This window comes from Phalangium opilio, unplaced genomic scaffold (genome assembly GCF_054372755.1).
Source record: "Phalangium opilio isolate 3A_F unplaced genomic scaffold, DU_Popi_V2 ptg000090l_1, whole genome shotgun sequence".
NCBI lineage: Eukaryota > Metazoa > Arthropoda > Arachnida > Opiliones > Phalangiidae > Phalangium > Phalangium opilio.
This window is the reverse complement of record NW_028324195.1, coordinates 448,244-509,191: the sequence shown is the minus strand read 5'-3', so window position 1 is coordinate 509,191 and position 60,948 is coordinate 448,244. Positions and strand designations below refer to the sequence as shown.

The 60,948-nt window shown below is 35.5% G+C and overlaps 3 protein-coding genes across 3 annotated transcripts; 2 read left to right on the top strand and 1 right to left on the bottom strand.

The window, feature by feature from the left end:
* Positions 1–2,541: 2,541 nt before the first annotated feature.
* On the bottom strand, positions 2,542–4,235 carry LOC149644229 (uncharacterized). The gene is made up of 4 exons (XM_089850335.1): positions 4,075–4,235; positions 3,418–3,556; positions 2,702–3,119; positions 2,542–2,555 (listed from the first exon to the last, which is right to left on the bottom strand). The coding sequence occupies exons 1-4, from the start codon at positions 4,167–4,169 to the stop codon at positions 2,542–2,544; spliced, it is 666 nt and encodes a 221-aa protein (XP_089706461.1). The 5' UTR covers positions 4,170–4,235.
* Positions 4,236–4,834: 599 nt separating this feature from the next.
* LOC149644228 (uncharacterized) lies at positions 4,835–8,324 on the top strand. The gene is made up of 7 exons (XM_089850431.1): positions 4,835–5,202; positions 6,069–6,169; positions 6,377–6,442; positions 6,973–7,171; positions 7,244–7,338; positions 7,430–7,649; positions 8,063–8,324. Exons 1-7 carry the CDS (start codon positions 4,989–4,991, stop codon positions 8,239–8,241), a joined length of 1,074 nt encoding a protein of 357 aa, XP_089706557.1. The 5' UTR covers positions 4,835–4,988; the 3' UTR covers positions 8,242–8,324.
* A 1,858-nt stretch (positions 8,325–10,182) lies between these two features.
* Positions 10,183–11,841, top strand: LOC149644227 (uncharacterized). Its single transcript, XM_089850360.1, has 3 exons — positions 10,183–10,825; positions 10,890–11,667; positions 11,738–11,841. The coding sequence occupies exons 1-3, from the start codon at positions 10,689–10,691 to the stop codon at positions 11,762–11,764; spliced, it is 942 nt and encodes a 313-aa protein (XP_089706486.1). The 5' UTR covers positions 10,183–10,688; the 3' UTR covers positions 11,765–11,841.
* Positions 11,842–60,948: the final 49,107 nt, after the last annotated feature.

Here is a 60,948-nt window from a genome sequence, read left to right as displayed (position 1 = left end):
CCTTGGGAGTTCGAACATTGGTAAAATATTTCCGAAGAGTTCTTTGGGAATTTTAAGGGAAACTTTGGGAGTAATAATTTGGGTTTTTCATTGGAAATTAGTTCTTAAGAACCCTTAGGAAAATTAATGGGAAACTTTGGGAGGAGAATGTTTGGTATTTAGAAAGAAATTTTTTCTTGAGAACGCATTGGAAAATTAAAGGGAATCTTTGGGAGAGAATTTTTTTGTATTTAGAGGGAAAATATTTCTCAAGAACGCTATGGAAAATTAAAGGGAATCTTTGGGAGGGAAATGTTTTGTATTTAGAGGGAAAATATTTCTCAAAAACGCTATGGAAAATTAAAGGGAATCTTTGGGAGGGAAATGTTTTGTATTTAGAGGGAAAATATTTCTCAAGAACGCTATGGAAAATTAAAGGAAACTTTGGGAGCATGATGTTTGGTTTTTAACGGGGAAAATATTTCTTAAGAACGCATTGGAAAATTAAAGGGAAACTTTAGGAGGAAAATATTTTAATTTTAGAAGAAAGATATTTCTGAAGAACGATATGGACAATTAAAGGGAATGTTTGTGATAAACTGTTTTTGAGCTTAACTTGAAATTTTCTCTCAAAATCCTTTAAAAATAGAAGGGAATATTTGAGAGAGATATTTTAAGTGCTAATTACAAATATCTCAGGAATTTTAACAAAAAGTAATCGAGAGAATAATTTGGTCTTTAAATTAAGTTTGAAGGAGAATCAATGAAACAGTTTTTTAATATTAATAATTTAAACGACAAAAATCTCAAGTATGATAGGTAAGTTTGAAATATAAAAACGAGTTTCAATTAATAGTTACATACATACGATATAACCAAAACAATGGCCATTAATTGGGAAATATTCAAAATTAATATTTTAGTCACTTTAAAAAAATTAAGTTCCATCCAAAACTACGTTTAGCTTAATGAAGTATTGTTTAGGTTCTTTAACAATTTTCAAACATTTGTTTAATTTTGTTTTTTCAAGAGAAAGAAGTGTTTTTTCTTTCTGTCACTTCAAATGGGTAAAGAATTTGCGGAAGGCCATTTTCAAATATTTTGAATTCATTAAACGGGAGAATTTTTAGCTTTTGGGCAGAGACATACACTTTTTTATTAGATGTGGAATAAATTTGACTAATCTTGAAAAAGTTAATATTCTCGCCAATCTCGGTGTAAATATAGCAGTTTTCTATTCTTTTACTTCTACATTTTGCACTAAAAACCAACCCATTTATTGTCACTTTTTTATGCAAAAGCGTAATCGAGCGCTCGATGCCATGCTCTTCTAATATCGCGCTTTCATCAACAGATAGCTTTGAAGGCAATGTTTTACCCAAAATAATAGTTTTTTCAGTTTTGATTTTTTGCGATGGGAATTGGGAATAATTGTTAGTTAATGAAGCAAAAAACTTTCCAAGCATAGGATTTAGTTTAAAAACTTCATTTTTTAAGACTAAAGTGGGGATAAATTGCAAAAACAAAAATCTCTGGGAGATCTGAGTTTGTACATATTGCGTACCATGGAAAAGTTTCAGTAGCCGACCATTATTTGATTCAAATGGGAAAGCTGAAAATGACCAGAGTGGGCCCCAATTCGCAACACAATCAACTAAATGATAAACTTGATGGATGTTGAAAAGCATGTTTTTTACTCCATAAAGATTTTCATAGCCACTGAGAAATTCGCAGACAGTTTTTCTCGCTTGAAAGAGCAAGTTAACAGGTACTGATCTTGCTAATAACAAGTGAAATACCATAATTAACTTCATCCAATTACTGTAAAACTGACCGGGCAAAAGTCCTTTCAAAACGGATGGAGAGTAAAACAATGCCCACGCTCTCCATTCAGACGCTTTCCAATATGCTCGCTCTTCAAATGACCTAGGCTTTCTGGTAAATTCCTTTGGCACTTTTATTTTATTTAGCTTTGCGTCCAGTTCTTTCACTTTCCGGCCTAAGTAATAAGGTTCTTCGTGTGACTTAGAATCCAACCATAAATTTGTGGTTGTTCTTATAACACCTAAACACAAACAATGCATATAGTCCACGAGTACATCTTCTATTAAGTCAAAGTGGTTCATTTTTAACAAAACTGAGGGCCCTTTAACACCATTGATAATTTCTTCTTTGTTTACTGCATTTGTGGCATCGTCAATAAATCCCAGCTTTGTCCGCGCGTCTACATTTTCAAAATTTTTGTAAGGGTAGACCCTTATATTGCCTTTCCCTTTTTCCACCATTACTCCCGGGTGATAACACCATGGGCAACCAAACATTCCATTGAATTGAGTCATATTTTGTATTGTACACCGAGCTATTGTGTCTACAGTACATGGTCCGGGGAATACTCGGGATCTTATTTTCTTCTGTTCTTTGTTTGTCCAAACAATCCCATTTGAAGAAAGTGAATTTATAATTTCAACGAAAGGTTTCAAAAAACAGTTCATATTGGGTTTTTTTTGTCCAAACCAAAGGCCTGCGCAAAGAGTATTTCTCTGTCTAGCTCCTATTGGCAACTCATTGATGGTGAACTGTAGGGGCCAAATATCAAATTTTGACGATTCAAAAATAGGAACGCCGTCAGTGTTCCATGTTATTGAAACGTCATCGTCATTCATGTTACTTCTACGATATTTTGAAGATTTCGTAATATCGGAAATATCGAAGTAGCTTATACTTTTTTTTAACTCGGGGCATATCAATTCTAATAAGTTTTTGATTTGAGATTCAACATCAAATACTAAAAAATAATTTTCACCCTTTAATAGGAAATCTACATTAAAATCCGAGTTGCAAATATCGCACATTAGTTCATCTTGACCCTCTCTCTCTGGTCCCAAATAATTCGATTTACAAGCATCATTTGGACAATAGAAGTACGGTTTAACCAAACCTTTTGGGCTTTCAAAATATTTGTGGAAAAGATACTTTGTTATGGGAAACGATGTGGACACACCTTGCGGTAGATGCCATCTAATTAATTGCAATAAGCTAGAAGTAGCTTCTTCAGATGTGTGGTGTCTTAATATATGCGCCATTATAAGGAGCATACTCTCTTTTTTTGTTAAGTGAGATCCTTCATAAATAGGTTCATCCTGGAATAATGATATGTTGTATCAAAAATTTAAGTGTTAATTAAATGTAGCTAGGCCTATAGTTTTAACTAAAGGAGCTAGAAATAAAATGCCCCCCTCTCTCTTCTGCCTTCACTCAGCGCAGTGTTGCCAAGCCACTGCCACTCGTTCTGAATTACAGGCATTTCTCTGGTCTTAATTGCTTGCATAGCTCACCAATGGTCTCTTGGGTCTGGCAACAATGGAGGCACCGAAAAACTCCCTTTTGCGAAAACTATGTACCATAATAGAGTAACTATTCTTATAAAACATAATATACCATATCAGTTTTTGCGTTATTTTCATTTGTTTCGTCCTCGTTGTTATCATCACTATCATCGTTGTTATCATGACTGTCATCATTTTCATCAATCGAACTAGAAGTGCTGCTATTTTCTGCACCTGGCTCGTCAATGTCCCTTAAATTAATACTAAGAATTTGACTCGGCTATAATAGAGGCCTACCATTTCAAATAATTTCAAGAGTAAAGTAGTATCATAAGTTTATAAGATATGTTCCATAAGTATGTCACTACCTCTACTTCGTAATGCTAGAGGTTTAATGAGAGCTAGTCCAAGAACGACGCGGGAATTGGCTACACTCGGTTTTGCAGTCCATCCTCCTATTTAGTCTACACTAAGCCTTTGATAGCGCCTTACCAGGCGTCGCCTACGTCACTTCATGACAAGCTCTCATTAACGAGGGACACACTTATGGAACATAGCTTATAAACTTATGGTAGTATAGATAGAGTACTGTCAGTGGTACGTGTAGCAACGTCATATTTCCTAAAAACAGGCGCGCACAATATTCCCTATTTCAAAGCGCGGCTAGATCGAGGGAGGGTTAAATTGTCGTTTCCCCTTTTTACTGACACTACCCTATAGAAACTAAGCTTTGAAAATATAATTATCAGTGTTAAGAATAATTTCTTACAAATCTTGGCTTGCTTCCATATCCGAGTCTTCAAGACGTTCTGGATGGTGAATTTGGTGGTTGTTAGATTTGTTAGCGTTTTCTTCGATAGGCATTTGCGTAACAAATTCCGATTCAGAGTCCGAACTTAAGATAACATCTTTGGAAACATTTTGTTTATTTTTTTTGGTATACCGTGCTCGAGATCTTTTCGGTATTGTTTTTCTGTCCGTCCACAAATATTCACGATATCGCTTATTCATAGTAATAATAGGTATTTATATATAATAGTTAATTATGCCTTCAATGTCAAGTTAAAAAATATAAAAATAACCGCCAGCATTTTCTGTAACTTATAAAATAAAAAATATCTCTAGAATTTGCAAGACTAGCTCATGAATTGTAAGTTTTAACTTAACACACTAGTGACCAAAAGCATCCCCCTATCTCTTTGCTTTGCGACACTGGTTTTTGAATTATGCCTGTTACTGAATGCGACCATAGTATAATGGAGCGACCTTGGAGAGGGGTTGAAATCCTTCTAATATATATCCTAGGTTAACCTTTACAGCTCCTTTATCATACCACCTCTTTAACCTAAGACACGAGGTGGAAAGGAGGGCTATGCCGGCCTATTTTCACGGCGAAAAACTCTCCCACTCGGTGGGGCCGATTGTTATCACTTATTGTGGTACTATCAGGTTAAAGTGTCCCGTTCGCGGAAGGCTTATTTACGCTAGTGAATAAGGAGGTTTTTTTGGGAAAAAAATCGCCCCAAACCCCGCCCGGACCAAAATAGGAAAGTTTTCAAATTCCAACGCAGTAACGCACTGTGTACTGAAGGGGTTACGCTAGGAAGTCGTTTTTAATTTCGTTGTTAAAGTTCGGAATTTGTCGTTTAAACTTGATTTAGAAGAAAGTATTAATTAATAATTATGTCAAAATCAAGTTCAGAGTTGGGACTTTTTGTTCTGGTTAAATGGCTCCAGCTAGAAAAGCCTACGTTAGACGTGTATCCCATTAAGACCATTGTAAACAAAGAACTGGCTAACGAAATTTCGGGAGCCCGGGATTTTTCAAAATTTATTGGAATGGAAAGCGAGGTTTACTATAAAAGGAAACCCTATTCAGCTAAGCTGATGGCTTTTGGTAAGTAACCTTTTTTATATGTAGAAGTTTAACCACTGTGTAATGTGAAAATTAAATCTCAGTTTTGAATTTTTTTAATCGCGATTTAACATTTTTAAATGGAGAATGAAATTTAATCGATATATTCATAAAAATCATGTAAATTAAAATAATTTTTCGTAACAAATGCCCGTTACTTTTACTTAAATTTCCAATGTTTAAAACCTAATGCGGTATTCCCCGTAGATTTTGCGGGAGGAAAAGTGGCGATAGAAGTAGAGGTGGAACGCCGCGGTTTAGGCGAGTGTCATCCTCCTTGCTAGTCTTAAAAATGTGAGATAGCAAGGAGGGGTGGGGGAGGAAACGAGGAAAGAAAGACCTCATGGCGGTTTTATAAAAATATAAGCTTCATCATCAAAAAATTAGCGTAGGCTTAATAGCTCAACTTTTTAAACTTACGTAAAACTAATAGATAGTTTACACACATGGAGGATTCAGACCATTTATACCATTTATACCAGGAGGACAGCAACCCGCCTGCTTTTGTCCTCCATGTAGCCTGGCGGTCTGGTGTAAATGGTATGAATCCTCCATGTGTGTCTGTGTCAACTATCTATTGGAGATTTTAGTTAAGTGTCCTCAATTATTCTGAAATCTCTGTATGGCCGCTTCATTCTCTCTTTAATCGCCAAAAATATAGTTAAATTTTCAATTGCTAATTGTGATGCGTACATCAAGTATGTATAACAATATTAATTATCTGAAGTTTTTTCATAATAAATGACAATAAGAGTAATAATAATAATAAATGTTATACAGTGGTTCACCTTGTGCTTTTATTTAGTAGGGAAACGGGTTGGTTGTATTTAATAAATTTAATGTTTCAGGAACTAATGAGGAATTAGAGAAGAAACGAAAACACATGGCTTCCCAAATAATTGTGGATCAGACAGTTACTAAGAAAAGTCGTGATCCAGCTGTTAACAAAGTAAGATAAGAATACAAAATCTTGAAGTCCAATAAAATATGACTGATTGAGCAGTATTTGGGGGCCTAAAATTAAAAATGTTCACATTTATGCAATCTCATAACCATACATGTATTTTTAATTACCACTTACTAACGAATTATGTCATATTTTATGGAAGTAGCAACATTTTATGCAAATCAGGGTAATGTGGGTTTTGTGTGAAAGGTTATTTTTCTGATCTGCGAAATGCAACGAAGGATGACACATTCATCAAGTCGTTCTGTTTATTGGGTGATTTGTTTTAAAAACATTTTATCTAGCCCACAGCTGCCTTTGCCAATGTTCTTTAAAAGTAGAAAAAATAATAGAAGAATAATAGTAGAAGAAATAATTTCTTTTCTTATCTAGTTAATGATCTGTCTTTATAAACGACTGTTTTACACTTAACAGCTTCTCTCTCTCTCTAAATTAATATTTCAAGGTTTTGAAAATAAAAACACATTCTAAAATTCTACTGATGAATTGTATCAGTTTTAACCCAATGTAGTGTAAAAAAAATTATAACCTGTATAATAGCAAGGCCGCTGAGGGTCAAACCAACAAGGAGAGGTAAAATACCTTGAAATTGGAAAATAATTGGGGTGGGGGCTTGCCTCTCCTACGTGGTTACAAGGAGGTATATCTCTGCTGCTGGCCAGAAGCTTTGTAGAAAGAAAAAAATATTTCAAATGGATAGCACTGTGTGGAAACCATGGCAATGATGGCAGAGATATGCCAAATGTACTAACTATAAAGTTCTAATTATTTTCGTATTTATATAGCAAAACCAATTATTATTGAATGAAATAAACACTGAAATTCAGGAAGCTGCTGGTGTTAGTAATTTGGCGGTCATAGAAATAGAAACTATGAATGATTCTTCAAATGCGAGAGAAGAGAAGCTTTTGAAAAAAATTCAAAAACTGAAGAGGAAAAATGAAATTTTGCTAGAAGAAAATGAAAAATTGCAAAAAGGGGCTGGTATGAAATGTTTAATAATTATAAAAGTTGTTATTACGTTTTTTATCAATTTCGAATTTAATTTTTCTACAGAACTGGATCATTTGATCAGTAAGTTGAGAAAGGTGATTCAAACTTGCAAAGAGAGTCGCATTCACTCTGGAAATGAATCGGAACAAGAAGAAATGGTAGGGCAATTGTACAACAGCTTTTATGACTAAAAATAACTTATACTCCATTATCCCTTCATTGAATGTATACGAAAAAACATTTAACTAGGTTGACATTGGAAACAACATATGGATCAAGAAGTCAGATTTGACCAGAGCAGAATTCTCATCTAGTGGAAATCCAAGGTTTTTTGCCAGGAACCTCCTTTTATGTCTTTTTACAGAACATGAATTAGTGAACACTTCAATTAGCGGAAAACAATCCAATGCCTTCAAGGATATTCCAGCTAAACCCCAACTAGACCCAGTGAAAATCAATGCCATTCTTAGTAAGTTCATTTTTGATCCATACAGTGTTATGCAAATGCTTCAATGCATGAGTAATATAAAGAGAAAATAGCCATGAGCCTGACACCTTGTTTGAGTGGTTAGAAATCTAAAAGCCTACCCCCCTCTCCATGTCAGAACAGCAGTCTCACAATATTTTTAAGGCAGCTAGCTGCATTTTACTTCTGTCTTGGCTCATTCAATTATTGGGGGTATAAAAAATTGGGCGACCCTAAATGGGACGGATTGCACAACTGAGTTGAAATTCTCCTACAAGTATAATAATCTCTACTATTTTCTCTTGGTGATATTCAAAATTTCACTTTAATATAAAATAATTAAAATAAAATTAAATAAATCCTAGTATTAATCTGTATTCATAATTAAGCGTTGCTGTTAATATGAATTTTTATAGATTACGTGAAGAGCAAATATGATATTTCATTGGATAAAATTAAAAGGACCATCCAAGACAAAATTAAAGAAGTTACAAATACAAACAAAAAGAAGTCTGGAATGAATGAAACCACTAGACAAGAAGAAACCATTATTGGTGATGTAACTCTTGAAAATGCCAACCAGCCATTTATTTAAAGAACTTTTCATAGTTGTTTTGCTCAGATTTGGAAATGGGTGAAAGATAAACGGAATAAAAAATATATAAATATAAATATAAATTATTTGTTTAATTACGAAGTCCCTAATAATTAGAACATTACAGGGAAAAATCTTTGGGAATATCTTACGAAACTCTTTGGGAATATCTTACGAAAATCTTTGGGAATATCTTACGAAAATCTTTGGGAATATCTTACGAAAATCTTTGGGAATATCTTACGAAAATCTTTGGGAATATCTTACGAAAATCTTTGGGAATATCTTACGAAAATCTTTGGGAATATTTTACGAAAATCTTTGGGAATATCTTACGAAAATCTTTGGGAATATCTTACGAAATTCTTTGGGAATATCTTACGAAAATCTTTGGGAATATCTTAGGAAAATCTTTGGGAATATCTTAGGAAAATCTTTGGGAATTCTTAGGGAAATCTTTGGGAATATCTTACGAAAATCTTTGGGAATTCTTAGGGAAATCTTTGGGAATATCTCACGAAAATCTTTGGGAATTCTTAGGGAAATCTTTGGGAATATCTCACGAAAATCTTTGGGAATTCTTAGGGAAAGCTTTGGGAATATCTCACGAAAATCTTTGGGAATTCTTAGGGAAATCTTTGGGAATATCTTACGAAAATCTTTGGGAATTCTTAGGGAAATCTTTGGGAATATCTCACGAAAATCTTTGGGAATTCTTAGGGAAATCTTTGGGAATATCTCACGAAAATCTTTGGGAATTCTTAGGGAAATCTTTGGGAATATCTCACGAAAATCTTTGGGAATTCTTAGGGAAATCTTTGCGAAGGTTGTTGGGAAATGTTTTTGGAATGCTTTGGAAAATATTTAGGGATTTTCTTCAGAATTTCAAGTACAAAAACTCTTAAGAAAATCTATAGAACATCCTATGGAAAAAGGTGCCAAACTTCCCATTATTTCCCATTGAAATCTCTTGAGAATTTCTAAAAGATTTTCCCAAAAAAGAGTCTCAAGGTTTCTTAAGATAATTTTTGTAAGGGAACGTTGAAACAATGGCCTCATAGAGGATGGTAAAGTTCAATTTTAGAAACAATTAAGAAATATAGGGGCCCCATTAAAAATAAAAATTATTTTTAGTGCTTTGTACGAAACCTTACGAACTTTACTAATTTAAATCATTAGTCCCCGTAAAGTATTTTAAAATCAAAAATTAGACACGAAATGGGGTAAATTATAAATTTCAAGTAAAAGGTTTTTTTAAATAATTTTGTACACGACAACCTTCGAAGTTAACATTTATTCATCCATATGAAAGATAATAAAAGCGTTGCGATTGGCGTCCCCATAGCGGATGCAGTAATTCAAATTTAAACACAAAATGTAATTTATTTCTGATTTCAATTTAACAGAAACACATCAAAAACACGAAGATATTTCTACTTCGTTATACGATGTCTTGAAAAATTTCATTATTTTCACTAAAAGCAAGAAACATGAAAAACCGTTGGCTCAAAGGTCCCCGTAAAGGGTTTAAAAATCCAAAATTAGACGCAAAATGGTGTAAATTTTAAATTTCAAGTAAAAGGTTTTTTTTTGAATAATACTATACACGACAACCTTCGAAGTTAACTTTTATTCATCCATATGAAAGATAATAAAAAAATGTTGGGAATGTGGTCCCCATAGCGGATGTGGTAATTCAAATTTAAACACGAAATGTTATTTATTACAAATTTCAATTTAACAGAAAGACATCAAAAACACGAAGATATTTCTACTTCGCTATACGATATCTAGATAAATGGCACTATTTTCACTAGAAGCAAAAAACATGAAAAACCGTTGGGTCAAAGGTCCCCGTAAAGGGTTTAAAAATCCAAAATTAGACACAAAATGGTGTAAATTTTAAATTTCAAGTAAAAGATTTTTTTTGAATAATAGACAGATTAAGCTCACCCCTCGGAACCGCGTACCGGTACGTGTAGTTTAAAATTCTCCAATTCGCGGGTCTTCTTACGCGTTCTGGTCACCGTGGCCCCGGGAGAGAATTTTTTCTCTCTTCTCAACTTTCAAAAATTCCGCGAATGTCGGTGTCATTAACGCCATCTATGGTTAATAAACAGACTTCATCCTAAAAATATATTTTCAAAAATTTCGTCCGTTGTAGTGCAAGGTCCAATTTTTTTTGTGGTATAAGTTGTTAAAGCATTATATATACACAGAATAAACCTTCAATTAAGGATCGATTAACATGGTAAGAAAATTTATTTTTTTACACCTTATTCAATTATAAAATATTGTATTTATGGCAAGACTTGAAAGTACAAACTACAAAGTGCCACTGCCAACAAAGAAAGACAAAGGTAAGCTTAATTTGGTCATTTTCTATGCTAATTTCCTATGTTTAATCCTGCTAGGATAATGCTGAACTATTATTGTACGCCGATGCAATGGGAAATAATGAAAACTTAGGAGATGTAGAGGAATTGTGGATCTTAGGTCAAATTCGGAATTTCAATCCACCAACGTATCAACAAAGATTTTATTTACGAAACCTTTCGGAAGATGTTGCTACGTTCAACTTTAGGTTTGTTTGTTTTTTCATTTAAGAATTGTTATTTTGTTCTTCATGCTATATTTATATTATGCAGGTTTGCCATTGACGATATTTATAGGCTTGTCCAATTTTTGCGACTTCCCGATTATATCATCTGCGAAAACAGAACCAAAGTTGACAATGTTGAAGCTTTGTGCATTTTGTTGAGGAGATTGGTTTATCCAAATCGCCTTAGCGATTTAACTCCGTTATTTTCTCGTTCAAAAGCGGAGCTCTCGTATATTGTCAAAGCTACGTTGAACTTTATTTATGATCGCCATAAGCACTTATTGCAAGATTTGAACAGACAATGGCTCTTGAAAGAGGATTTAAAGCGATACGCTAGTGCTATAGCTTCAAAGGGTGCCCCTTTGAATAACTGCTGGGGATTTATAGACGGCACAGCCAGACCAATTTGTCGTCCAAAATATGATCAACGCCTTTTTTACAGTGGTCACAAACGCATTCATGCACTTAAGTTCCAGTCCATCACTTCCCCCGATGGGTTGATAGTAAATTTATTTGGGCCAGTTGAGGGACGTAGACATGATTCCCATATGCTTCGTGTAAGCAATGTAATTCATGACTTGGAGAATGTTTGTGGTGCTGATTTTTGCATTTATGGTGACCCTGGTTATCCAATGAGGAATGTTTTGATTGTTCCTTTTCGTGGTGCCCAGCTTTCCCCTGAAGAGGAAAGGTTTAACAAAGCCATGAGCTCTGTTCGGGAGAGTGTTGAATGGGGATTTGGGAAGATCATACAAAATTTTGCTTTCTTGGATTTTAAAAAAAACTTAAAATTGTTCCTTCAACCTGTCGGAATCTACTACATAGTAGGTGCTCTTTTGACTAATGTGCACACTTGTTTATATGGTAGCACATCATCGTCTTATTTTGAAATAGAGACTCCAACTGTGGAGCATTATTTAGAGTATGACCAAGATTAAAGTTATCCTCAATGAAAAGAAAAATGATTGAAATAGCCAAAGTAAATCTTAAAATTGTACAGTTTTTATGGCATGTTAATTAATTTAATTCCCCCAGATTCCTTGAATCATTTTAGATGTTGCAATCGTTATGCTGCAAAAAGGTTGTACAAAATTTATTTAATATCTTATTGAATTAGTATAGGTTGGAAGTCTCTAGGTGTTTTAGAGTTTTGTCGATTAAACTCATCAAGGTGGTATCATACATTTTAATTAATTAGTATAGGTTGGAAGTCTCTAATTGTTTTAGAGTTTTGTCGATTAAACTCATCAAGGTGGTATCATACATTTTAATTAATTAGTATAGGTTGGAAGTCTCTAATTGTTTTAGAGTTTTGTCGATTAAACTCATCAAGGTAGTATCATACATTTTAATTAATTAGTATAGGTTGGAAGTCTCTAATTGTTTTAGAGTTTTGTCGATTAAACTCATCAAGGTAGTATCATACATTTTAATTAATTAGTATAGGTTGGAAGTCTCTAATTGTTTTAGAGTTATGTCGATTAAACTCATCAAGGTAGTATCATACATTTTAATTAATTAGTATAGGTTGGAAGTCTCTAATTGTTTTAGAGTTTTGTCGATTAAACTCATCAAGGTGGTATCATACATTTTAATTAATTAGTATAGGTTGGAAGTCTCTAGGTGTTTTAGAGTTTTGTCGATTAAACTCATCAAGGTAGTATCATACATTTTAATTAATTAGTATAGGTTGGAAGTCTCTAATTGTTTTAGAGTTTTGTCGATTAAACTCATCAAGGTGGTATCATACATTTTAATTAATTAGTATAGGTTGGAAGTCTCTAGGTGTTTTAGAGTTTTGTCGATTAAACTCATCAAGGTAGTATCATACATTTTAATTAATTAGTATAGGTTGGAAGTCTCTAATTGTTTTAGAGTTTTGTCGATTAAACTCATCAAGGTGGTATCATACATTTTAATTAATTAGTATAGGTTGGAAGTCTCTAATTGTTTTAGAGTTTTGTCGATTAAACTCATCAAGGTAGTATCATACATTTTAATTAATTAGTATAGGTTGGAAGTCTCTAGGTGTTTTAGAGTTTTGTCGATTAAACTCATCAAGGTAGTATCATACATTTTAATTAATTAGTATAGGTTGGAAGTCTCTAATTGTTTTAGAGTTTTGTCGATTAAACTCATCAAGGTGGTATCATACATTTTAATTAATTAGTATAGGTTGGAAGTCTCTAGGTGTTTTAGAGTTTTGTCGATTAAACTCATCAAGGTAGTATCATTCATTTTAATTAATTAGTATAGGTTGGAAGTCTCTAATTGTTTTAGAGTTTTGTCGATTAAACTCATCAAGGTGGTATCATACATTTTAATTAATTAGTATAGGTTGGAAGTCTCTAGGTGTTTTAGAGTTTTGTCGATTAAACTCATCAAGGTAGTATCATACATTTTAATTAATTAGTATAGGTTGGAAGTCTCTAATTGTTTTAGAGTTTTGTCGATTAAACTCATCAAGGTGGTATCATACATTTTAATTAATTAGTATAGGTTGGAAGTCTCTAGGTGTTTTAGAGTTTTGTCGATTAAACTCATCAAGGTAGTATCATACATTTTAATTAATTAGTATAGGTTGGAAGTCTCTAATTGTTTTAGAGTTTTGTCGATTAAACTCATCAAGGTGGTATCATACATTTTAATTAATTAGTATAGGTTGGAAGTCTCTAGGTGTTTTAGAGTTTTGTCGATTAAACTCATCAAGGTAGTATCATACATTTTAATTAATTAGTATAGGTTGGAAGTCTCTAATTGTTTTAGAGTTTTGTCGATTAAACTCATCAAGGTAGTATCATACATTTTAATTAATTAGTATAGGTTGGAAGTCTCTAGGTGTTTTAGAGTTTTGTCGATTAAACTCATCAAGGTGGTATCATACATTTTAATTAATTACTATAGGTTGGAAGTCTCTAGTTAGAGTTTTGTCGATTAAACTCAATTGACCTTATAATCAATTCGTATAGGTAGGCAGGGCAGTCTAATTATTTTATAGTTTTGATTAAAATTCAAACCATTTTCTCTATAGCTTGGCAATCTAATAATTTTGCATTTTTCAGCAAAACAAATAAAATAATAGAATAATAATTTTGTCTAACATTTAATTATGAAAAAAAAAACTAATTCACAGCAAGAAATATGTGCAATTAAGAAAAAGATTCAAGTTAAAAAACAATTTTTTGAAAAAAAAAAGCATTCAAGTTACAAAAAAAAATCAAAAGAACAATTCAACTAAAAAAAAGTATTCAAGATTACAACAAAAAAAAATCAAAAGAACAATTGAACTAAAAAAAAGTATTCAAGATTACAACAAAAAAAAAATCAAAAGAACAATTGAACTAAAAAAAAGTATTTAAGTTTACAACAAAAAAAAATCAAAAGAACAATTGAACTAAAAAAAAGTATTCAAGTTTACAACAAAAACAAATCAAAAGAACAATTAAAGTTAAAAACAATTATTCAACTTTACAAAAAATGAGAAAAGTAAAACAAGGCCGAAGTTACGATGTTTTTGCCATTAATTGTTGAATTAAGGCTAACATAGCCTTCCTCTCTTGCTTTTCTAATTCGAACCGTTCCGCCCTTTCCTTTCTTTCACTTTCTTCCCTCTTCTCTCTTAATTCCATCCTTTTCCCTTAAGTCCAGTTCCCTAGCTCTTAAAGCTAGTTCTTCTTTTTTAATTTCTAAATCAGAAGCATTTTTGTTACTGAGATATTGGAAGATATCTCTTTTTACCCTCCTCGGGTTTGAAGTTTCTGGACTGATGTCCACATCTATATTAAAGGATTTTATTTTATAAATGCATTTAAAGTGTTACATTTAACAATTTACCATTGGGATTTAAAGGCGTTCTAGAACGCATTGCTTCCTTTCGCAATTCTATTCCTCTAGCGGAGTCTTCAGCTTCTTTTTTTCTTTTTTGGCTTGCGGCAGATTTTTCCACTGTAGCGCCAGCAGTTACCATTTTGTTTTCCCCCTCTTCTTTTAACTCCTTTAGCTCTTGAAGAAGCTGGCTTCTCTCACTGAACTCCTCTTCAGTTCCTGATTTCCGTAGGTGCTTGTTGTCCTCCTTTATGTAATCACTGAGGATTAAAGTTGTCCTTTCACGGCAACGTCGGGGGCATATATTTGGATAAAAAGCCTTCATTTTTTCAGCCACTGTGGCCCAAGCATTTGACATCAAAGAAGGCCCAAAAGAAAACGGATTCGCTTGAATTACTTCTTTCAATAAACGTATATCAGCGACGCAGTTAAATCTTAATTGTGGTTTTTTCGTGTTATCTTTTTTCCTGTGAAATTAAAATTATATTTAATGGGTCACTATGAATGAAATAATATTGGGACTTACTTATTTTGTTTTAGTGGTGAATTTTCCTTGTCAATGGGGTTTTCTAATGCATTCTCACTTAAAACCCTTAAAAACCTGGTCGGGGTCGGTGGCTCAGTTATTTCTTCTTCAAAGTCTTCGCTTAACTCATCAAAGTTCGGTTGGGAAATGGTCGATTCGTTTTTGTTAATTTTAGATTTATACATTTTTTAATAGTTATTTCCTGACTTAAATTTCAAAATTGGGGAACAAAGAGAAGACCTCGCTGACAGCAGAATGCAGAGCAAACGATTTAGCAAGTTTAAACTTTTCCGTTGGGCAGCTTGGGCTTCCCGGCTTTTAAATAAATTTTATTCTAGCGCCCCCTGGCGCCCCTCATCTCGATCGAAATTTAATATTAACTTAAATTCAATAAATTGTTTGTTCATGATATTTTTAAGGATTTAAATAATTTTGTTAGTTTTGTGGTTATCGTCCATTGTGTGTGTGTGTGTGTGTTTCAGTTTTTTTATTTATCATAGTAGATGGCGTCCAAATATTAATTTTACAGTATGATTTTCACGCGTTCAGACCCAACGATGCTTAACCCATATAGAGACGCGTGCGTGTAGAAAGTCTACACGTACCGGTACGCGGTTCCGAGGGGTGAGCTTAATCTGTCTAATACTATACACGACAACCTTCGAAGTTAACTTTAATACATTCATATGAAAGATAATAAAAAAATGTTGGGAATGGGGTCCCCATAGCAGATGTGGTAATTCAAACTTACACACAAAATGAGATTTACTACAGATTTTAAATTAACAGGAGGAAATCAAAAACACGAAGATATTTCTAATTCGTTAAACGATATCTAGATAAATCGCATTATTTTCACTAGAAGCAAAAAACATGAAAAACCGTTGGGTCAAAGGTCCCCGTAAAGGGTTTAAAAATCCGAAGTTAGACACAAAATGGTGTAAATTTTAAATTTCAAGTAAAAGGTTTTTTTTGAATATTACTATTCACGACAACCTTCGAAGCTAACTTTTATTAATCCATATGAAAGATAATAAAAAAATGTTGTAATGGGGTCCCCATAGCAGATGTGGTAATTCAAACTTACACACGAAATGAGATTTACTACAGATTTCAATTTAACAGGAGGAAATCAAAAACACGAAGATATTTCTACTTTGTTATACGATATCTAGATAAATCGCATTATTTTCACTAGAAGCGAAAAACATGAAAAACCGTTGGCTCAAAGGTCCCCGTAAAGGGTTTAAAAATCCAAAATTAGACACAAAATGGTGTAAATTTTAAATTTCAAGTAAAAGATTTTTTTTTGAATAATACTATACACGACAACCTTCGAAGTTAACTTTTATTCATCCATATGAAAGATAATAAAAAAATGTTGGGAATGGGGTCCCCATAGCGGATGTAGTAATTCAAATTTAAACACAAAATGTTAATTATTACAAATTTGAATTTAACAGAAAGACATCAAAAACGCGAAGATATTTCTAATTCGTTATACGATATCTAGATAAATCGCATTATTTTCACTAGAAGCAAAAAACATGAAAAACCGTTGGGTCAAAGGTCCCCGTAAAGGTTTTAAAAATCCAAAATTAGACACAAAATGGTGTAAATTTTAAATTTGAAGTAAAAGGTTTTTTTTTGAATAATACTATACACGACAACCTTCGAAGTTAACTTTTATTCATCCATATGAAAGATAATAAAAAATGTTGGGAATGGGGTCCCCATAGCGGATGTGGTAATTCAAATGTAAACACAAAATGTTATTTATTACAAATTTCAATTTAACAGAAAGACATCAAAAACACGAAGATATTTCTACTTCGTTATACGATATCTAGTTAAATCGCATTATTTTCACTTGAAGCAAAAAACATGAAAAACCGTTGGCTCAAAGGTCCCCGTAAAGGGTTTAAAAATCCAAAATTAGACACAAAATGGTGTAAATTTTAAATTTCAAGTAAAATGTTTTTTTTTTGAACACGACAACCTTCGAAGTTAACTTTTATTCATCCCTTTTTTTCCTCTCTCGTGCCATAGCCCACTCGATCACGCGCATCACGACGCAAGCTGCTGCCATTATAAAAGCAAGCGCGTGGGCTATGCTCATGCTTATACTTAAGGTCTGTTGGAATAAATAATATAAAAGTAAGGAATGGAAACTTTTCCTTTGCCTTCCGCAGTATAACAAAAACACCTAAAGGATATATTTACGAAAGGCATCGTTAATTAAACTTAAAATAGGGTTTTTAACAACTTCCTCTTATATTAAATTATTCAAAGAGCCAATTTCAATGCTAATGTTTTACTTCCTTAAGAAAGTGCAAAGTGTTCCAATGGTTTGTTTTTCATATTTTTTTATTTAGGATGTAGCTAGATATTATATATTGCACTTAAAAAATAATAAATTTGAAAAATACCTGTTTAATTGATATTTAGAGTAAATTCCATTTTGTGTTTCTTTGATTTATTACATCTATAATATTTCAATTCCGACAATTTTTGACTTATCTTGACTTACACTTTTTGCATCTCCTTAATTTATTAGAATTAAAAATAAATCCAAATTTTCATACCCGAGATGGGCATTGTTCGTCTTTTTTCTTTTAATGAATATTAAAAACCTTCCGCAACTAAACGCAAAAAAAAATTATTAGAATTTTTGATATAAACCTGTTTAATAAAATCCGATATTTTGTCCAATTGTGACTATTTACACCATTTTTACAGACCCTTCTTCCAATAGATTTTTATGTTTTTGCTTTAGAAAAAAATTGGATAATTTCCGATGGTATCGTATAACACATTAAAAGAGCCTCGAATATCAAAACTTGCTGAGGTTAACGGTAATAGTTAGTATAGCGCGCTGTAGGTTAGCTGTGGCAAAGGGGCTAGCCACCACCCCTCTATGCGTTGTAAAGGGACCCACCTGTAAATAAGCCAAAGGCTTAGTGTGGAAATCCCTTCGTAGACAAAGCTTAGATTACTATTATTATTTTCTATCTCTTTTATTGAAATGCATAATACATCTCATTTTTCTTTAACTTTAAACTTTTATTTCCGTTTTCAAACGGTTTTTCATAATTTTTCTTACTGATGAATATTAGTAGTCAGGGCCGGACTAAGAGGGGGGCCAAGGGGGCACTGGCCCCTGGGCGCAAGGCTTGTTGGGGCGCATTGAGTTTAACTATTCCCCCTTAGGGACATTTGCTGTTCCGTTTATACCGACTTAAGGGGGCGCACACTATCTCGGCCCCGGGTGCAAAATTGCTTAATCCGGCCCTTTTAGAATAAAATCAATTTTCGATATATCGCTGTTCAATTGTAATTTTAATATCACCCATTTTACACTATTTTTCAGGTGAATAGTAAACTTCGTAAGGTGTCGTATCTAAAATTTTTAATATATACTTTTTTAATTGAAAATTATAATATACACCATCTTCGGTCTAATTTTTGATTTTCACATCCTTTGTGGGGACCCTTGAACCAACGGCTTATCATGTTTTTTTGCTTTAGTTGGAACTAATACCATTCCTTAAGTTTTCGTATAACGCAGTAGCAATAGCTTTGTATTTTTGATATCTACCTGTTTAATTGAAATTTGTGATAAATAAAATTTGAGTTTAAATTTGATTTACTACATCCGCTGTGGGGACCCTTTTTCCAACGGTTCTGTATTATTTTCCTTGTGGTTGAATAATAGTAAACCTCGTAAGGTATGATGTCTAAAAGTTTTGATATATACCTTTTCAATTGAATATTATAATTTACGCCATTTTGTGTCTAACTTTGGATATTAAGCCCTTTACGGGGACCTTTGACCCAACGGTTTTTCATGTTTTTTGCTTTAGGTGAAAATAATGGGATTTTTCGAGATATCGCATAACGAAGTTGAAAAAGCTTCGTATTTTTTGATATCTTCCCGTTTAATTGATATTTGTGATAAATAAAATTTTCTGTTTAAATTTGACTTACTACATCCGCTATGAGGACCTTTTTTAACGCTTTTCCATTATTTTTCTTTTGGTTGAATAAAAGTAAACTTGGTTAGGTGTCGTAACTAAGAATTTTGATATATAATGCATTATATACAGGGTGTTTCTGAAAAGTCCATCACAAATTAAGGGGCGTGTTTATGGGACCAAACTGAGCGGAAAGTACCAAAGAACATGGGGTGTACAACATTTTGTTACGGAGATATGGCCTTCCAAACATTCGCCCCTAAAACAAGGAAATATCCAAAAATGAGGAGTAACACTTAAGACCGACTAACCAGCTTGTTTAAAATTACTAGACAATTTCAATAGCCTTTAATCGAACAATTGATTTCTACCTTTACTAATCAGAAGCGTATAAATGAGTAGAAGTATGCCTACGGTGGTAATGTAAAATTAATCCCAAGTGACATGATGTTTCAAGATCTTCCCAGCACCAAGTAAAATGGTTCTGATTGAAGGGACTTTTATTAGCACAGCGTAAACAACGTTATTTTCAGGAATTAGTCCAAATGTCCACGGGCGGCATTACAAAAACGAGGCAGTCTTTCGAATGATACTTGGACATGTTGGAAGATCCCTGGCTTGTTCCTGTTATCTCAAACCGTAAAAAGCTACGCAAATCTTCATCATCACGGACAACACTCTTGTACGTTAGGTATGACCTTGAGAAAACCTAAAAGGACATCTCGAATGTATTTGAAAAACCCATCTCCAATTAAGGGGCGTGTTGTTTGTTTCCAACAGAGTAAACTCGCCCAGAGAACAATTACAATGCAGAGCCACGTTTCGGCGTTAATGGCCCACAAAGGTAGTCCCAAACAAAAGAACAAACTTTAATTTGTTTCGTTCAGTAAGTGTTTCATGTGTCATAGATAAAACGCCATGATTAATGCACAAAGAAAATGTTATTGACAAGTTTTCGGACCGCGATGCTGAAATGTGGTGGTGCACCATCGTGCATGAACCACATTCTGTTTATTAAACCTAAGGGTACGTCTTCGAGTAGTTCTGGTAAATCGTCCCGTAAGAACTACAAGTAAGCCACACCGTTTAACCTGGGCTCTAGGAAATATGGCCCAATTAAATTGTCACCCACAATACTACACCACACGTTTAAGCTGAATTGTACTTTGTGAATTCTAACGCAAGTTGCGTGTGGTTTTTTCTTAATCAGCAAACCAATTGGCGGCTGCTTGTTTTTGGATCGTCCTCGAAAATAGTGAGAACTTCGCCTATTCTTAAAAACAGAGCACTAAAACAGAGCACTATGTTTTTTAAGAAAGGAATAAAAGAGGTTTCACGTACATGTGTTTGTATTATTAAACTCATAATTCAACGAAGTCTGTTACAATGCCTTTCTTCACAAATGCCGAATATGCGGATATGCACCTAATGTATGGACTAGCCGAGGGGAATGCCGCTGCAGCTGTACGCTTGTATCAGGAAAGATTTCCGCAGAGGCGACTACCAAATCGACTGACGTTCGAGGCTGTGGACAGACGTTTGAGGCAAGATGGACGAATCCAACCGGCTGGACCTCAACCTAGAGCGAGAGCCATCCCAGAGGCCGTAGAAGACGAAGTTCTCACCATTTTCGAGGACGAGCCTGAATCAAGTACCCGCCAAGTTGGTCGCCGATTAGGCGTAAACCACACGCTCGTGTGGAAAATCCTCAGAAGCCACCGGTTTCATCCTTTCCATGTTCAAAAAGTTCAAGGTTTGAATCCAGCGGACTACCCACGACGCACGGCGTTTTGTCAGTGGTTTCTGGCTAAAGTAAACGATATCGATTTCCCACGGGATTTGTTGGTTACTGACGAAGCTAACTTTTCACGGGATGGTATTATTAACTTACATAATAAACATCAATGGTCCCAGCTAAACCCCCACGCAACTTGCGTTAGAAGTCACCAAGTACAATTCAGTTTAAACGTGTGGTGTGGTATTGTGGGTGACAATTTAATTGGGCCACATTTCCTAGAGCCCAGGTTAAACGGTGTGGCTTACTTGCAGTTCTTACGGGACGATTTACCGGAACTACTCGAAGACGTACCCTTAGGTTTGGTAAACAGAATGTGGTTCATGCACGATGGTGCACCACCACATTTCAGCATCGCGGTCCGAAATTATCTTAACGCGACCTTCCCTTTGCGGTGGTTAGGTCGAGGTGGACCTGTGGAGTGGCCTGCTCGATCACCCGATCTGAACCCTTGTGATTTCTTTCTTTGGGGCCACCTGAAAGACTTAGTTTATCAGACTGAAGTGCCCGATGTTGAAGAGCTACGTCGACGAATAATTCACGGCTGTCAAACAATTCGCGAAACTCCAGGCATTTTTCAACGTGTAAGGGAATCATTTGTAAGACGTGCTAATGTGTGCCTTAACGCGGGTGGTGAACACTTTGAACAATTTTTGTAACTAGTTGCAATTAAATGTTAAAACTTGTCAATAAATTCATTTTCTTCGTGCATTAATCATGGCGTTTTATCTATGACACATGAAACACTTACTGAACGAAACAAATTAAAGTTTGTTCTTGTTTTTGGGACCACCTTTGTGGGCCATTAACGCCGAAACGTGGCTCTGCATTGTAATTGTTCTCTGGGCGAGTTTACTCTGTTGGAAACAAACAACACGCCCCTTAATTGGAGATGGGTTTTTCAAATACATTCGAGATGTCCTTTTAGGTTTTCTCAAGGTCATACCTAACGTACAAGAGTGTTGTCCGTGATGATGAAGATTTGCGTAGCTTTTTACGGTTTGAGATAACAGGAACAAGCCAGGGATCTTCCAACATGTCCAAGTATCATTCGAAAGACTGCCTCGTTTTTGTAATGCCGCCCGTGGACATTTGGACTAATTCCTGAAAATAACGTTGTTTACGCTGTGCTAATAAAAGTCCCTTCAATCAGAACCATTTTACTTGGTGCTGGGAAGATCTTGAAACATCATGTCACTTGGGATTAATTTTACATTACCACCGTAGGCATACTTCTACTCATTTATACGCTTCTGATTAGTAAAGGTAGAAATCAATTGTTCGATTAAAGGCTATTGAAATTGTCTAGTAATTTTAAACAAGCTGGTTAGTCGGTCTTAAGTGTTACTCCTCATTTTTGGATATTTCCTTGTTTTAGGGGCGAATGTTTGGAAGGCCATATCTCCGTAACAAAATGTTGTACACCCCATGTTCTTTGGTACTTTCCGCTCAGTTTGGTCCCATAAACACGCCCCTTAATTTGTGATGGACTTTTCAGAAACACCCTGTATAAGGGCAGTGCGAGCCTTGATTTTTTGGTTTTCGAGCTACATGTTCAAAATATGGTTTCGGGCTTTTATCGCGCCTTAAATTTCTATGGCGAGCCTTAACGACTTAATTTTCAATGCTACTGTTTTATACATTCAATTACTTTCCTTAGGAAAGAACATTATTAAGTCGTAAATATAACAGATAGACTTTTTAGACTATAAATACACTTGAATCCTATTATACTTAATAAAAGTACATACGTGAACTGACAATCGCATTGATAATTCAATTCAATCGTATTTTTCTATACCCACAACGGGCCCAAAGTAAAAGTAAAAATAAAACTCCAATTATTTTATATTTTTTTCAATGCACAAAAGTGGAAGTAATATTTACACCAGTCAAATATGGGCTTGCAAAAGGATACGAGCCTTACCAAAAAAAAAACAGAATAATTTTCTTCTTCGCTGCGCTTGGGCTATCAGGCAGTAATAGTGCAGCAATGAATCCAATATTTAAAAAAAACTGCAACTCGGTAACCAGCTGGCTAAAATATAGCAGAATCGGGGTCAGCGCTGCCTCTGCTAATTGTAGTCCAGTTGAAGCTCTCTCACTGAAAATTGCCCGTACGAAAATGTTCTATGAAATTTCCATAAAAATATATAAAATTCAATAGAGTGTAGTGCGTGAGGGGCTCTATTCAAATTGATATTTCTATAGACTTATCTATAAACTTTCTATATCTTCATTTTATAGATTTTATATAAACAGAAACCATGCGTTTTTCTGTAAGTGTCAGTGGCGTCGCTTGGCCTTTTTTTGGGGGGGGCTATAGCCCCCCCCCCTAAAATAATCCGTAAACCCTACCAAAAACTTTCTGTTAGCAACCTAAAATTCTGTAGCAATATATAAAAATGATAATGATAGATTCGTTAAGTTTCATCTCTGCAGAGATGAATTTCAATATCAAACAGTACAATTTGGAATAAAAGAACAGATGGAGACAAGTAAAATGTTTCATGTTCTTTCGAAGGGAGTCCCAATAGTGTGGACTAAAAGCTAACCAAAATTAAAAATAAAGTCAAGACGAGTGAAAATCCTTCATAATCGGTTCCGTAGTTTTTATCAATTAAAGGTTGTATATCTTTTAAATACAAATAATTTCACGTTGACACAAATTTGCGGATAGTTTTAAAGGTCTACACATTGTCCACTGAACCCATTTTGCAATTTTTTAAATTAATTTCTTATAATAAATAGTTTGCCCAGATTTAGCCACCCCAAATTTCAAACCCTAGCGACGCTACTGGTAAGTGTTATGTTAATATTTTATAAGCATATTTTATAGAAATTTTATAATTTATTTTAACTTATTTTCCACAACTTTCTATACGATTTTTGCTAATTTTCTATTAAAGTTTTTAGAAAGTCTTGTAAAGGCGTTTGAATTGTGATTCTACTGTTTTCTACAATACCTAAATGGAAAGTCTATGCAATGTATATATTGTACAATTTATACAGTTTCTTAACATAAATTTATAATATGATTTACTTTTCTACTTAATGATCGCTCCAGCCCACTTTCAGTTCGCTACACACTGTAAAAACTAGAGGTTTAAAAATGGTCTCTTCATGGTTTAAACTAAAACATCATACCAGTTATAGTTTAAATTTAGGTGTATTATGGTTTAAAAATCGATTGAGTCAAAATTAACCATACATGGTTTGTCCATAAAGCTAGATTAAACCAACAATGTTCTAGAATTAGACATGGAACCGTTATGTTCTACTATCAGACCCTTTAACTAATGTTCTGCTTTCAGAATATGATTCAGAAATGTACCGATTTTAAACTATATCTCGTTAATTTTCCCTCTTTAAAATATATTCTGTTAATGTCCTAAATGATCTAGAATGAGAATGAAAAATTTACTATTCTGATATCAGAATTGAAGTTTAAACGTTCAAACAGCACCTATGATAGCTTTCTAATAAGGTGTAACACCCCGAGGCTCTTTCTACTGCCCGTTCACTTAAGGAGAATAATCCTTACTATAAGCCCAGTGCCCTGTTAAGATGGGATGAATGAATGTACTGAAAATTTGTCTGTTCTGCAGGATTCTTAGGGCACTGCAGTATTCCATGTAACAATGATCTACATTAAGTAATACACGTTGGTACAAGTGCACTTAAACATGCAATAAACCAAAGCGGCTGAAGACCACTAACAGGTATCTCCAGCCAAACTGCAGTCTACTTACAGCCCTTTTGCAACTCAGTTACAGCTAATCACTGAAGCCCCATTGGAAGCACCGTTATAGTTATTCTATCCCTTTCAGGGCCCTCATGCAAACGAAAAGACGCAAGATCACATAGAAGTGTCTTTATAGTGATACGCTTTAATTAAAAAACTTTATGTAATTTAACCTATTTTTGCCCCTATACCGATCATTTTAATTGGCTGACAGATATTACGTGCAGAAATTTAGCACAGCTTCATAAAGTCTGTTTTTAAGATACAGCATCTTATTTTAAGGGCTGCTTTCTATTTGATGTTATATTCCAGTCAATGAGATTTGCAAACTCCTTCCTACTAAGCTTGAGTGCATCTATATTAAGGCATATCACATGGGCTACCATTACAGTTTGATTTCAGTCATGTTGTAGTATCATCAGTTTGACTTATTTGCAAAGCTTTTCTAACCATCTAACAGCGATAACTTGAAAATGGTCCAAAGAAACATTCAATTTACAGAATTTTAATACCTGCAGCTATATGGCTACTTTTGCAGCTAGATTTATGTCAGTTAAGCTGAACTAGCAGCTGTAGTGCAGCTCTTAATCAACTTTAGCAGAAAAACGCAGATCGAGTTTTTAGCTAAATAATTTGCGGGATGAGTCTGCAGTCAAATGTAGTCTAGGTTCAGAGAAGGTCCAGCCAACTATTCTAAAAACAGCCATAGTTTACACCGAGGGGGCAGACGCTCTGGATCTCTGTGTACACCTGAGTTCAAAAGAGTTCAGCTTTGACAGTGCATTGAGTTCAAATCCTTCGGAACTCAGAGTTCAGCTTTGACAGTAAATTGAGTTCAAGTCATATTGTACACCTGAGTTCTCAAGTGTCTACCCCCTTGGTTTACACCTTTTTAACAGCCCTAAATTTATGTTCTGGAACGGTTTTCCATAACATGTTTTTGATTCAAATTAGTCATATTCGTAAGGTATCGCATAACGCACAAAAATTAACCTCATACTTTTGATATATACTTGGTTTTTCATGTTTTTTAGTTTCAATGAGTCTAAATAATTTCTTAACGTATTAAATAATTATAAACTAGAATCGTAATTAGAGATTCATTTATTTGTAATAGAGAATATATCTCATTTTGTGTTTTATTTGAATTTTTACGTTCGATATGAGGACTTCACTTCCTTGAGATTTTTGTGGTATTTGGCTTCTTTGCATTAGATGAAAATTATACATAATAATACATATGCATACAAAATACGTATTTTTTTCGCATCTTCCTAATTAATTAGACTTAAAAATCAATCCAATATGTTTTTGGTGTGAGTTTTTAAATTAGTTTTTGGGACCCTTTTTCTTAATGATTTTGGAAGTTTTTTTTTGCGTTTGATGAAAATTCTTAAAATTCCAAATGGAGATGTTGAGCTCTCTGATGAAATTACTCAACAAACATTACCTCCTGGAGTCAATGATCGAAATTATGCAAAACTGGGAAAGAAAAATTGACAATATTACTATTAATGAGGAAGTTTATTGCTTATGTGGATTCCGAGGAACCGCTTCAAATTAAGAGTGTAGTTCCACCCGAAGATGTTAAGGGATACATTTCTATCGAAACTTACAAACGCACGTCAAACGAGCCATCAAAGTTATAGGCAATCTCAGAATTGGACAATAGGCTGACACTATGGTGCCCATTATAAAAATGAGGGATGTTTTGAGGGTGACCAAGGACCAGGTTCAACTTAAACCTAAACAATAAGTTGGATTTAAAAGAATTTTCTATAGACTCGAGTTTTTGATATATACCTTTATAATTGAAATGTATAATTCATCCCATTTTGTATGTAATTTTCAATTTTTACATCTGCTATGTGGCCCCTCTTTCTAACGTTTTTCCATAATTTTTTTCGATTAAAATACGTGAGCTTCGTAAGGTTTAGGGTATCGCAAGTACGTTGAATTTTTGGTATCTACCTATTTAATTAAAATTTACAATACATACAATTTTTTGTTTCATTTTGACTTTCTTCATCCGGTATTAGGACCTCTCTTCTAACGGTTTTTCATTATATTTCTTATTAAGGTGTCGTACAACGCACTAAAATTTACCTATCATTTTTGATATATACAATTTTCTTTGAAATAAATAGAAAATCCAATTTTGGTATTTTAAATCCGCAGTGGCAACCCTAGTTCCAAAGATTTTTCATGTTTTTTCAGTTTCTAAAAATCTAGATAATTTCTTTAGTTATCAAGTAATGCACTACGTAAGAATCGTAATCCAGATATACATCTGTTTTTCTAAATTGAGAATAAATCACACTTTGTGTTTTATTTTAGTTTTTACATTTGATATGGGGACCTTTTTTCCTACATGTTTTCGTGCTCTTGCTTTAGATGAATATCACACTTAATCAAGCCAGGTATTTCTTCTATCTTCCAAATTCATTAGACTTGAAAATCAATTGAAATTGTTTTTGGTGTTGAGGTTTTACATTCGATTTTAGGACCCTTTTCTTCATGATTTTTTTTTTGTTGAAAATTATTAAATCTCCTAAGGTACAACGCACTGAAAATAGCCTCGAATTTAATATATAAACATATTAAATTGATTTAAAATAATTCCATATGAAATCTATTTTAGAATTTGGATGAAACTAGATAATTTCTTAAGATTCTGAATCATGCAGTAAATTAGAATCATAATTTAGATATAATGTTTAATTGAAATCTAGAATAAATCTGGATCTGTTTTTAACTTTTGCCTTTTTACCTCCAGAATCAACGGTTTTTAGTTTTTTCATAATGATATGCACATAAATTTGAAATTTTGGTATAAAACATTTAATATAGCCTTGTATTTTCAATATCTTATTTACTTGAAATCCAGAAATGTCCCATCTCGTCTCTAACTGTTTATGTCCGTTATGCTGATCGTTGTTCCAAGGGTTTACATTTGTTTTTAGATTAACTAAATAGATGCCCAATGGTGTACTTAAAATAGGCTAAAATTTTTGATATATACCTCTTTTTTTCAATTTGAGAATTAATCCCTTTTTGTGTTTAATTTTGACTGTTTATACGCGTTATGAGGACCCTTGTTATAACGGTTATACATTTTTTCGTCGAAAATTTGACGAGCTATCTCCTATTACACTTAAAACCGCTCGATTTTTTGAGGTATTCTAAAATTATTATTATTATTAATAAATCCAATTTTATGTTTAATTTGTCACTTTTACATCTAATATGGGAAAATTCATTATCAATTTTCATGTGGTTTTTTTCTCTGTTTAAAGGGAATTACAAAAGTGATAATAGGATTCAAGTGTATTTATAGTCAAAAAAAGTATATCTGTTATATTTACGACTTAATAGTGTTCTTTCCTAAGAAAAGTAATTAAATGTATAAAACAGTAGCATTGAAAATGAAGAGCTAAAATTGAAAGTCGTTAAGGCTCGCCATAGAAATTTAAGGCGCGATAAAAGCCCGAAACCAGATTTTCAACATGCAGCTAAAGGCTCGATGCTGAATAAGAAACTCGAGACTCGGCTCGAAGCTCGAAAACCGAAAAAAGAGAGGCGGGAGGCTCGACTCGAAACCAAAAAATCAAGACTCGCACAGCCCTTATATATAGTACATTATATATCAAAAATCTTAGTTACGACACCTAACCAAGTTTACTATTATTCAACCAAAAGAAAAATAATGAAAAAGCGTTAAAAAAGGTCCCCACAGCGGATGTAGTAAGTCAAATTTAAACTCAAATTTTATTTATCACAAATTTAAATTAAACAGGTAGATATCAAAAATACAAAGCTCTTGCTACTGCGTTATATGAAACCTTAAGGAATGGTATTATTTCCACCTAAAGTAAAAAACATGAAAAACCGTTGGGTCAAGGATCCCCACAAAGGGTGTGAAAATCCAAAATTAGACACAAAATGGTGTAAATTATAAATTTCAATTAAAAAAGTATATATTAAAAATTTTAGATACGACACCTTACGAATTTTACTATTCACCTGAAAAATAGTGTAAAATGGGTGATATTAAAATTACAATTCAACAGGGATATATTGAAAATTGATTTTATTTACTTACAAAGACTACTAAATAAATAATAATAAATAAATAATAAACACAAGTTGACTTGGTCTCGTCTCCTCTTCATCTAAGGGATAGGATCACGTTCAACGGGAATATATCGAAAATTGATTTTATTTACTTACAAAGACTACTAACTAGAAACATAATGAAATACCGCTTGAAAAAGGCTCCCCATAGTGGATATAAGAGTTCAAAATTGAACAAAAATGAGATGTATTATGCATTTCAATGAAACAGGACAGGTAGATATCAAATATTCGAGGCTCTTTTAATGTTTTATACGATACCTTCGGAAATTATCCAGTTTTTATCTAAAGCAAAAACATAAAAACCCATTGGAAGAAGGGTCCATGTAACAGGTGTAAATAGTCACAATTAGACACAATACGAGATTTTATTAACATTTCATTTAAACAGGTTTACATCAAAAATTGTAATAATTTTTCGTGCGTTTGGTTGAGGAAGTTTTTTAATATTCATTAAAAGAAAAAAGACGTAAAGTCGCCATCTTGGGTATAAAAATTTCACAGTTAAACTCAAGATGAATCATAAATTCTTCAAATTTTCTTTTAAAGCAAAGAAAGTGAAAAATTGTTGTTACAAAAGTATTATAGATGTATTAAGTCAAATGAAACACAAAAAAATCTACTCTCAATATCAACTAAACAGGTATTTATCAAATTAATGATTATTTTTTAAGTGCAAAAATAAAAAAATGAAAAACCATTCTAACACTTTGCAGTAAAAAATGAGTATTGAAAATATTTTGATAAAAGAGGAAGTTATTAAAAACCCTATTCTAGGTTTAATTGACGATGCCATTCGTAAATATATCCTTCTAGCCTTTGTCATTCTCTAGAGTGTATTAGACTATATAAATTGAAATACAGTATATTATACAAAAACGAGTTTTTCTTCGCAGTGCTTAAAAAACTTCACATATAGACAATCATTGGCCACAGTTTTTTAAACTCACAAAGGCCCAGAAATTGGAAACTATTACATGTATTACAATTTGAATTTCAGTTTTATCAATACGAGAAATTTGGTTTTAATTGGGGAGTTCAAACATTTGCTATGATTCGAAATTTTACAACAAAAACGTCTAACTCGCAAACTATTATCCACCTCGTAATGTTAAGCTCCATAGAGATTAACATAACGATTTCGAATTCAGTATAAATAGAAAATATTCAAATACTTTTACTACGTGCTAGAACCTATTTTATTGTGGATATGCATAAAAAACCTTTCTTTTAAAAAATTGTTCTGGAAAGATTTAATTCTTGATTAGAATATCGAACCCAATTTTTTCCTGTCAACCCATTAAGCTATATTATATAATATCCAGAAAAATGCTGTGAGTTGCCTAATTTGGACATTTTTGGCTATAAAAAAATTCAAAATATTAATTTGGGAGTGAAAAGGGATACAGCCTGGAATGATATTTCTCTTTGGATGAGAAAAATTCCCAATTTTTAGCTTCCACAATTCATTTTTTCTCCAGCGCGCGTTACGGTGAGCAAACAAGACGAGTTTATAGCCCTTCCGCCTCCCCCCCCCCGTCCCGACCTTCTGAGTTGAGACTGAAGCTCGTTTACTTTGCTCTCGGCGCAAGCGCGACGTTTTAAAAATATCTTCCGCAGACCGATTTAAAAAGGGGGGTGTAGCAGGCAGAGCGTACTCCTTCCCGCTGAAGTAGTACCCCCTTTCTCACCGGATCTATCTCTCTATCAGTCTACTGAGGACTGCGGCCCCTTTGACGCCCCTATTGATATCGGTCTATAATTGTTAAGTACCGTAGCATTGGCTTTATGCAGTTTTTGATTGTCATTAAATTATCTGAAACTTATTATAATTCTAGTAGAGTGGTACCTCCCTTACATAAGGCTTCATACAGCCTTTAATGATTAATGAGGTGTTTTTTGATTGGTTTTAACCTTTTTCGTATTATTCTTACTGTTTTGAAAAAAATCTATAGAACAACAACCCGGACTCACAATATGTGGTTAAAATTTCGAACAGATCCATCTAATAGTTTATTTTATAAAAAGTCAATTTGCCAAGGGTGGTTTTCATTAACATAAAATTTACCTAGAAGTGCTGAAATTCATTTACAGAAAAACAATTAGTTATTACCCTGACTTTATTCAAGGATGGTTTCAAACAACAAATAATAACGTAAAAACTCGTGGCACAACAAATAACTTCTATACGGAAAACTTCTCCAGATATAGAAATTAAAGCTTGAAGCATAAGGATATAGAGCTCGAGAATAGACTCCCAATGGACATCAAACAAAAACAACATTATAAACTTGTTATAGATAAGATAAACAATTATTAGAACAATCTTACTAGTCTTAAGCAGAAGTTTATGACTTCTTATCCAGGATAAGAAGTCATTAAATTCTGTCTTGAGTAATAGCAGAAAAATTAGAGCTTTTCTCTCTTTAATTTTAAAATCTTAACTTAAAAGCAGGACACTTTTGTGAACAAGAAAATTCTTAAAGGTGTATCCTAAATAAGAGCCTATTATTATTATTATTATTATCATTAAACTAGAATACCGATTAAAGGAAGTTAAGCTAGATTACCGATTGCAGAAAATCAAGCTAGACTACCGATGGCGGGTAATTAAGCTAGATTGCCGATTCGTAATAATTTCAATTTAGTGTTTAAATTTCACTAACCACATCTGCTATGAGGATCCTTTTTCCGACGTTTTTTTATTATTTTTCATGTGGATGAATAATAGTAAACTTCGAAGGTTGTCGTGCATAAAATGATTTAAAAAAACCTTTTACTTGAAATTTAAAATTTCCACCATTTTGTGTCTAATTTTGGATTTTTAAACCCTCTACGGCGACCTTTGACGCAACGGTTTTTCATGTTTTTTGCTTTTGGTGAAAATAATGCGATTTATCTAGATATCGTATAACGAAGTAGAAATATCTTCTTGCTTTTGATGTTTTACTGTTAAATTGAAATTTGTAATAAATCACATTTTGTGTTTAAATTTTAATTACTACAACCGTTATGGGGACCCTTTTCTTAACGTTGTATTATTATTTTTCATATAAATGAATAATAGTAAACTTCGTAAGTTGTCGTATCTAAAGTTATTTAAAAAACCTTTATAAATGAAATTTACAATTTACACCATTTTGTGTCTAATTTTGGATTTTTAAGTCCTTTACGGGGACCTTTGAGCCAACGGTTTTTCATGTTTTTTGCTTTTGGTGAAAATATTGCCATTTATCTAGATATCGTATAACCAAATAGAAAAACCTTCGTGTTTTTGATGTCTTTCTGTTAAATTGAAATTTATAATAAATCACATTTTGTGTTTAAATTTGAATTACTACATCCGCTATGGGGACCCCATTCCCAACGTTGTTTTATTATCTATCATATGGATGAATAAAAGTTAAGTTAACTTTGAAGGCTGTCGTGTATATTATTATTCAAAAAAACCTTTTACTTGAAATTTATAATTTACACCATTCTGTGTCTAATTTTGGACTTTTTAATCCTTTACGGGGACCTTTGAGCCAACGGTTTTTCATGTTTTTTTGCTTTTGGTGAAAATAATTCGATTTATCTAGATATCGTATACGTACGAAGTAGAAATATCTTCGTGTTATTGATTTCTTTCTGTTAAATTGAAATCTGTAGTAAATCACTTTTTGTGTTGAAGTTCGAATTAATACATAAGTTATGGGGACCCCATTCCCAACGTTTTTTTATTATCTTTCATAGAGATGAATTAAAGTTAACTTCGAAGGTTGTCGTGTATAAAATTATTTTAAAAAAACCTTTTTCTTGAAATTTATAATTTAAACCATTTTGTGTCTAATTTTGTATTTTCAAATCCTTTACGGGGACCTTTGAGCCAACGGTTTTTCATGTTTTTTGCTTTTGGTGAAAATAATGCGATTTAATTAGACATCTTATTAAGAAGTAGAAATATCTTCGTGTTTTTTATGTCTTTCTGTTAAATTGAAATTTGAAATAAATCACATTTTGTGTTTCAATTTGAATTACTACATCCGCTATGGGGACCCTTTTCTTAACGTTGTATTATTATTTTTCATATAAATGAATAATAGTAAACTTCGTAAGTTGTCGTATCTAATATTGTTTAGTCGTTTTATATAAGAGCTAGTTAAGATAGCAAGTATTCATGTGCTTATCTTCTCAAAATAAAGAAAACGGTGCGTTTGTGTTTAATTTTTATGATCATTGTTAAAATACCACTTTTATGGGGCCTTCACTCATACCGGAAGTAGTAGTGTGTGCTTTTTAGTTCTTGCGAGGACCGATAAGGGGGCGCTATTATCAGTCCGTGTGTGACACAAAATCGGCAATGTGTAATTTACCGCCTTTGTGGGGACCAACTTAAAAACTAATTTTAAGCAATTAAAATCAAAAAATAATTAATTTGAGCATATGTTTTTTTGGGTTTAATGGGGACCGGGGTGTGCGTCCCCATAAGTGACTACGGTCCCCACAGGATTGGTGTGTTTTCTCGTCGCGGTCCTCATAAGTATAGTAATGCAAACGCACCCAGACACGTCGAAATTAGAACCTCTCCGTGACATACGTCACTCGGAGAGGTAAAAATCGAAAACCGGAGCCTTTTTCAGATATTATGTCAGACAAAATGAAAAAAACAATTTGAAGAAGCTGAGAGAATAACTTGTGCTTTTCACTTGAATTTATTCGCCCGGTAAATGGCTTAGCATCGTTCAATATTTTAATCGCACTTTTGTGAGGCGTCAGTACCAAAACAGACTTTTCTCTAACTTATATATTAAGCATACGGGTATTATATCTTGAATGAATGAATGAAAGGAGGATTTATTGTGCATAAAAATAACTACAGAATATACACAGGAAGGAAAAAAAATAAATAAATAAATAAAACAATATAAACATGGAATAATTGTATGATGCAAATGAGAAACTGGGAATAACTAATTATAGTGAGGTAATCAATTAAGTAGTTTGTCGCAAATCTTGTAAGTTACTATGAAATAAGTCAAATTTGTTCCTTAATGCATTGCATGACTTCTGCATTCGATTAAGGGGTATTAAGTTTCCTTTTATACAATAAAATGTGAAAGGGTTATTCCTGAAGAGACGTGGCACGTGAAAGTTCAGTTTTACCAGAAATTCTGGTAGAGGTATAATATTGTTAACTAATTTGAATATAAATTTAAAATCTGTCAAGATACATAGGTCGTGAACCGTAGGTAATTGAAGGTGCGAAAGGATGTCCTCATAATTATATTCTACATTGCGTATGAAGTTGGTGTAGCAAAAACGAACAAATTTTTTCTGAACGCCTTCTATTCTATCACGAAGGTATTTACTACAGCCGCCCCAAGCAACCCAGCCAAATACTAGTCGTGAACGCAGCAAAATAAAATAAAATAAAATAAATTTACTTAAAATGTTCGTAAAAAGCCTTTATGTGCATAGAGTCTTACGGCGTCTGAGAAGATGAAGAGACCGTTAAGGGAAGTCTCCGTTTTTCTGGTGGGAACTCCTGAGAAGAGGATAACTTCGCTGGACCAGGTGGGCACCGAAAAAGCGTAAAAGTCGTAATAAAACCCGCCGTTCAGCGAGAACGGCATTCAGAACAAATCCATGCCCTATTAATGATATTAAGAGAAAATAAAAAATGACAAGGTTGACATTAAAATTGTGGATACCTCTTTCAGGATGTCTCGCGGTCGGTAGAAGGCATCCACTTCTTCTACCGTCACTTCATGAAACTCGTACCTGTTGCGTAGGTGAATTTTTAATTAGTTAAACTGAGAGCTGCTGAGTGATGCGCGCTTTTTCACACATCCCTCTGAAAGCTTACGTCGCGTTTAGAGTCTTGTGAAAATATCTGGCTATATCTTGACAAATGATTCCAAAAGGAGTATCCAGAGAGCCCTAAAATTAGACATAAAAGATGCGTATATTAACTTGGGTTTTGATAAAAATTACAGCATACGATGGATTTATTTATGACTAGCTGTTACCCGCGGCGTCGCTCGCGTGGAATAAGAACTTCCATCAAAATGGTATTAAGAATGGGTAAATTTTACTGATGACTAATACTTTTGTAGCACTCTAGGAGCGAAGGCACTCGGCTTTGCCCGTCAGCCCATCGGGACATTTTTATTACTTTTCACGCGGACATTATTCCATCAAAAAGGGTTTTTAAGTTTTGGGCCGCCATTTAAAAAGATGGCCACAAATCGAACCCAAAAGACCTTTCAGCCCATCTATAGGTTAAAGGAAACCAGTGTACTAAATATTTTTGAAATCGGTTGAAACGCGCGGACTTTATTGCATAGAGAAGTTATTTTACATTTCTGGGCGCCATTTTTTAAGAAGGCGGCGGATTGGAAAAATATTTTTTTAGTACGCGCCTACTACTTATGAGTAACGGTCCTACAAATTTTCAGCCTTCTAGGCCAAGCGGTTTGGGCTGGGCGTTGATTATAAGTCAGTCTGTCAGTCAGTCAGGGCTTTGATTTATATAGATATAGATCAATTATAAGCATTAATAACCGTTAACAGCTACGCTTTAATCACTCGAGTTGGTAGTAAAGTGATTGTTGGTTTTACTTTTTTTTCTTTGTTAGTGAGTGATAGTTGTATCATGATTTTTATCATATTTCCTTAAATATTATCCTGCATTTAGATTTCTTGCATAAATAACTTTCCTATCGGGACCCTTGTAAAAGTTTATTTCACTCAAATCTGAACACTCCTCCGTGCTAGAATATCGAAGTATTTAAATCAAATGTTTCGGCTAGTTATCAGCGAGTGACTACATGTAATGGGTTTGAACTTGCTATAGGACGGCACTCTTAGAAAATGTTGTGCAATATTTGATGTAAATGGATCCAAACGGCTGACTCTTAGACAGCACAGTTTTTAATCCATTTTTGGATAATGTAACTAGTGTCCTAAATGGGACTCTCGAAAGATAAGCCAGATTTGGAGTTTCATACAAAGTTGAATCTATTATGGGATCAATTATTATCCACAAATGGTCACATTTTACAAAGGTGGGCAAAAATTAACTCGTATCCTCTAAAATATTGGATTAATATCAAGCCCTTACTGGACTAATATCTACCCGATATTGAACTAAAACCAAGCCCACATTGGACAAATTTCTTACCGATGTTGGTCTATTATCGCGTCCATATTGGTTTAAAATCGAGCATTTATTAGTCTAATGTATTACTGATCTTGGACTAGCATCTAACACATATTTAACTAATATCTAACCGACATTGGACTCATAACAAGCCAATATAGCAACTAATCCGAGTGACGTTTGTCAAAAAGATGTTCAGTTCTCGATTATCTGTCTTTGTGTGTTTGTGCCTATCTATTGTTAACCCAATGGACCGCGTTCGCAGTTTTCAAATCTCAACAAAAGTGTTCTCAATTTCCTGACCGCCTTCACAGTTCACGGAAAACTGGAAACCTATATTTCACTTAGGGCTACTGACGCACATTCACTGACAACTATGCTATTATCTATCATCACCTAAATATCTAACAACATCACCTTATGGTCTTTCAGACAATCGCGAGAGAGGCATACTCTAGGGCTCAAGCGTCAATAAAAGCTAGGTTCAAATGAATTTAGTAAAATCGTTTCTTAAAACTGTATAACTGTAAGTATAACAAGCAACTCTAGATGAAAATAATTGATATCAAATAAAATTATTATATTTCATTATTGTGTTAAATTGTAAAAAATGCATCGCTTAGAAAAAATCCTACCTTACACTGTGTTCAACAATGCGCAAAGAATTGCTCAACCTGGCACATTGTTTTGGTGTTCAATTTTTGTACCTGAATTTATTGTTCAAAAATGAACGCAATAGTGTGCTCTCAGTGTTTGAGGCTTTGCACAATTATATGTTCAGTTTTGTACAAATAGTTTTTAGAGTGCAGGTAGTACAGGTAAAAATCCCTTGTAGTGCTTAATACTGCGTTGACTAAATTAAATCTTATGTAACTCTCAAGACAATTGTAGTATATTCATAACAAGTTAAATAAGAGATAAAAAATCACTAGCGCGATACTATCAGATGAATGGTTTGGAGTCAGGACACAGAGTTCATAGCCAAATAATTATTTCAACCAAAATTATACTCACTTCGTAAATTCCGTATTTGAAAAGCATTTTAACTCGCAGTCCGGTGGAGAGATTTATATGAAGAGTGGCATTACTAACAGATTATGTTTTCAGGTTTTATATCGAACTGTTTTGCTAATGCCATAAAAGCAGATGTTCCGTGCGTGCGCGGAAAAACAATGATGTTTGGCTTTTACTGAACTATACTCTCAAACATAAAACCGTAAGTCAGGAACGACCGTCGACAAACATATTGATTGATACAGCTAGCGTGTAACTTCTTCCAATTCCAAAAGTAAGTGGTGTGACTATTTCCTGAACCTAACCCCATTGTTAGTTTACGAAATGAATTGAAAACGTTCACGTCTACTTGCAGGCTTATATTAAAAACACGCACCATTTTTCTAGTTTATCTTACGTGGTGTGGAGCGTCCTATTCCGGGAAAGCTAAACGGTCAATTAAGGTCCATTATTTCAACAAGCCTAGTTTACTTATTCGGTACCATTACTTACTTATGTTAATTGGCGTTATATTGCAAGGATACCAGAGTCAGGCACAGTTAGGAAGTAATCTAATCCAAAAATAGATTTAAGAATGATTTACGAAAAGTGTGTGTTTTTATGTAACTCAAGGTATACATGTCTTGAACTTTGTTTTTTTTAAACTTAAGTTTGAAAACAGCATTTAATATTTAGGTAATAATACAGTCTTTCTAAAAAAAGGAATATATGAGGGGTTACTCACTCATAAATGAGATGATTGGATTACATATTACACGGTATTACAATATCTTTTATGATTACATCAAAATCGGCTGATTTCCACATAAAGTTATATTTTATCGAATAATAAAAATGAGATTATGAATTATCTTAATGCGTTATACTGCCACCTCTTCGGCGACGTATAAGAGCTAATGTTAAGAGTACGTCATTTTCCCAATTTTTCCTTTTCCATAGATGCAAAATACTTTTGGCTACATACTTCAGGGCTTGATTATGAAAACGATAGTTTTAGACTTTATGGGTCACGCTGTGTTATATAATATTGTAGTTTAGTGGACTAGGAAAGCCGTTTTATATCCATTGTTTTTGAACAAATGACGTGATATTGGAAATCGTTTTTACCTGGCGTGCGCTTTCAACCCATTAGCGTCCCAATAATAAAACTTGTTTATCCCAAAATCGGAAAATCCATTACGGCTGCTATATTTTATATCATAATATATTAATCAAAACTATATCATTGTGTACACAGACTGTAAAAAATGTAAAAGACAAGAGAACGGAGTGGAATAACTGAGCCCATAAGTAGATAAGAACCCCCTTCGGGGGAAGTATGAAACAAGCTACATTCTCAGTACAAAAACGAACGAACAACAAGTTTTCATCGCGTACCATACATAGGACTATCCTTAGGCTGGACTTGAAACTAGTAAACGGTCTTTGTAGAAAACAAGACGGCCGTAACGTCTTTAGAGCTTCCGGTAAACCGGTCTCTAGAAAAATGGCGTCCTTCGTGCAGCGCATAGCCGACTTCTCTTCTCAAGTTAACTTTTATTTAAAAGATACAAATTCAAAATCGGTCCAAACTATTTTGAAATTGCAAAGAAACAATAAAAGAAGCTACGTGTTCAGAGAAAATTTGAAATCGAGAAAAAGGCTAAAACTGGAGAACGAGACACGATCTTCTGGCCCTTGCTTTTCTGTTGCGGACTCTCAAAGAAACTGGCAATAAATATTTCAGCTTATGAGTTGATGTTGGAGATCTTTTATTTTTAGAATTAGGTGATAAAGTTCTTTGTAATTTTTTTATTTTTTCAGCGCTTAGAGTTTTGCAATAACGGGACACTTGGCTACAATTAAAGCAAGAATAGTTCCCAGACTTCAACTCAGCAAAAGGGGCATTGCTTGGTGGTTTAAACCAAACTAAACAATCCAAAGCAGAATAATGTTCAACAGGATACGAAAAAATTTGCACTTTTTTGGTTTAAATGCAATAGTGCTCAAATAGGAAATCGCGTCTTCTCTTAGTCCAGGGCAAATCACAAAACAGTCGTCACCTCTGCTGAGACTAACATGATTATCGACCGCCAAATTCTAGATTACGGGAATTGTTCCGAGTTTTAAACCTAATTTCCTTCAATTTTTTTCTAATTAGATTAATTTTAATCAATAAATAATAATTACATTATCAGTTACCATTCACGCTTAAGGCGTCCGGTACAGTTCTTCCCACGCTGCTACTTCCGCTTTGAAACTGAAAGCCCATAGCCAACTCGCTCGAGGCTGCGCATCACGACGCGAGCGCGGATCGAGTGGGCTATGGTTTAGGAAACGTGTCTCTTTGGGAGTTTGGGGGCTCGAGTTGGCAATTTGTATTTTTCCAGTTCATATTATGGAATTATTTTTATTATAATATAAATTAATTATCACGAAGATCGAACATCTATCATTTGGGCCTTTATTCAGTTTTCGTAAGTGCAACGTTTGTTTGTTTGTTAAAAACCTGGCGCGACTTTCGAACGCGTCGCGGTCACTTCACTCGCAGTCCATAACCCTTGGCTTAAAGTTGACGCGTCAAATATAACTGTATTTCATTTAGATTTCGGTAATAAACCGGACGTGTTTAGCCGTTGGTTTAAGTGTTATTGCCATAATTTTCGTCATCCACAAACTTAAAGTGCTTGAAAAATCTAGTCTATTATGATATGTTTACTTTTGTATTTGGTTTCGTAGCAATTTATAAAATTGCAATCAAAGTATTGTACAGTTTGGAAAAGGCCTAGTTCAAATTTTGTCTCGCTTGATGACGTAGTAAGGATAAATTTTCTCTCTTGATGTCGCTCACTTGACGCCTGTTTGTGTCTCAGCGCCGCGTTAAGCCTATTTTATTCAGATTCGCGCCGCGGCTTTAGTAGACTCGGGAGTCTGGGATGCTTGGCTTTTTCGCGAGATGCCGTGAGTGACGTAGCAAGGAGAAAAACCCGCCAAATATCTTATCTAAAAATTTGCTTTTGCCCCCAAAATTTCAAGTTTTCGAAGTGTTTTTTCTAGGTATTACCTCATATTTAAGTATTTATTAAGCATATTTTTGGAATCAGAAGAGTTTAAACTCTCAAAAAAGTAAGGTTTCCTTTAGATTTGAGATAATTTTTAAATGAGGTCGCTATTCCTTTAAGCGAAACAACGTGATGAATAAATATTTCACAATGTGATTATAGTCAGAAGTAAGATAAGGGACTAGAAGTAAAGAGCTCTAGTATTGGTGGTAATAGATCCTGCAGGCACTAGTGAACAAATTTGAGGATTTTATTCGCCGATTCCATCCCTGCGCCTACACTAGACACAGAAACAAATTTGGTCGAGTTCCAAAAACATTTCCTACCCCCATTCCCCTCAACCTAAAGCCGGGGTTGTACACGGACGAAGCGGGTGCTTGAATCGAGTTCGGCCCCCGTCTACCGCCACCCGAGAGAGAGTCTCACGTTTTGGGGGGAAAACTCAGTAACCGCTACCAGAGGGTCAACCGCTGCTGTCTTATCCAGAATATTCACCTTCGCCAAGTGAAGAATTTTAGTAAACTCGATACTTCTAGTCCCCTATCTTACTTCTGTTATAGTTTATTCGCAATTAAGTTTCAATGTTTCTTTCTCCTTAAGCACTGACACTGTAATTTTTTACCGGATTTAGATAAATCTTATATGGATGTATTTAATTTCGTTGGTACGGAGGCCAGTTCCTCCTAACCCTTAAATCAAGTACTCAACTCTTATTTAAGCCCTAAACGTCTCGTTTCAATTTTGCGTTGTTTCTAAAATTATTCTTGTTCTTGTTGAATCGTGTCGTTTGTATCTTTCTACTCGGCTCTCGAAGTTGGGGACGCATGCTAGATGGGGTGTTCTCTCTTTTCCCCCCTCTTGCTTTGGCTTCCCGCTCGCGTTCTTAACTCTAAACACGCTAGCTTGGGTCCTCATCAATGCGTAGTATCACACCTCCTCGGTGGTGAGAGCTGGTAACCACTACGTTGTGTGGGCTAAGCAGATATGCGTCCTTCCCAAGCCAAGGTGTTGAGGCATCGTGCCGAGGGCTGCATGGTACAGGGGAAGTAAAACTACGGTATCGCTAACGATCCCCTCGGGGCACCAGGCGACACCCCGTTGTATCTAGCCTTCCACCCGGGTGGGGGACTACCGGGTGGTGACCGTTTAATTGCCCCCTTACTCGTGGGATTCTTATGGATAACACATCAAACAACAACTCTAAAACTACAACACCTACGGTCTGCTCAGGGCAGAACCCACACTGATACCACTACGCTAGGGCCTGTATCCAGCGATACTCGTGCCGATTTATCGGTGCGTGTGACTGGTAAGGCTTCGAAACGTACCGTGCGACGTCGCCGTAAACGACAGATTGCTCGGGAAAAGGCCAAATCGGGGTCTGAAACGGCCTCCACCCCCGCTGGGGGTGCGGTGGCACGTGGCACCCAATTGAAGAGGCCTAGAACGGACGACTCGACTCCCTCGCCCAGCACCTCGCAGGTGGCGGCAAAAAGGGCTAAGTCCTATAGTGACGCCGCCAGCGCAAAAAAGATGGCCATTGTTAAAAAAGGCTATCCGAAGGCGGTCATCACGGAGGAAGACGTGGGCCCAATCCAGAAGGCGATTCTAGGGGCGCTGGATGGAATACCTTCGGGGAGCCGTCTACCGCGCCTTGCAAATTTTAGCCTGACTAAGAGCTGCTAAGAAGGACTCCTGGCGGACCTTCTGTGAGCAAGTCTCCAATGTCCCTGCTACGGCTAGGGTCATGAAGATTCTAGCGCACGACAGCACACATCGACTTAATGCTATTAAGCTGCGGGAGGGTGTGTACACTAAGTCTGGGGCTGAGACTCTCAAGCACATGCTGGAGGTCCATTTTCCTGACTCTACTTTTATCAATCCAACAAACCCCGACTCTCTCTACCCTGTCCTGCACAGGGCTAAAAGGGAAGACTGGCTTGTAGCCAGACAGGTTGTCACGATTCCCAAGCTTCGGTGGGCTGTCAACTGTTTTGAACCCTACAAATCTCCGGGACCCGATGGGGTCTTCCCTCTGCTTTTGCAGGAGGGCTTAGACCACATCGCCTCTCCGCTATGCAAGATTTACAGACTCTGCATTGCTCTCGGTCACATACCTCATGACTGGAAACGCTCTAGGGTCATCTTTATTCCCAAGCCCGGGAAGGCTTCCTATCTCGAGGCGAAGGCATTTAGGCCCATATGCCTGACCTCCTTCCTCAAAATTCTGGAGAAGCTGGTGGACAGGTACATTAGAGACGAGGTACTTTCGGTAACTCCTCTCTCTTCTTCACAATTTGCTTACCAAAAAGGCAAATCCACTGAGACGGCCCTTCACGGCCTTACGAATTGCCTGGATAGGGCATTCGAGTTTCAGGAAATTTCACTGGCCGTCTTCCTCGATATTGAGGGGGCCTTTGACAAGGTCTCTAGCTCGGTTAGTACTGAAGCTGTTAAGAGATTTGGCATCAGCGACATTCTTGGCCGCTGGATCAAGTCCATGCTTACCGACCACGAGGTGTCGGCGTCCCTCCTTGGGGACTCTCTAGGGGTGACTACCAGCAGGGGCTGCCCTCAGGGTGGAGTGCTCTCCCCCCTGTTGTGGTGCCTGGTGGTGGACGAACTCTTGGGGAGGCTCGGGGGTGCTGGGGGCTGTAGCTGCTTCGGGTATGCGGACGATGTAGCGATAGTCTTTACCGGGAAGTTCCCGGATACTGTTACCGCGCTTATGAGATCTGCTCTCTCTAACGTGGAGCAATGGTGTCAGGCGGTTAACCTCACCGTTAATCCTGATTAAACTGTCCTTGTTCCTTTTACGAGGAAGAATACTAAGGATTTGTTCAATGATATCTCTTTCTTTGGCCAGGTCCTGACAAAGTCCTCCGAGGTGAAATACCTGGGGGTGACCTTTGATTGCAGACTCACATGGAAGCCGCATCTTGATCGGTGTATTAAGAAGGCCAAGATGCTCTTCTGGAGGACCAGGAGCTCTGTCGGCCAGACTTGGGGCCTCAACCCCAAGGCTGTACACTGGCTCTATACTGGGATCATCAGACCCATACTATCTTACGGGGCACTTGTCTGGTGGACAAGGGTCCGGCTTTAGACGGTGCAGGCTGCCCTGCGCAAGCTTCAAAGGCTTGCCTGCATTGGTGTTACGGGGGCCATGAGATCGACCCCAACTGCTTCCCTGGAGGTGCTCCTTGACATGCTTCCTCTTCATCTCTTCATTGAGGAGGAGGCTGTCATGGGAGCCTACAGGCTCAACATTAGTGGCTGTTGGGTTCCAAGACTTTGGGATTACAGCCATACGAAGCTCTTTCGGGAGTACGCCGCACTTGAGCCGTCGCTAACGATGTGCTCTGACAAAACCGTTACCAGTTTTGACTTCACTAAGCCATTCAGTATCCACTTCCCCAGTCGGGCAGAGTGGACTAACCTGCTGCCTCTTGGCACTGGGGGTGAAACTATTTGGTTCACCGATGGTTCCAAGACTGATTCCGGCTTACTGCAAAACCACCAGGGTCGGTTTTTCTGCTTGCCTGGGCACCTTCGCTAGTGTGTTCCAGGCGGAAATTGCCGCGATCTGTTATTGCGCAGATTACTGTATTAACAAAGGGTATACCGGACGGACTGTGAGAATTTATTCTGACAGTCAGGCCGCCCTGAACGCGCTGAACCAGTGTCAGATTACCTCTCAACTGGTGCGCAGCTGCCTTGATCTGCTAGCGCGACTGGCATCCTGCAACAGGGTTCTGTTGTACTGGGTGCCAGGGCATAGCGGATATCATGGCAATGAGCAAGCCGATAGATTTGCGAAAAGGGGTGCGGAGGCCAAGCTCTTGGGGCCGGAGCCGGCCGTCCCCATCCCCTACAGGCACTTCAAACGGTGTCTGCATGACAGGTTGACTGTCATACAAAACCAGCTCTGGCATAACATGGAGGGCCAGAGACAGACAAAACTGTTAGTCAATGGTCCCTGCAGGTCTCGTGTTAGAGACCTAATTTCGCTCAGCAGATGGGATATTAGGCTGGCCACCGGTCTTCTGACTGGGCACTGTCGGCTTAATAGGCACCTCCATCTGATGGGTTTTGCCGACGACCCTCTCTGTAGGTCGTGTCAGGAGAAGGAAGAAACATCCGCCCACGTACTTTGCGAGTGCGACTACTTCGCCTCGCTTAGACTATTCTTTTGATTCGCACACTTTGGAACCCTCGCGGGTCTCCTCTATTACGGTGGAGCGAATTCTTCGCTACGCTGTGGCCACGGGTCAATTCAAGGCCTGAACACGAGGGTGCACAATATGCCTGTGGCATCGGTGATAGGGCGCGACCCCCCCCACTCACTAATAATAATACAAACTTATTTACCCAGATATAGAAATGTTTCTTTTTTTATGAACAAATACTGAAGTTAAAATTTATGAAATATTAAAGCAGTATACAAAGCATAGCAAATATACTGTATATCAGACGACATTTTACAACCAATAAGCATATTCTTGTACACATTAAAATCATCCGATGAGGGAAAAACGGGAAAGGAAGAGATAAAACTTTGGAAGGATATTATCTTTACGTGTTTGAGAATTGTCAATTTCCCTAAATTTGCCTACAAAGTTCCGATTTAACTTTGTCGCTCTTCAAAACCTGCTAAAGGAAGTCATTTTCTTTTTTATGGCATCCATCACTGAAACCACATACACGTCTTTATCGTATTTTGCTGTTACGAACTCTACAACAGAAATATCATCAAATGTAATTGTATTCACCTTGGCATCAACAGATATATCATCTAATGTAATTGTATTCACCTTGGCATCAACAGAAATATCATCAAATGTAATTATATTCACGTTAGTACCAACATCTTCATCTATAGCGACCATAACATTTGTGCTGAACGAATCACTTGAAATTCTGTACATTTGTAATTTACTGTGTGATGTGGGAATGAATTTATGGTGGCTTCGAGGGCCAATGACAGTATTAGTCTCGGAAAGATTTTCTTTAAGAGATAGTTGATGAAGTTTAACATCCTCTTTCGAAATGAAAAAAAAATTAGTACAAGAATTCTTCTTACTGGCCATTCATAGAATATGATAAGGCTTTAATATCTGATTATTTTCGATGTTTTGCAAGGAAGCACGACATAACAATACCGTCACAGGGGTTTTTACCATGCGAATAATCAAAGAAATTCCATTCTGCGGCTAGTCAAAATCCGAATAGTGGAAACCTAAATCTAGCATATTGTTTGCATTTTTTGTATTGCGAAGCATCTACATCGCTAAAGCAGTGTAGATGTGTGAAGTGTGGTAAAATTACAAAGAAAAGCCACACCTTCAATCGAAACCTCCAAAAAAGAAAAAATGAAATTCCAAATGATCATGTAATTGAAAAGTGAAAGCTTAAGTCGAACAAAAGAAAGATAGAGGAGGAGAAAATACAAAAAATTCAAGAGGACAAAAGAAAGAAGTTACAAGAGGAAGAAATAAAAAATTTTGAAGAGGACAAAAGAAAAAAGGTGCAAGAGGTAAAAAGAAAAATGGTAGAAAAGCAGAAAAGACACAAGACCAAAGAGGAAAAACAACAAAAGGCCAAAAGGCCAAAGAGGATAAACAACAAAAGGCCATAGAGGATAAACAAAAAAATGCCAAAAAGAATAAACTACAAAACTTAAGAGACAAATAAGAAAAAGAAAAATTGGAGAAGGATAAAAAAGCAGAAGACGATATTAGTTTTGAGGAGTTACAAGAGGAAGAAATAAAAAAATTTTGAAGTGGACAAATGAAAAAAGGTGCAAGAGGTAAAAAGAAAAATGGTAGAAAAGCAGAAAAGGCACAAGACCAAAGAGGAAAACCAACAAAAGGCCAAAGAGGATAAACAACAAAAGGCCAAAGAGGATAAACAAATATATGCCAAAAAGAATAAACTACAAAACTTAAGAGACAAATAAGAAAAAGAACAAGATGTGCCCGGCTGGGCACAGAATACTTTTGCACGGCAACTGTCGAATTACTATTATTACTATCAAAAAATGGCCCAGGGATGGACTCATAATATTAGCCACAGCGTACCGAACTTAAAAGGCGTATAGAAAATTTACGTGAATAGCCGTAACTATGCTAAAACGATTACCCGTAATTCTAACGTTAATTTATTTACTTCTATTATTATTCTAATAGTGCAACACAGTAATAGAAGTGAGTGAGTATGCCCTCGTTGCGAACTCTTTAACAGCGCAATCATTCAAATAATTTACTTAAGTTATAATTTTCAAACTTTTTCCTTATTATCTTAAGATGAATTTCGTCCCGAAACATCTTTAATTAAAATAAAACGTGAAAAAAAAAATATTTTCTCGTGTGGAATCGAACTTGCGACCCATGGTTCTGCCGAGCAAAACTCAATATTTCTAACCGATGTACCACCTATACCACGCGCCCAGCCTGAGCGCGCTCCCCCGAGAATTTTTTCGGTACCTTTTAATTCGCCGAATGCCGAAGTTTTTTTATCTCATTTTAAAAACAGGAATGTTAAAACAGAACATTAATTTTTATTACGTAAGTCAAACAAAACTGATTCAGATTATTTTAAAACATTTTAAAACTAGTATTAATATAGTGCCACATTAAAACAATAATATTCCTATTTTTAAAATGTGAACAATTTTATTCCTATTTTTAAAATGGGACTCTATTTTATTCCTATTTTTAAAATATGACTCTATTTTATTCCTATTTTTAAAATATGACTCTATTTTATTCCTATTTTTAAAATATGACTCTATTTTATTCCTATTTTTAAAATATGACTCTATTTTATTCCTATTTTTAAAATATGACTCTATTTTATTCCTATTTTTAAAATATGACTCTATTTTATTCCTATTTTTAAAATATGACTCTATTTTATTCCTATTTTTAAAATATGACTCTATTTTATTCCTTTTTTAAAATATGACTCTATTTTATTCCTTTTTTTAAATATGACTCTATTTTATTCCTTTTTTTAAATATGACTCTATTTTATTCCTTTTTTTTTAAATATGACTCTATTTTATTCCTTTTTTTTAAATATGACTCTATTTTATTCCTATTTTTAAAATATGACTCCATTTTATTCCAATTTTTAAAATGTGGCAATATTTTATTTATATTTTTAAAATTCCTCAATCTCAAAGTTTTGCTGGTTTTAAAAATTCGCGGGGATTTTTGAGATTTGAGGTTTTGAAAAGCGACATCTATGCGTGGTGCCCAAATACACCTTGACTGCCTTCCCTGAGATAGCGCGCTTAGGCCTGTATTAATAATAAATTTACTTTTGTTAAAACTTTAAAACTTTTTCGTCGTTAATTTAAGACGAATTTCGTCTCAAAACATCCTTAATTAAAATAAAACCTAAAAAAAAAAAAAATTTCGTCGTGTGGAATCGAACTGCGACCCATGGTTCTGCCGCGCAAAAGAAAACTGCTCTATCCACCATACCACGAGCCTAGTTATCCAGGCCACTATGCGTGGTGACCAAATACACCTTGACTGCCTTCCCTGAGATAGCGCGCTTAGGCCTGTATTAATAATAAATTTACTTTTGTTAAAACTTTAAAACTTTTTCCTCGTTATTTTAAGATGAATTTCTTCTCAAAATATCCTTAATTAAAATAAAACTTAAAAAAATAAAAATATTTCCTCGTGTGGATTCGAACTGCGAACCATGGTTCTGCCGCTCAAAAGGCAACGGCTCTAACCACCATACCACGAGCGTAGTTAATCAAGTTCATATTCTAGTGGTAGTTTTTTATAAAGCTCGCGCATGCGTATCAGATTCTCGGTTACACCATGACGTCAGCAAACCACCGCCGGTATTCCACTGGGGAATTTTTCATCGTTTCCCTCTCGTGGGCCCGTATATTTCAATTGACACCCGAGCGTGCTCGACGGGCTTTAAGTCTTCCGTTTATAAAAATATAACTTTTGAACGCCATCTGGCGTGCAAAAGTAAAAATTGGAGAAGGATAAAAAAGCAGAAGACAATTTTAGTGAGAAGGAGTCAATTGCAAGCGAAGAGTCTAATGGTAAGGGTGAAATTATAAGTGCCATAAATATAATTTCCTAATTTTTTTTCTTGTATATAGACGATAATCTCAAATGGACGAAGAAAATGAAAGTGATTTCGTCGGTAATAAAAGTGAGAGTGAAAATTCAGACACTGATAATAGTTCAGAAATAATTCCAAAGTTTAAAAAGTAAAATTTTGTCCGTGAAATATTTTAAAAGAGTACATATATCACTATTTAAAAAGTGTTTAAAAAGATATCACTAAATTCATTTTGTAATAAATTCGTTGTTTTTAAATAGTTTTTAAATAATTCCAAAGTATAAAAATTAAAATTTTGTCAGTGTTATATTTTAAAAGAGTACAAATATATTTAAAAAGAGGTTACTAAATTCATTTTGTAACAAATTCATTGTTTAATAGATATATTCATTTTTAATTGAAGAATGTTACAAATTTATTTTGACGATACATTCAACCGAGAAAGTAACCGAGTTACTTTCAAGTAGAGATGGGCCGATACCAGTTTAAACCGATACCGATATGATCCGATACTTGGGAAACCGATACGTACCGATACCGATATTTTACCCGATCCTTCGATTAAACCGATATCAAACCGATACCGATATGGTACCGGTATCGGCCCATCTCTATTGATGATTCTCGATCCAATTTCGGTATTTGAAACTATAAAACTGGCTTATCATACGAAAAACCCATTTTAGACACTAGTTACGTTATCAAAAAATAGATGAAAAACTGTGCTGTCTCAGAGTTTGGGTCTTATGGCGTCATCTACTCTCAACATAAGTATTTATTTTCTTCAAAAAATATCGGGTAGATATATCGGTTCATTTTTAACCGATACCGATATATCGGTTAAGGCCAAATATCGGTACCGATACCGATATGGCATCGGTATCGACCCATCTCTACTTTCAAGTTACTTTTCGTCTTGAATTCGCGGAGAGTAACCGAGAAAGTAACCGAGTTACTTTCAAGTTACTATTTTATTCCACATTACGGAGAGTATTAGAGAAAGTAACCCAGTTACTTTTCGCCTCGAGTTTGCTGAGAGTATGGCAAGGGTGAAAATAATAGTTCCCTAAATGTAATTTCCTAATTTTATTCCTTGTACATAGACGATAATCTCAAAGAGGAAGAAGAAAATGAAAGTGATTTCATCGGTAATAAAAGTGAGAGTGAAAATTCAGACTCTGATAGTAGTTTGGAAATAATTCCAAAGTTTAAAAAGTAAAATTTAGTCAGTGTAATATTTTAAAAGAGTACAAATATCACTATATAAAAAGTGTTTAAAAAGATATTACTAAATTCATTGTTTTTGAATAATTCCAAAGCTTAAAAATTAAAATTTTGTCAGTGTTATATTTTAAAAGAGTACAAATATCACAATTTAAATAGTGTTAATAAAGAGATTACTAAATTCATTTTGTAACAAATTCATTGTTTAATAAATATATTCATTTTTAATTGAAGAAGCCTAACAAATTTTAAAAAATTTTATTTTCATTGAAAAAATGTTTGAAGAATCAGAAAAAATTAGAGACTTCATATTTAATTAAAACAAACCAGGAAAAAATAAAATAAGGTACTAAAATTTTCAGCTGATAGTATCCCTTTAAGAATGCTTTTGTTTGACTATTTTCAAGTTTTTAAACACGCATGATTATGATATTGGAAGGCGCAAAAGATTTATTTAAATAAACATTTGGTTTGATACTTGCCACGTTTATTTACAGCATGTAATTTGGGCTTAATTTCCCTAGTTGTTATTTAATTATGGTATTCATTATAAATTATTCCAGTCAATAAATATATTGTTTTTTACGTTTAAAGGTAAAAGTTGCATATTTTAAAGGGTTTTTCCAAAGAAAATTGTTTTTGACACCAGAAAGGCTTTTGAAGATAATTAGCGATTGCGTCCTGCTGCCAAAAAATAGACCTTAATAGGGAAAAGCTAAGAGTAACTATAATTAATTTTAAATGAATCTAAAATGTAAGTTTCACAATGAATGCGTGAGAGGGATTAAAAAAATGTTCAAGGACAGTCATACGTGAAGGTTGGATTTAAAAAGTGAGAGACTTCAACATTATCGTATGAATGCCTATAATAATTTTGTTAATCTCTCAAGTGAACAATTCAATGATGAAAAAATATTTATACACATTTAATCCTAGGATTGTCGAATTGAGACTATATAATTGCCAGAAAAATAGTAAGCATGTGTTTAAATATTATATTTTTTTAAGGTATAAAAAAGGGAAGGGGAGTTTGTTAAATTAGTCCTAATATACTTAAAGATGCTTTTTAAAATTGGTAGTGATTTGCTATTGTAGAATCTGCAGTTTAGTTCAGAGAGTTAATGAGGTGCATTGTATTTCGTTAGTGACATCTCCAATCCAGTTGATTTTAGGCTTTTTTCTATATTTATTACTATTGAACTCAGATGGCACTACTGCTTAACGTCATTAATTGGCAGCATTTTTTTACTGCTTCCCTCGACCTTGTTTTGTTTGGCAAACGTCCGTTAAACAATGTAATATACCATCATGGTATATTACCTTTAAGGCGTTTTGATGAAAATTGAAGTCCTAGGTTAATCAGTTGGTATTTTAGAGTAACGAGTGAAGTACTTGAGGTTTAATCGGGTGGTGAAGGAGGGGGGATTTGGGGTATATCACCAGCCGCGGGCACGGGGTAGTCAGTTCCTGTAGGGTAGGCATGCTGACAAGTCCCTTATTCCCCCAAAACTTTGTCGCCCAGAAGCTTGGCTTACAGGAGTGCGCCCAACTCCCGACATAGTCAATTACATAATTTTAGTAACAAACCAATGCTGTTCTAAATTTTAACAACGTTGAGGCAGCTTTTACCTGAAAAGGGTTTTTTTGCGAATCCATAGCTGTTATGAACTTCTATTGTGTTGTTGAACTTGTAGGTACGGCTTGCCAAGCCGTAACGTAATTATATAGCGAAACTAAAGAGGTGACATGTATTATTTGGCCTTGATACGGCTTGATGTTCTTTAGACACTGACTCAAGCCAATAGATAGGTTGGTTCTTTGAATATCTTTGCTGGTCTTAATCCAAAGACGCTCTCACTCTTTGAACACGCCAGTTTAAAGTGTCTGTTATTTCGGTGGAGAAGTTGAATATATTTTTTGATTTGTCTATCGAAGTCTTGTTGTGGTTTTTTTTTATAATGATGATGATCATCATCATATTTTTGAGATGTGTAGTTTTAATCTTTTATTTTTATAATACTGGTAATATTAGCTATGATGAATTATCTTTCTGTTGAAGCTTAGCAGTTGGCACGTGTTGATACAATACGCATGTAGTTGTACGAAATTAGGGATTAAATTGCATGTTTCAAAGTTGAAAATATGCACTGCTAGTAGTATTTATGTCAAAATAATTTTAATCTTCGTTATATTAGTTATGTAAAGGGGCGGGGGTTGAAAGAAAACTTTACAATTTACTGGCAATTATATGTTCATTTAAATATAAGGTTTTGAGGGTCTATTTTTAAAATTTTGTCACGCAACTCTTAACTTTAAGTTTGGAAACAGTGCTGCTAGAACATGGCAATTATTGTTTTGCGCGTGGGTTACCAAAGGGACAATGAAAAGGTTATTAATTTTTGGGGAAAAAATATTCCAAAAGGCTTTGCAAATTGTACCCCTGTTGGATTTACGCAATGCAACCTGCCACACAGACTACCCCAGCTGGTGAGAAACACAAAGAGATTATGCAAAACTTACTGGAATATTAATTAGAAAAATGGTTTAGTTGTTTTAATTACAAGGGTAATGTCCATATATATATTGGTAACCACAATTTGGGAAATAATTTTCACACTTTATAAAAATAAATTATACAACAATAGTAGGATATTAGTTATAGGACAAATTAATAAGTTCATATGGCTTTTTTTAAGCCTAACTATTAAATAGTTTAAAAATCAATTTTTGTAAGTGGTATCGGATTGGGTCGGGTACACGTTATTGATAAGTTATAGAAAGAAAAGGTTATATTAAAAGATAATATTTAAACATAAAAGCTTTGCTAATCTTTGATATTGTAACAGGATAATATTAGATTAGATTAATTTAATTTAATGTTTTTGAATGGTTTTAAATTGTTAATGTAAAAAAGTTAGATAGTCCATCCGCCTTAATTTTAGTCGGATCGAACTGTAATAGATGGAGTCCGGCTAAGGACGTTACTCTCGATAAAGCCACGTACGCCATGCCCGTTCCGAATACATTCGGACCCAAATCCATAATGGCGCATTTTAAACTCATGCCTTGGCTTTAGTGTATCGTAATAGCGTATGCCAGGATGACGGGAAACTGGGAGCGCTTAACGTAAATGTTTGCCATGAGCAAAAATTTGACGCAAATTTTCTCAACTAAAAAGTCAGTGTTAGCGTCGTCGTTATTCGGTTCGCGATCTACTCTGAGAAAAATGCCAACAAAGTTTCCTTGTTCGTCCTTGAATCCAGTTACGAAGCCCATCGTACCATTTACAACGCCTTTTTCAAAACTGATGTTCCTTTTGACCATTATACGTCAGCTAACGCAAAGAATTAACTCGCTCTCCAAACCGCCCGTTTTGGACGATTCGTTTTCAAGACTTTGAAGTAGGACTGTTCACGAGCCGAGCTGAGAGAGCTTTATAAAAGCTCGGCTCGAGTCAAAAAAACGGCGGCTCGGGAGCCGAGCCGAGCTTGGTCTTGGCTCGGCTCTAGCTCGGCTCGAAAATGATCGAGCCGAGCCGAGCTGGCTCGATTAATATATACATGTTTAAAAAAATTGCTACTACGAACGTCAACCTTGAGAACGACTATAAATGCCATCCCATGTTTAGAAATGTAGTGGTTCAATAAAACCCGCTCGGTAAAATATGCTCAAGGTTAGAGACGAGAGATTTTTCCCACGCTTTATTTCATGTAAAATTACAACGGAACGCTATTGGTGGAGAGAATAAAGACTAAAAGGAAAGCACTATATCAGTGACTAAGCTCGCGAGTCATAGAGGTTCGATGCCTGTCGGCTCGGCTCGAACTCGGCTCGCTCGTCACGAGCCCGAGCTGGCTCGAGCTCGTGAACAGTCCTACTTTGAAGTCTCCTCAAAATGTTTTTATTCATTTTTTTGCCATAGTCAGCAAGTCTATCCTGGCAAGGAATGACTTCAACTTTCACACCGTTTTTCGCAGCATTTCACGGTTGAAGTTTTCGCACATGGCTTATTTAGGCATCAAACAAATTGGGTGAAACCCTTCATTGGACAGCTTAATGAAAAGGTCCATAGCCACTTCGATGTTTTTTCCTCCAGCAACCAATCTACTTTCTAAGGTTGCAACATCAGCTTTAGAAATATTTTTAATTCTAACTCTGCTTAAAATGTCGCTGTAACTTTGGTCGTTGGCTTGTCTAACATTTTGCGTTAGTTCATCGTATTTAAAAAACTTCCAAAGATCACTTCCTCCGATGCAATTGAATCTAAGTCTGGCTTCTTCGGAAGTGATTTTGATAAACGTGGGATTTCCTTGAACCGGAGGCAATTGAAAAAGTCTCCCAAAACAAGAATAAATACAACTCCACCAAATGGTTGGTTCATTTCCCAAAATTCGCTCAGACTCAAGTGAACGTGAGTCAGTAACACCGACGAGACCATAGAAATTTCATCAATAATTAACAGTTTTAAATTTCCCAAAGTTTCTTTCATAATGCTCATATTGTCAGAACTCAGGGAATGGTATTCGGCGATACCCCCATGATCTACTGGCAACATTAGTAATCTGTGTAATGCTACGCCATTAACATTCAATGCTGCCAAACCCGTTGGCGCGGCAATTGCCACGGTAGCAGGATTTTAAAAGCGTCGCCTTACGGCGTTGGCGAGAGTGTCTATAAGAAACGATTTGCCAGTTCCCGACACAAAAAGGCACTTGTTTCCAGGGTTGGCACGCTGGTATCCAGTCCGGTTTTATCCACCTGGATTAAACCGGTTTAAACCACGATGAAAAATCCAGTGGATTTTTCAAAACATATAATAAAAGAGTACAGCGCAGGCACCATAAAGTGAGATGGAAGGAAACGTTTGACCCACATGTCTTTACCTCTTTATTTCATCGAAATGGTCGATTCCCATATGTTGTGGGTTAGTTTGACGCGCCCTCCTCCCACTGCCCACCCGAAACTCGTAAGACTGAGTTGAATTTTTCGCAACGCTATATTGTTGGGTCGGACCCCGCATTTAGAAAAATCTTTATCAGACCCTGTCCTATTGAGGATCACAAAAAGCCTACCCGGGCCCGACCCTAGCTGCCCTATTGAAGATCACAAAAAAGCCTACCCGGGCCCAACCCTGCCCTATTGAAGATAATAAAAATGTCGACCCGGGTAGACGGAATGATAACCCTACCCGACCCGACCAGCAAAATATTTTAAGTAATTTTCTCACCCAACCCGACCTAGGATTTTCTGACCCGATATGGGTCGGGTTGGATTGAAAAAACCTGATTAAATCAGAGGCCCTACTCATCTCTAAGGAAATGTCTATAGTTTTATCAATAAAAATTATTCTCAATTAGACGGCCTAGCAGAAGACAACTTGCGCGCTAAATCTAAAAAGAAGTGCTAAAATTAAGCACTAGAGAGTAGTTTAAAAAAAGCCAGATAAATCCAATAAAATCCGGCTTAAACCAGCAAAAAACCATACCAGTGGCTTTTTCAAGAAAAATCCGGATTTTTGCCAACCCTGCTTGTTTCCAGATTTTTCTTGTTCTTGGGAGAAGTGATCCATGTTGTGATCATAAATTCTCTTTTGATCCGAGTTTAGTGACGCCACATTGTCAACATCAGTCTCGAAATTCATTTCCATGGCAGCTTCCACATCAGCCATCGCATGTTCGGTTTCGATAACGATTTCCTTCCCTTGCAACGCATTTTCATCGTCGTCACTTTCAGCCTCCGAAATTATGGTTTCTGGCTCTTTCGCCTTTTTAGAAGCCTCCCGTTTCTTTTCAACTTCTTTGGACACCGAGAGTTTCTCGTGATATTCTCTCATATCTTTTAACACCGAAAGCGAGTTTTCGAAAGCATCCGCGTAGGTTTCAAAATCGCCCAATAGCTCAGTTTCAGCACGCCACGGTTTGCAGAGGATCAATAGAGCGTGACAATAACTTTCTTTCTCCTCTATCGGGTCGTGAATGTAGTGCTCCACTATGTAGGGCTTAATTCTCTTTCTCATGAAACCCAGATTGTTTTTCAACTCGATTACATTCGCATTTTTCTCGACACCTTCAGAGTGCTTCGCATAATCGTAAAACTGACCAAATTCCCGCAAATTAAGATTTTCCAAGCTGTCGGGACGATTCGGATACTTGTCGTCGACGACAAGGAGATACTGAGGGTCTAATTATCCCATCATCTATCATTTCCTTTACATGTTGTTCAATAATTTTCCTTTTCTGGTCATTAACACGATAAGGTTGAGATTTGATGGGCGGACTATTACCCGTATGAATCTCATGGAAGATTAGTCCTGTTTTTCCTACTTTATTAGAAAACAACTCTGGAAATTTTAATAAAAGGGTTTCTAGTTGATGACGTTGTTCCTCAGAGATAGGTGCTGCGGAAACTGCGTCCCTAATATTATCTACGATCTCCTTATCTATTGGATCCTTTTCTGATGGTATTGAAAAAGGGATCCTTAAGTTACCCACTAAGCATTGAGATGACTCAAAATCCAATTTGACCCTGTTTTCTTCAAGAAAGTCTTGACCCAATATAAAGTCACTATTAAGGGAAGGCACCAAGTAGAATTTAAATTTGAATTGTTTCTCACTGTCAATTGACTTAAGAGTAAATTCTTACTCGTGAGAACCTTTTCTAAATGTATATCGGCCATCGCCCCAAACTACACAATCTAGTTCTTCATCTTCAGGTAACACTGAAGAATTTCTACATTTAGAGATTTTCTGCCACTGGTCAAGACTAACAAAAGAGGCATCGGCCCCGCTATCTAATTTAGCGTGAACTGTCGCGTGTTCAAAAGTAACGGGAATAGTAACCCTTTTATAAACTGAACCTTTTCGGACTGATTCAATCCTCAAGGGAAACGCGACACGCATCTTGTTAGGGAATTTTACCACGAGGGACCTCTCCCGTCTGGGCTTCCCCCGACTGGATCATATTTTTATTTGGACAATCGGGTGCAAGATGACCAGGTTCCTGACAACTGTAACAGGTGATCGTACGTGTAGAGGGGTAAGACAAGGCCAATTGACGACCTGGAGATTTTGATCTTTGATTATAATATCGGTTATAAGATCGTTGACCTCTATTTGAAGTGTTTTGTGCTCTAGCTTGAGACCTAGAGTCTAAGGGTTTCAAGGGATATTCCCATTTAGGATGTGATGGAGAAGTAGGACAAGGGCTTTGACAATGCCCGGGGGAACACTGATTATGGGCAGAGCCCTTATTAGCTGGGCAAGAAGACTCAGCTTTAACCTTAGGCTTTGGGGGTGATTTCCTCTTTTCTCTTTTCTCAGCATTCTTTTTCCTAACTTCAATATCCCTTTCTATGGTTTTACAGGAATTTCTTAACTGTTCCATGGTACTAAATTGTAAGAAAAGGAGGGGAGTTCTAAGCTCGTCCTTTAAATTACTTTTAATTATTGGAACTAATTCCTTTTCGGTAAGAGGATGGGTCATCCCTAAGTTTAGCTTTATTACTTCCCCGAAGAAATCCTCTACCGACTCCTTATCTTTCTGACTTCTGTGGTTAATCTCTATTTTTAGATTAGAGTCAGCTTCGGAGTCTCTAAACTGAACTTTAAAGTGTCTCTTAAATGTTCTCCAAGCCAAATGAGGATGGGAAGGGTTTATACTACACATATCGTCATATTGACGGACTAAATCCCTGTACCAATACAAGGCATGCCCTCGTAATAGGAGAGGCAATAATTCTGTGGAAGTTATTGAAAATGTTAAAAATGTGGTATATAGGGAAAAATAAAGTTATTTCATACATAATCTTCCATTATATATTTTTTAAAATTTTCTAACGACAGATGGTTAGCAAAGTCCTTAATTCATTCAGTGGCATCCATAAAAATAACAGGTTGTGCTAAATTTTCGCGAATTGTTTCGATGCCATTGCGAATTCCGAGTCGGTACGACACACTGTTTAATCTACGAGTGATGAAGATGAAGCGGAACACGATGGTAATTATACCTCATTGCAACTATAAGTTTTCTATAACACACGTTACTAATCACATATCGAACTGGATGTGAAAATATTAGAAACACAATAATAACTTTAGTTCCAGTTTTATTAAATTCTAAAAACGAATTGTCGTCTATAATTTCCATCAATGTATCATCTGTCCTAATTATTTCCACGGAAACCGAAGGAATTGCGTTTCTCTTTAGAGTTTTGACCTTGGACGAGATCTGATAATCGCTTTTGTTAGAGTGAGTTTTACATACGAAGTCATATTTTTCCCAAGATGGAAATTCGACCGATTTATCGCGTCGAGCCACTTCTTGCATAATGAAGGGTTAGATACTCGAAACCTTTTAATGCAAGTTAACTCAGGCATTAAACCCAAATCCTAATAAATATACAAAAATTTTCACCAATTTTCGGATCAATATACCTATGAAATGCAATCCTATGTGTGGTAGACCGACTGCTACACTTTGAAACTGCGCAAGATTTTACCACTTTTATAATTTGTATTTAATTACAAATTATTTAGACATTGTAACGGTATGTACTAAATCGCGCTATGCAGAGCATACATCGTGCTTAAAATATTTCAATAAATAATATACATTACGTAAATTCTCAGTGCTTTATTTCTTGTTCCTCGTGTAACTCAAGTATTCTGGTTATAACATAAAAACTTCCGACTCTTTTAGCTTACTCGGTGAGGGATAATTACCGTTGCACAGTGTTCTAAAACCAGCGTTTTGACGACAAAATTAATTTTACCTGAAATACTAAACATATATATATATTCCTGTATATATTCCAACGTAGAATCTGAAAATATACATTTAATGTCGGTATCTGCCACCAGGGGGCCGATCATAAGCCTTAAGGAAATTTGAATAAATTCTTTTTCCTAAGCATGTGATTATCCGTGTTATTGGCTATTTTAAATTTTGATAAGTGTCATGGTCACAGTTTTGACAGAATCGAAGATTAAAACCAGATTTTAAGGGAAAATATGCGATTTTGAAGACCGTTTCTCCCAAAATGGTGCAACTGGTTGCAAAATGTTTTAACTGTATTCGCTTAAGAATTATTTGGAGAATAACTTGCAATTTACCAAACACCGCTATCGCTTTCGATTCGAAAGATAAACACAATTTTACCAATTAAAGAAAAATGCTTTAATTGTTCTATTAGTTGCTCGGTTTTGATCACCTTGTTTTATTCCTACCCTATACTTCAGGGGGAAAAATACTACTTTTCACCCTAACAATGAGTGACCCTTAGTGTCGTCTGTTAATAGAGGAATATAAGTAATTTCTTGTTATATTTTAGTCCAATATTTTTCCTCTGCTTGTAATTATTCCTCTGTTGCAATAGTTTGACAGGCTGTAATTACCCTTGAAATATTAATAGAAATTGATATAAAAAAGGCAAAAGTTGTGAAGATTTAGCGTGATTTTATAGTATTATGGCGGATGATAATCCTTGTAAGAAGGCAGCTTTGACTGAGACCCACCAAGAATATAGGGTTTGTGATTATGGTGAAATAGAGGAAACTACCTTTAAATGAATCTTATGTTGTAACTAATCGAGATCTGGTTGAAGTTTTTCTGAAGAAACAAGAGCAACAAAAAGAAATAAGCGATTGTTTGGAGATCTTAAATGCTACCTTAAGAGAAGATCTTAATGAAGGTGAAAAGAAGTCCATAATTCAAAGTGTCAGGAATTTGAAAAGCACTTTTAAAACAAAATACAGCAATAGTAGACGTGTTAAGAAGAGGTTCCTGGAAAGAAACATGAAATGGTTAAATAACCCTTTCACAATCAAAAAGATTTTAAGACGAGGAACCGTTGCAATTACGGAAGAACGGAGTGCGTCTGAAAGTTCAAGTACATTAGATGTAGGGCGTCCATCAAAAGCATGGACAGATGTATGTCTTCGGTCACAACAACGGCAAGCATCTGATTTAGCCAATACCATGTCACAGCATTCGTTAAGGAAGGTGTTTAAAGCCGCACAATTGACAGCTGCTCGCAATGGAGACAAAGAGTTGTCCAACTTACTTGATTACGCTCTTAAAAGCCCGTCACGGCCCAAAACTATTATTAAAACTATAGAAGAAGCGTCCAAGTCGAATTTCCAAAGATATTCCCCACAGGAGGCTCTTGCTCTGATTATAGATGAAGGTCTTACGGTTCAAACCTATAAGCACTTAAGGGAAGGTGCAAAGGTCCGTGGAATTGATCTATACCCACCTTATCACGAAGTTCTTAAGGTAAAACAACAGTCTAGACCCGACGAACCAGTAGAGGTTTCTGATATATCTGCGGTAATACCACTTCAAAATCTACTGAACCACACAATGTCTCGTATCTTCGAATTACAATCTGAAGTTTTAAATCAGTATTTTAGCCTCTTAAAGAGTGAAGAATCGCGGTTAACATTGTATCTTTCATGGGGATTTGATGGAAGTAGTGGACAGTCGCAGTACAAACAAAAGTTTACTGGAACAGCTGCTGAGAGAGATGCCGATGAAAGCTTATTTGCAACAACAGTAATCCCACTTCAGCTGAAATCAGACAAAGGCTATGTTTTGTGGAATAACCAAACTCCACAATCAATTCGTTATTGCCGACCATTGCGACTTAAGTTTTGCAAGGAAACAGCCGATGTCATAAGACACGAAAAAGAAAGTGTGGACCAGGAAATCAAAAACCTACTACCAGCAGAACTATACACAAATCAGAATAAGAGGGTGACCGTTGGCTATGACTTATCTTTTACAGTAATCGATGGCAAAGTCTTAAGCATAGTTACAGGAACTAGTTCTCAACAGTCGTGCCCCATTTGCGGGGCTACTCCTTCTCAGTTCAATAAGATACTTGTCAACAAGTTTATTCCCAAACCAGAGACCTTGAAGTATGGAATAAGTCCTTTACACGCCTGGATAAGATGTCTTGAGTTTTGTCTTCACCTTGGTTATATCAACTGTGAGGGTTTAAAATGTTGGCGTGTGGACGGACCTATGAAAAAAGGCATCTTTCAAAAACGAAAATTGGAAATACAGGAAAAACTAAAACGCGAACTGGCACTAAGAGTAGACTTTCCCAAACCTGGTGGGAGTGGCTCGTCAAATGACGGGAATACGGCTCGGAGAGCTTTTGACAAACATAATCAAAGATCGTTTGCTCATATTCTGGGAATAGAACTTTGGTTAGTAGAACAGCTTCATGTCATTCTAGTCACAATTTCATGCGGGTTACCAATAAATGGAGAAAGGTTTGGTCAATACTGCACAGAGTTACTTCTAAAGTATGTCGAAACGTATGGTTGGTATTATATGCCCGTTAGCCTTCACAAACTACTTGTCCATGGTAAAGATATAGTAAACACCGCAACTCTACCACTGGGTATGCTTAGTGAGCAAGCAGCAGAATCAAGGAATAAACTGTACCGACAATATAGAGAATTTCACGCAAGGAAAACAAGTCGTAAGGACAACTTGCAAGACATATTCAATAGATCGCTTGATTCTTCTGACCCAATAATTTCAAACTACTCTCTTGTCCAAAGAAAGAAAAACCTA

Bases quoted from the DNA above. Each gene is read 5' to 3' on its own strand.
- LOC149644229 (XM_089850335.1), bottom strand. From the start codon at position 4,169: ATGCCTATCGAAGAAAACGCTAACAAATCTAACAACCACCAAATTCAC. The intron at 3,557-4,074 runs GTAAGAAATTAT...TATTAATTTAAG, and splicing joins ATGGAAGCAAGCCAAGATTT to GGACATTGACGAGCCAGGTG. The intron at 3,120-3,417 runs GTATATTATGTT...TCATTATTCCAG, and splicing joins ATAACGCAAAAACTGATATG to GATGAACCTATTTATGAAGG.
- LOC149644228 (XM_089850431.1), top strand. From the start codon at position 4,989: ATGTCAAAATCAAGTTCAGAGTTGGGACTTTTTGTTCTGGTTAAATGG. The intron at 7,172-7,243 runs GTATGAAATGTT...ATTTTTCTACAG, and splicing joins AAAATTGCAAAAAGGGGCTG to AACTGGATCATTTGATCAGT. The intron at 7,339-7,429 runs GTAGGGCAATTG...ACATTTAACTAG, and splicing joins AATCGGAACAAGAAGAAATG to GTTGACATTGGAAACAACAT.
- LOC149644227 (XM_089850360.1), top strand. From the start codon at position 10,689: ATGGGAAATAATGAAAACTTAGGAGATGTAGAGGAATTGTGGATCTTA. The intron at 10,826-10,889 runs GTTTGTTTGTTT...TATATTATGCAG, and splicing joins GTTGCTACGTTCAACTTTAG to GTTTGCCATTGACGATATTT. The intron at 11,668-11,737 runs GTAGGTGCTCTT...ATTTTGAAATAG, and splicing joins CTGTCGGAATCTACTACATA to AGACTCCAACTGTGGAGCAT.